General features: G+C 43.6%; 1 protein-coding gene across 1 annotated transcript; it reads right to left on the minus strand.

Annotated features, from left to right (window-relative positions):
* Positions 1-36,957: 36,957 nt before the first annotated feature.
* LOC126191449 (trypsin alpha-4-like) lies at positions 36,958-52,307 on the minus strand. Its single transcript, XM_049932329.1, has 2 exons — positions 51,933-52,307; positions 36,958-37,804 (listed from the first exon to the last, which is right to left on the minus strand). The coding sequence occupies exons 1-2, from the start codon at positions 52,305-52,307 to the stop codon at positions 37,406-37,408; spliced, it is 774 nt and encodes a 257-aa protein (XP_049788286.1). The 3' UTR covers positions 36,958-37,405.
* Positions 52,308-72,089: the final 19,782 nt, after the last annotated feature.

Below are 72,089 nucleotides of genomic sequence, written 5' to 3' on the forward strand. Positions count from 1 at the left end.
TCCCTTCTTTTTGTCAAGTTGTGCCAAAAACGCCTCTTCTCCCCAATTCTATTCAATACTTCATCATTAGTTATGTGATCTACCCATCTAATCTTCAGCATTCTTCTGTTGCACCACATTTCGAAAGCTTCTATTCTCTTCTTGTTCAAACTATTTATCGTGCATGTTTCACTTCCATACATGGCTAAACTCCATACAAATACTTTCAGAAACGACTTCCTGACTCTTAAATCTCTACTCGATGTTAACAGATTTCTCTTCTTCAGAAACGCTTTCCATGCCATTGCCAGTCTACATTTTATATCTTCTCTACTGCGACCATCATCAGTCATTTTGCTCCCCAAATAGCAAAACTCCTTTACTACTTTAAGTGTCTCATTTCCTAATCTAATTCCCTCAGCATCACCCGACTTAATTCGACTACATTCCATTATCCTCGTTTTGCTTTTGTTGATGTTCATCTTATATCCACCTTTAAAGACACTGTCCATTCCGTTCAACTGCTCTTCCAAGTCCTTTCCTGTCTCTTATAGAATTACAATGTCATCGGTGAACCTCAAAGTTTTTATTTCTTCTCCATGGGTTTTAATACCTACTCCGAATTTTTCTTTTGTTTCCTTCACTGCTTGCTCGATATACAGATTGAATAACATCGGGGAGAGGCTACAACCCTGTCTCACTCCCTTCCCAACCACTGCTTCCCTTTCATGCCCCTCAACTCTTATAACTGCCATTTGGTTTCTGTACAAATTGTAAATAGCCTTTCGTTCCCTGTATTTCACCCCTGCCACCTTCAGAATCTGAAAGAGAGTATTCCAGTCAACATTGTCAAAAGCTTTCTCTAAGTCTACAAATGCTAGAAACGTAGATTTGCCTTTCCTTAATCTAGCTTCCGAGATAAGTCGTAGGGTCAGTATTGCCTCACGTGTTCCAATATTTCCACGGAATCCATACTGATCTCCGCCGAGGTTGGCTTCTACTAGTTTTTCCATTCGTCTGTAAAGAATTCGCGTTAGTATTTTGCAGCCGTGACTTATTAAACTGATAGTTCGGTAATTTTCACATCTGTCAACACCTGCTTTCTTTGGAATTGGAATTATTATATTCTTCTTGAAGTCTGAGGGTATTTCGCCTGTCTCATACATCTTGCTCACCAGATGGTAGAGTTTTGTCAGGACTGGCTGTCCCAGGGTTGTCAGTAGTTCTAATGGAATGCTGTCTACTCCGGGGGCCTTGTTTCGACTCAGGTCCTTCAGTGCTCTGTCAAACTCTTCACGCAGTATCATATCTCCCATTTCATCTTCATCTACATCCTCTTCCATTTCCATAATATTGTCCTCAAGTACATCGCCCTTGTATAGACCCTCTATATACTCCTTCCACCTTTCTGCTTTCCCTTCTTTGCTTAGAACTGAGTTTCCCTCAAAGCTCTTGAAATTCATGCAAGTGGTTCTCCTTTCTCCAAAGGTCTCTTTAATTTTCCCGTAGGCAGTATCTATCTTACCCCTAGTGAGATACGACTCTATATCCTCATATTTGTCCTCTAGCCGTCCCTGCTTAGCCATTTTGCACTTCCTGTCGATCTCATTTTTGAGACGTTTGTATTCCTTTTTGCCTGCTTCATTTACTGCATTTTTTCATCAATTAAATTCAATATTTCTTCTGTTACCCAAGGATTTCTATTAGCCATCGTCTTTTTACCTACTTGATCCTCTGCTACTTTCACTACTTCATCCCTCAGAGCTACCCATTCTTCTTCTACTGTACTTCTTTCCCCCATTCCTGTCAATTGTTCACTTATGCTCTCCCTGAAACTCTGTACAACCTCTGGTTTAGTCAGTTTATCTCGGTCCCATCTCCTAAAATTCCCGCCTTTTTGCATTTTCTTCAGTTTTAATCTACAGTTCATAACCAATAGATTGTAGTCAGAGTCCACATCTTCCCCTGGAAATGTCTTACAATTTAAAACCTGGTTCCTGAATCTCTACCTACCATTATATAATCTATCTGATACCTTCTAGTATCTCTAGGATTCTTTCATGTATACAACATTCTTTCCTGATTCTTGAACCAAGTGGTAGCTGTGGTTAAGTTATGCTCTGTGCAAAACTCTACCAGGCGGCTTCCTCTTTCTTTTCTTAGCCCCAATCCATATTCACCTACTACGTTCCCTCTCTCCCTTTTTCTACTCTCGAATTCCAGTCACCTATGACTATTACATTTTCGTCTCCCTTCACTATCTGAAGAATTTCTTTTATCTCATCATACATTTCATTAATTTCTTCATCATCTGCGGAGTTAGGTGGCATATAAACTTGTACTACTGTAGCAGACGTGGGCTTCGTGTTTATCTTGGCCACATTAATGCGTTCACTATGCTGTTTGTAGTAGCTTACCCCCACTCCTATTTTTTGTTCATTATTAAACCTACTCCTTCATTACCCCTATTTGATTTTGTATTTATAACCCTATAGCCGGTCGGGGTGGGCAAGCGGTTAAAGGCGCTACAGTCTGGAACCGCGCGACCGCTACGGTCGCAGGTTCGAATCCTGCCTCGGGCATGGATGTGTGTGATGTCCTGAGGTTAGTTAGGTTTAAGTAGTTCTAAGTTCTAGGGGACTGATGACCTTAGAAGTTAAGTCCCATAGTGCTCAGAGCCATTTATAACCCTGTATTCGCCTTACCAAAAGTCTTGTTCCTCCTGCCACAGAACTTCATTAATTCCCACTATATCTAACTTTAACCTATCCATTTCCCTTTTTAAATTTTCTAACCTACCTGCCCGATTAAGGGATCTGACATTCCACCCTTCGATCCGTGGAACGCCAGTTTTCTTTTTCCTTATAATGACGTCCTCTTGAGTAGTCCCCGCCCGTAGATCCGAATGGGGGACTATTTTACCTCCGGAATATTTTACCCAAGAGGACGCCAACATCATTTAACCATACAGTAAAGCTGCATGCCCTTGGGAAAAATTAAGGCTGTAGTTTCCCTTTGCTTTCAGCCGTTCGCAGTATCAGCACAGCAAGGCCGTTTTGGTTAGTGTTACAGGGTCACATCAGTCAATCATCCAGACTGTAGCCCCTGCAACTACTGAAAAGGCTGCTGCCCCTCTTCAGGAACCATACGTTTGTCTTGCCTCTCAACAGATACCCCTCCTACGGTACGGCTATCTGTATCGCGGAGGCACGCAAGCCTCCCCACCAATGGCAAGGTCCATGGTTCATGCAACTGATATGTTGAGAAACAAATTTTTTAAACCATGAGCCTTTAAAACTAAGTAAATTATTATGTTTATCCAAAGTCAACATCGCAATACCACCGTCCCTTCTATTTGAATCTGATTCCGAACAATGTGATTGTATTCAGTCTGGAATCGCCCTACTGCTGTGGTCGCAGGTTCGAATCCTGCCTCTGGGATGGATGTGTGTGATGTCTCAGGTTAGTTAGGTTTAAGTATTTCTAAGTCTATTGGACTGATGACCTCAGATGTTAAGTAACTGCTTAGCGCAATTTTTGAATCTGATTGAAAAATTTATGATGATTGGTTCTAGGTTTATATCCATCATCACTCCCTGCAAAATTAATCTTTCTGAAGCTTTTCAGTAGAAGCTTTCAGCATGCCGCAAGTAATTGCTTAGAGCAATTTTTGAATCTGATTGCAAAATTTATCATGATTGGTTCTAGGTTTATATCCATCATCACTTCCCTGCCAAATTATTCTTTCTGAAGCTTTTCAGCATGCTTCACAGACTGAACCCACGCCACAGGTAAGACGTAGTCTTTTGCCTCATGCACGAGCGATTCAGTGAATGTTATACTGAATGTTTTTTTTTCCCTCCTACATAGCATCATCCTTTGCCCAAATTAATTCAATAGGGCTACAGTGATAGTGACACGTGGGTAAACGCAAAATTGTGTGACTCCGTTCATGTACAAGGAAGCCAAGTTTGTGCGTTCTGTCACGTGACTTGTAAAATTAACGAGCTGGTTTATACTGGTTTATACTGTGCTTAATATTTTTATTTTTAAGCCAGGAAAAAATACCCGCTTTTCTGGTGTTTGTACTTGGTGTTTTCTCCGTAATCGTTGAATCGTAACTGGCAACGCCGGCCGAAGTGGCCGTGCGGTTAAAGGCGCTGCAGTCTGGAACCGCAAGACCGCTACGGTCGCAGGTTCGAATCCTGCCTCGGGCATGGACGTTTGTGATGTCCTTAGGTTAGTTAGGTTTAACTAGTTCTAAGTTCTAGGGGACTAATGACCTCAGAAGTTGAGTCCCATAGCGCTCAGAGCCATTTGAACCAACCCGTAACTGGCAACGACTGACTTCGAAGCAATGTATTACAAGAATTGTGAATCACGTCACAAAAATTGCAGCGTTCATTTCCGAATAGTAGTCACTGCTGTTTTTCTTACACGTACGTACACGGTTACTCTCTGAAACAAAAGCTATAGAATAGTCAGCATGCAGAATAATTATCCGCGAACCTTTCCCTACGCAAACTTTAAAACAGCTAGTACCATCACTCATTTTCCAGCAGATCTTCCTAGAATGATTCTAATTGACCCGTGTTTCTTCAAGGTAATGCACTGTTGAGCTACCTCCTTCTCTAGTGTCGTGAATCTTTATATGAGATCTATATGAGAACTTTATATGAGATTTAATTTACTTTGGCAAGAGGTTACCACTGACGCTAATTTTCTCGTGCATAACTGTGATGCGTATTTTTGATGTCAGACAGTCATCATACACATGGAGCACATTAAAACATCGTTGTTAATACCATCCTTTTGTGTTACAGGTTCCTTGCCATTTCGATGCTTTCTGGTCGACACGAAAGCAACTTTTTCTACGGTTCCTACAGCTCTAACACTTCCGTTTAGAATTCGCCTTACAGCTCTCTTGCCGATACCACACGGTTCTAGAGTCCGTTCTTGTGTCTTCACATGTCAACAGTAGGAGACCTGCTTTCAAATTAACGTTTGAAAAAGCTATAAATGCGGTAAATAAACCGCCTCTCCTACTTATGAAACGCTTCACGTTAATTGCCGTCACCTGGCTTTTTTTTTAATCGTAATTAATCATTTACAGATCCACATTCACACCTACACTGCTACAAGAGAGAAAGGATACAAAATACTGACTGATGAATGAATAATTCGCTTGTCGCAAAGCACGGCAACAGTGCAGTATGTAGGAGCGAGATTCTCGCTGTCTAGCTGTAACTCGCTGCTAGCTGCTCGGAAAGAGAATAGATGTCATTGACTGCCAGTGTCTCGTGGTGAGGAGAGAGGGGGCGGGGGGGGGGGGGTTTACGCAGAAAGGCTAAAAATTTGGCTGCCTTCCAACATGACGTGGAATTTAGCGCTCTGTGACGCTCACTGAAAGGACTATAGTAGACTGGCTGGAAAGTCAGGAGATTGCACCCACTTCGCGGTTTCGCCTCAGCGGATCAGGTTCGAAACACGCAACCATCTGGGCTAACTGACGGCTTTTAGTTCAGTTTAGACGTTGATACTGCTCGATCAAGCAGGAACAGCTTACCCATAGATTCTACCAAAGACTGGCGCGGTGAGAGGTCAGCTTAATGCACCATGTTGATTTAATGACACTATTGTCCGAGCCTAAAGCTCTTGTATATACTGCTGCAACTATCGACAAACGATTTTAAATTCTTTCCGTATTTCTAGACTTCCAGAAGGCTTTTCACACCACACCTCACAAGCGCCTTGTAATCAGCTTGCGTGCTTATGGAATAGAGTCTCAGTTACGTAACTGTATTCGTGATTTCCTGTCAGAGAGGTCACAGTTTGTAGTAACTGACGGAGAGTCAGAAGTGATTTCTAGCGTTCACAAGTATAGTGTTACAGATCCTCTGAAGTTCCTTACCTATATAAATGATTTAGGAGATAATCTGAGAATCTGTCTTATACTGTTTGCAGATGATGTCGTCTTCTATCGTCTAATAAAGTCATCGGAAGATCAAAATCAATTGTAAAATGATTTAGTTAAGATATCTAAATGGTGTGAAAATTACAATTGACCATATACAAAGAAAAGTTTGAGGTCATTCATACGAATGTTAAAAGGATGCCATGAAACTTAGGATACACAACAAATCAACCAAATCAAAAGGCCTCATTTTCAATTAATATCTAGAAATTAAAATTACGAACAAGTTAAATTTTAAAGAACACACAGGAAATTTTGTGGGGAAGACGGACCAAAGACTGTGATTTGTTGGCAGGACACTTAGAAGATGCAACTGACCTACAAAAGAGACTGCCTCTACTGCGCTTTTCGGTCCTCATTTGGAGTACTGCTGCGTGGTTTGGGATCCTTACCTGTTAGAATTAAAAGAGTGTATCGAGAAAACTCAATGAATGGCTGCACTTTTTTATCGAGGAACAGGGCAGCGAGTATCACGGGCGTGATACCGGATTTAGGATGGACGTCATTAGAACAAAGGTGTTTTTCGTTGGGATGGGATTTTCTCGCGAAATTTCAGTCAACAACGTTCTCCTCCGAATGTGAAAATATTTTCTTGACTCAATCCATCATAACAAAATAACCGAAACCAGAGCTCGCATGGAAACATATATGAGCTCGGTTTTTCGTGCGCTGTTCGAGAGTGGAATAGTAGAGAATTAGTGTGAAGATGATTTAATGAACTCTCTACCAGGCACTTGTGTGTGCTTCGCGGAGTATCCATGTGGTTGTAAATGTAGCTGTATTATGATCGGTGGTCGTCCCCTCACGTACTCGGTTGCGAAAACGTCACTCCGTGCTACACCGAGTAGCAACAGAATCAAACACAGACGGAAGAACGTATTGCAAGGACATAACCTCAGGACTATTACAGCACCCAGATACAGAATTATGCCTGTGGCTGGCCCAAATATTCTTTGCCTTGTGGTGCAGTACTACATGAAGAAGCTCAGGCGGCAACACTTCTTACCCTTAAGCAGACAGTTCTGGACATGTGAAGCGAGAACCTGATGACTACTGAACAGGTCTGGCCTTGACGTATATAAAGCACTGTGCATCGTCAGGCAATAGTGCAGCTACAGACAGAGATCACTGTATTTGTCAAGGAAGAATTCGTACTACACTAAATCTATTACAATTCAGAAGGCTCCCTTCTCGTCAACACCTGTAAAGCCAATGCCTCGTTGCTAAAAAACATCTATGTTCAGAATAAGGTATGAAGTCGAAGATGTAGTGACTGAATATTGGTTACGGTCCAAGTCTGAAGATACAGCACCGACCGACAGACGTTCCGTGTCGACTTTCTCGGTTTCTGGATCTAACCTTGTGACGCTTTCTATGCTTGTGGACGATAAAATATTAAATTCTGAGCCCCGCAATTATTGATGCCACATACCCAGTGTGTAGTTCTTATCAATAACGTGTGATGAATTGAATGTGTGTAGTCCAGTCCACCGTTATAATGCGAGAGTCCATTTGCGCTGTTGTCATTACATGGTAATAGGTGAAAATATGTCTCAATTTCACAGTACATATTACGTAAAAACAAGTCAAAAATAATTTCACAGTAACATTAGAAGTCAGCCATGTTTTCGCCCTTTTACAAACCTACTTTTGGAATACGTTCTCAGAAATGAGAGTACTGCAGGACTACGTAACTTGGCACAATATTAACTCACTCCTAACTTCTTTTCTGACTTGTCTTTAAAATCCATTCACAAACGATCCCCTCCACACCTATTAAGGCGGTATGAGGTTATGAAAACCAATCTTACATTATTAATAAATAATACTATTTTAGAAATAGGCAAATGAGTAGATTCCTCTTGAAACTATTATAAAGTTATCATCTTCAGTTGTTTAAGATCCTCAGTTAACAGTGGTAAAATATGGAGTATAGAATTTAACTGGTAATACCTATCAAAATTTAGATTTCTTACTTGACTCTCAAAATGAAATTTCGGAAGGTTTATGTGGCCTCTATGGAATCAGCAAACAATTAGCAATACCACGATGGTCCCCTAGGGTTTGCTGCAGGATCATAAGATCAATATGCCTCATGTCATGTTGATTTTATAATCTGGTAGCAAACCCAGGGAAACTACCACGAATTATTACAGCGGGAAAGCCTACAAAGCCAAACCAGTCCTGTATTTTGCATAAAAAAATAGAATTTACGTGATATCAGTTTAGATGATGGTCAAATATCCTGTCGCTATGTGTCTCAGTGAACTTTGCTTCAATGATCGATAGTCGATACCGAATTTATATCTAAAGCTCCAGATGGCTCCTGGCAGCTAGCGCACTCCCTGAAAGATTGACAGGTGTCGTATGTGGCACACACTGAAACGTGGCTAAGACGAAACTAAAGATTAGCTTGGTGTCTAGCAGTGTAAATCTGCACTATTCACGTTACTACAGTACCAGAATTTTCGGTTACTATTAAACTTTTATTGACGTTGGTGTTTAGTATTCGCTTCTTTTTTAGTTTAATAAATTTGTTAAAAATTGTTTCCGTTGACAATCATCACCTCATTTCAGCTGTGTACGTTAGAGTAAAAAACAGGAGATAGAGGTCTGGCGGGTGTTGTTTTAAGGTGACCCTGGTTATCCAGGAGCTTAGGTTTCCCATGTTGGCGTATACGGCGCCAGCAGTGTCGCACAAGTCTGCTCCCCACCACACGACGCCCACCTGCAAGTTGCCGCTCACCAGGGGACCTCCAGAATCACCGTAGCACACGCTCTTGCCTGGCTCTCCGGCGCACAGCATTCGCGAGGTCACCTCGCGACCCGTTTCAGGGAAGTCACACGCGGAGCGATCCGTAACGTTGAAGTCCACTTTCCGTAGGGTGTTGGTAGTGTAGCCCGAGTCAGTTTGTCCCCAGCCAGTAATAGTGACCGCGAGGCCGGCTGGTGGGGCGTATCCATCCTCCGGAAGGTTCACGATTGCCACGTTGGTGCCTAGTGGGAACGCACCGGCAATCTATAAAATTAAACATCGGTTTCCATGGAGGAAGGCTGTCTAATTTTTACAGCATTTCTATACTGAGACAATGCTTTTGACACTGTCGACTGCAATGCACTCTTTGAAATTCTGAGACAAAATTCAGTCAGGAAATGGCTCTCTGCAACTCATACAGAATCCAGACTGCAATTATAACAGTAAAACGACATGAAAATGAAGAAGTTGTGAACCTATTGAGACAGTAACGTAGCCTAATCCCAATTCGATATTATACGCACATTGAGAAAGCAGTAAAGGAAGCCATGAGAGAAAACTGTAAATAGACTAACACGTCAAGGCAGAGAACTAAGAAAGTTAGATATCGCCAATGACAGTTGAATTCTGTTAGGAACATCAAATGACTTGGAACATCATTTTACTTGGTTGGAAAGTAGATTCTAAGGAAACATCAACAAAAGTAAATCAATAGTAATCGTGCATTGTATAGTGAAGTTAGGTGATGCTGATGAAAACAGAATGAGGAAAACAGGTGCCAAAAGTAGTACGGGAGTTTTTCTAACTGTTGATGTCCAACGTGGAGAGCTTATCAAAGGCTGAATGGTAATACCAACGAAAGATTTTCCTAAACAGACAATACTTTGACATGTATTGTAAATCTACGAGGATTGCCCAGAAAGTAATGCACCGCATTTCTTTTTTCTTTCTCAGCCGAAAACAATGTTGCAAACGTGAAACGTTATGTGTGTATTATGAAGTCCTCTGAGTCAGCGCGCCAAGTTCCCGCCACTTCCTACAGATAGCGTAGCTGCAGGAGAGTTTCAAAATGTCGTCTATAGGTACTATACATTACAAGCAACATGCCGTCAATGAATTTCTCACTGCAGATAAAGAAACTGTGGGGAATATTCAGAAACGCTTGTACAAAATCTCTGCAGCAACTCATGTCGACGGAAGTACAGTTAGTAGCTGGGCACGGACGGTGAGGTCATCAGAAGATCAGAAGGCTCCACAATTTGCAGTGGTCGGGGAGGCTACCCACCGCTGTCACACCTGACCTAGCCCCCTCGAACTTCCACCTGTTTGGGCCATTAAAGGATGCCGTTCGTGGAAGACGTTTTGAGGATGACGCGGAGGTGATTCAGTGATTTGCTGGCTCCGCCATCCGGAACAGGTTTGTACCGACAGGGCATACACGCCCTTGTTTCGTACTGGAGGAAGGCCATAAACGGAATGGATATGTAGATAATACACCATTCATTTGTGTGAGTAATTCTCATTATGTTCAGTAACGTATTGTTGAAGGAAAAATATGCGGAGAATTATTTTCTGTGCAACCCTTGTAAGGCGTAGGTAGTCTTCTCCGAAAGTATTAGGCTAAAGTTTAGTCTTATACAAAAGTGAAATGCTGACGTTCATCAATATAAAAACGAAATGAACTGAAGTTTTTGAAATATGATGTTGCTGAAGAATGTGGAAGGGTAGTTGCGTAGATTGAATAACAAATAAACAGATACTAAATCGAATTGGACAGAAAGAATAGTGTGGCTCATTGTGACTTTGACTCTAGTACAGTGCTGCATCAGAGCACTCTTCGGACCGAAGGTCGAAACATGTTTTCTCGTGCTCGTTGTGGTCTTTCGCAGCTGATATAAATTGCGCACTGTAGATTCCTCTTACAACCTCCACAAACACGAAAGGCAAATTTCGTTGCTCAGACAAGTACCCGTTACGAAAAATATTCGTAAACTGAAAATATGATCCCATGCCGCTATACGATTTACTAGTAACAAATGAAAATTTCTGCCATACCTGGACTCGGAGCCGGACTTCAGTGACAATTTGTGCCATACCTGGATTCGAACCTGCATTTCCCACTTTAAGCGGGCAGTCGCCTTAACCGCTTTGGCTATCCGTGCACGGTCCACAGCTAGACCCGAACTTCTATATGTACTTGTATCTATGTCCCATAATGCATATAAACAAATCGTATGATTCCCTTGCAGGGATAGATGTGTTTGCTCATTAGATTGCCTTACTTCGGCGTCAAACACAGTAGGGCAGTGTTTGTATTTCACAGCGTCTGTATTGTTCAACGCACTGTTCCTTGTGGCCGCGGTGTCCGAGTGGTTCTAGGCGCTTCAGTCCGGAACCACGCTGCTGCTACGGTCGCAGGTTCGAATCCTGCCTCGGGCACGGATGTGTGTGGGGTCCTTAGGTTAGTTAGGTTTAAGTAGTTCTAAGTCTAGGGGACTGATGACCTCAGATGTTAAGTCCCATAGTACTCAGAGCCATTTGAACCAATGTTCCTTCAGACATGCATGAATGCAAGGCATTTGTGTGGACTGCACCTGTCAGTACTGGATAACCATTTTGAGCCCCCGTGTGCACACTTCAATACCTGACCTGATGCATAGGGGAAATAAATCATTAATTGCATGCTCTCGTCACATACTCGTCTAGGTACTAACCAACCTAAACACATAGTACTTCAAATAGCTATGATAATTAGTCTGAAAATGCAGTAAATATTGATGCAATGTTATTCAGTACACTGTCCTCAGATACCAATAAAAATCTCTGCACTAACACCACGTGTACTATTACTCTGAGAAATAACACGAGAGCTATGCTGATAGACTGACGTTGTCATATTGTACTGCATAGCAATACACATTCTGACATTTTCTCTGCTTAGTGAGGTAGTGCAGTTGTTGGGTCACTTGACTCGCATTCGGGTGGACAATGATTCAGACGCGCGTTTTCCGTGATTCCGCTAAATCGCTTCAGGCATATTCTGGGATGGTTCCTTTGATAGGGAACGGCCGACTTCCTTCCCCATCCTTCCCTAACCCGATGGACAGATGACCTCGCTGTTCGATTCTCTCGCCAAATAAACCAATCAACTAACAGTTTCTCTCAAGTGAGTAGACCTGCTTAGTATAAAAGGATGACTTTTTCCGTCATAACGTGCAAGTAAAGTAGGAAATGGGATTTCACAAAAAGCAGTATTTTCGCTCTAGTGAATGAGTGGTAATTTCCATAACGGCACATCATCCAAGACTCTAAGAACACAGACTTGCTGTTCAGCGTACATGATGAGCCGTTCCATAATATTATACCTCTGGACGAAACTCAAACGTTTTGTTGCTGATGTTGTGAGGGTTTCTCTAAAATGATAACTTACCTCGTGGTAACGTGGCCTGCGGTTAAACGAGGAAATGTGAATTCTCCTAATGCTGTTGAACAGGAATTTTCATGGCTACGTGTATGATGATCAGCTACGTGAGGCACTATCCTTGTACATAACAACAACAATCAAAAGTTACTGCATTGTTAAGAAAACGCTTCCAGCAAACTACTTTTGGTCCATATATTTCAGCTCCTTGTAGTGCAGTAGTCTGCATACACCCTACGTTCATACATTATAGCTATGGCAACGTCTAATTGGGCCATGTCAAGTACCCATTTGTCACCCTGGAAAAGTTCTTGGTCTCTAATTTTTGTAAAGTTTTTTACATTGTGTAGAATATTATTGTCTACCAATAGTTGCGAAGCACTCAAAAAATGCCTTCGAATATCAGTTTCTACCCAGTTCATACCAAGACGTTGTGACGCACTAATCTTCCAGACGCATGCCCTGATAAGAGACCACATTAACCCGTCGGATGCAGTCTCTGCACTCCCGACTTCCGAGTGTTGAGATGGATGTATTTTTTTCCCGTTTTGTTCCTTCGCGGCGTTAGGAATTTGGTGAAAGTAGAATGGAACGTGTAGGCTCTGGGTTACTGTTATAGTGTTGTATAGGTTCTGAATATTCATCATCCTATTCGCCTTGTTCTGTTTCGTGGGGCTGTTTTGTGTCATCTTTATAATCTTTGTCATCTTTATAATCCAATTCAACACATTCAAAAATATCTTTCTTCAGAATCTTCTACTGGTAAACTGTTCATACACTCCTGGAAATTGAAATAAGAACACCGTGAATTCATTGTCCCAGGAAGGGGAAACTTTATTGACACATTCCTGGGGTCAGATACATCACATGATCACACTGACAGAACCACAGGCACATAGACACAGGCGACAGAGCATGCACAATGTCGGCACTAGTACAGTGTATATCCACCTTTCGCAGCAATGCAGGCTGCTATTCTCCCATGGAGACGATCGTAGAGATGCTGGATGTAGTCCTGTGGAACAGCTTGCCATGCCATTTCCACCTGGCGCCTCAGTTGGATCAGCGTTCGTGCTGGACGTGCAGACCGCGTGAGACGACGCTTCATCCAGTCCCAAACATGCTCAATGGGGGACAACGGGTTCAACTGGCTCTGAGCACTATGGGACTCAACTGCTGAGGTCATTAGTCCCCTAGAACTTAGAACTAGTTAAACCTAACTAACCTAAGGACATCACAAACATCCGTGCCCGAGGCAGGATTCGAACCTGCGACCATAGCGGGCTTGCGGTTCCAGACTGCAGCGCCTTTAACCGCACGGCCACTTCGGCCGGCAATGGGGGACAGATCCGGAGATCTTGCTGGCCAGGGTAGTTGACTTACACCGTCTAGAGCACGTTGGGTGGCACGGGATACATGCGGACGTGCATTGTCCTGTTGGAACAGCAAGTTCCCTTGCCGGTCTAGGAATGGTAGAACGATGGGTTCGATAACGGTTTGGATGTACCGTGCACTATTCAGTGTCCCCTCGACGATCACCAGTGGTGTACGGCCAGTGTAGGAGATCGCTCCCCACACCATGATGCCGGGTGTTGGCCCTGTGTGCCTCGGTCGTATGCAGTCCTGATTGTGGCGCTCACCTGCACGGCGCCAAACACGCATACGACCATCATTGGCACCAAGGCAGAAGCGACTCTCATCGCTGAAGACGACACGTCTCCATTCGACCCTCCATTCACGCCTGTCGCGACACCACTGGAGGCGGGCTGCACGATGTTGGGGCGTGAGCGGAAGACGGCCTAATGGTGTGCGAGACCGTAGCCCAGCTTCATGGAGACGGTTGCGAATGGTCCTCGCCGATACCCCAGGAGCAACAGTGTCCCTAATTTGCTGGGAAGTGGCGGTGCGGTCCCCTACGGCACTGCGTAGGATCCTACGGTCTTGGCGTGCATCCGTGCGTCGCTGCGGTCCGGTCCCAGGTCGACGGGCACGTGCACCTTCCGCCGACCACTGGCGACAACATCGATGTACTGTGGAGACCTCACGCCCCACGTGTTGAGCAATTCGGCGGTACGTCCACCCGGCCTGCCGCATGCCCACTATACGCCCTCGCTCAAAGTCCGTCAACTGCACATACGGTTCACGTCCACGCTGTCGCGGCATGCTACCAGTGTTAAAGACTGCGATGGAGCTCCGTATGCCACGGCAAACTGGCTGACACTGACGGCGGCGGTGCACAAATGCTGCGCAGCTAGCGCCATTCGACGGCCAACACCGCGGTTCCTGGTGTGTCCGCTGTGCCGTGCGTGTGATCATTGCTTGTACAGCCCTCTCGCAGTGTCCGGAGCAAGTATGGTAGGTCTGACACACCGGTGTCAATGTTTTCTTTTTTCCATTTCCAGGAGTGTATTTTATGAATGATTTTTGATTTTAATAAATCTCATTATTGATTACAATATTTGCTTGTAGCCTCGTAAAAATTAATAAACAAGAATGTATAATTCGGATTATTCTCTTCCTGTGTTTGGTTAAAATTACATCACCGTTGTCAAATTATTTTCCTACTCAAGTCTATCTACGGAAATCAGTATTTGAGAGATATTCGTAACTATTCTTCTAACTTTTTTCGTTTAAATTTTTCAATCACATTATTTTCTCGTCGCATATAATGAAAAACTGGGGAGATTAACTTAATGTGTACTTGACAACTGATCACACATAGTATGCAAAAACTTTCACCCATAAAACATTCCATGCTGTGAATACCTTGTTAGATAAATATTTCCAGTTCGGCAGGTACACTTAGATCGATTTGTTTACAGTTTCACCACACACCAAGCATAAAAAATAATACAATTCGATCTTCCTTATCACTGCACAATAATTATTATCGAGGCAGGCGAGTACAGTTTCATCTTCTCCTATCGTCTGGTCTACAGCTTGCAGATATTCCACGACCGGCTTTCTGAACTGTTACAAAGGAAATATAGAGTCGTTTTAATTAATTGTTCGCTACTTGAGACAGTGTAGAAGGAAAACTGTTAACACCTTGGTAACTAAGTTTCTAGGAATGATGTCTAGACTGTACGCTGTTTTACTTGCGTTGATATTAATGTTAGTGTCATGACTTGCTTTTAGGCGCTGGTACTGGTGCAGCGATGTAGGGTTGAAACACAAGCATCAATGTGCATTACAGCTGCAAACAGTCAAAACAGATCTGCACAAGGTGATCAGGGCTTTACTTGTAAAGTTGTTCTATCACCACAACAGGAGTACTAATTTGTGATAAGGTCTTATGGGACCAAACTGATGAGGTCATCGGTCCCTAAGCTTACGCACTACTTAATCTAACTTAAACTAACTTACGCTATGGACAACACACACACCCATGCCCGAGGAAGGACTCGAACCTCCGACGGGGGGAGCCACCCGGACCGCGACAAGATCCCCTAGACGGCGCGGCTACCCCGCGTAGCACAGCAGTAGTGGTGTTGCTCTTGGCGAGTATAGGCGCATTAAAAGAATACGGAGAGACAGACTTTCCGCACTGTCCGCCGCTCGTGGTCTCGCGGTAGCGTTCTCGCTTCCCGAGCACGGGGTCCCGGGTTCGATTCCCGGCGGGGTCAGGGATTTTCACCTGCCTCGAGATGACTGGGTGTTTGTGTTGTCCTCATCATTTCATCATCATCCAGGAAAGTGGCAAAATTGGACTGAGCAAAGATTGGATAATTGTACGGGCGCTGATAACCACGCAGTTGAGCGCCCCACAAACCAAACATCATCATCATCAGACTTTCCGCACTGGGGTTGAAGGTCGTGGTTCGGTAGTTCGAATTAACTACATCTTTGGGAATTCCTCATACGCCACGAACTGTTGACAGAATCGTTGATGCGTTTGCTGACAATGGCACACACAATGAGCAACCTCCAACTTGTGCACGAACTGTGCCACAGCATCTGAACAGTTCGTGATTCACCATTCGAAAAGCGCTGCGACCAACTGTGAAACTGCATCTCGACTGTGGTTATGGGGCTGTCATAACGTTAGTAGCATGGAACATAAACATCGTACACAGTTATCAAAAGTTAACCTTCTTCATGTGGAAGTTAAAATGTGTTTCATTCCATGATTTATCCGTTATTGCCCTTCCGCATTCCACGCAAATGATTCCACAAAATTTTATTATCCTGTGATCTCTCGTTTTTCAGGGGGGTCTTCTCAAGTAGCGAACCTTTAGTTATAGCCACCCTATATACGACGCTTGTTGCCTTTACTCTAGCGGGGGAATATGAAACAGACAAAATAAACACAGTTATATAGATTAATTTACTACGTCTACCCTCTTCCATTAAAGGCGTTACTTAAAAATAACACAAAGAAATACAGTGTCACTCAAATGTCCAAGAAGGTCATGCGTGAAGAATTTGGCAGACTACACCGTATAACTATGCCTCCCTAGGAGCTTATCTTCCTTCGATCTTGCTACTTGGCATCTTCGGCACAGTTCCTACTCAGTGTGTTTTCTTTAACCTACATGCTTTCGGAACGAGCCCTTACAGCCTTCTAAACCCTGGAAATGTCACACAATAGTTGGTTTTCAAAGTTAATAGTATACATAAGACGTACCCTGGTAAGAAGTTACATATGCTTGACAATGGTAAGATCTTGACATAAAACAAATTTTACATCTACAGCGTACTAAACGATTAAACAAGACGAAAATGTAACAGAGGCTACACAGAAGTAGTGTGCCATAAAATTACTACTGGTAACACAAAAACAAGTGATAAAAGGCCGTTGGTACACAGTTGGGATTTTCGAAATTCAATCCATGTTAACCATTATGTATAGAAATTAACAATAAATTATTCTTTTGCATGTCCTGTAAGATTTGTTTCAAAAGCTGCGGATAGAGAATTGAATACCTGTAACGGTCTAAGACAGCACATCAGAACGGTATACAAGAACAAGATTTTGGTATTACAGTTAATTGTGTATAGATACGTACACCATTATTTAGACACATACGTATAGGAGGTACATAGTGACATTTTATAGTCTGAGCGTGCCACGTCCTATTCAGTAGTAGGCTAGAGTATAATCAATTATGCTTTGGATTCACCTGGATTTCTAATTGCCAATAACATTAGAATCGCAGCACGGGGATATATATTGAGATGTTGGCATTGACAACGATTGTAAGTGATTTAGTAAAATGTTACCTGCACCGTCGATTAACATGTCTGTACGGAAAATCCAACCCGTTGCAATCACTGTCAGAGCAACGGGAACATGTTACCAAAATCACCACTCGAGTTAGATGTTAAGAGCAACAATCAGAAGTAGAACGTAAATAATTCAATGGTGAACTATTACAGTCAGCTTACATAAACTGGCACTCTGCAGCGGTGTACTTTGTATGACGAAGTACCATAACGCGCATTGAGAGTCAATTTCCTGCAATTAACCACAATTTAATAGAAAGTAGTGTCATGGGATGTAACATTTCCAATACTCTGGATTGGCGTCACAATCACGAAAACCTCGCAAAGCTATTTGGTCATAGCCATTATTTTCATTGTGATTCTGGGACATAATCAGTAAATATTGAGTAATGTGATATGAAGGTCCAATAATAAAAATAATGAACATTAAACGTTTCTTACTTAAATAATTATATTCAGAGAATGTTTTTCTGTGATATCAAAATTACATCAGTTGAACGCCACTGAGCGCGTATGTAGTTCTCAAAGTATTCATATATACTGCTGACAATGCGATCTATGTGGAATAGTTACAAGAGCAGTCGCACTCGTGTCCAAACTCTGCTGATCCTGCTAACCAACAGACAGAAAAAGTTGGATCCGATTGGTGTTCTCTTATCTCAAATAAATGAACGCCATTTTGCGTCTTCATCAGTCATTGTGGTGGCAGAAATTTATTACTCCCGTCGTACTTATAGTAGCAATAAAAAATAAGTTTCGAAAATCACACTGCCCGTGATGCAGAAATTCATGTATTGTAGTTTAACACATCGTACTGAAACGTCAGTAATGCTTTAAAACTTATTTTTCTGAGACTAGTCCATCAAGGAATGTTCATAAGATGTTCAAGAGTTTATAAGTCGTTCTGACAGGTGACAGTTCACAAAAAGATGTCGTAGTACTATTTCGACGTCATTCAATCTGAAAAATAACTGTAGTAAGTGTATGGCTTACAGTGTCTCTATATGGAACGGATAAACACATAGTCGAATTATTCACTACTATGTTTGTCCGCAACAGTATATCCTCAGATTTTACAGTCAATATACATCGGTGTCGCAGGTATGTAAGTTTAAAGTGTACGTAATTCGATTTTCACACACAAGAATAGCATAAATATCATCTAATGGGTGTGAATCAAACTTAAGTATAGTACATGAATTTACATATGGACTCCATGAGTATTGGTTAAGAAAAATCAAAAACTACCATCAACTCCGTAGTGCGAGTAAATTCGTATACTTTACTATTTATCTGGTTAGCTTTGAGATTACAGATATCCATTTCTCGGCTGCTTCTGATGCCTTGGTTATTGCCATGTTGGCCCCATTCCTGCGTTCTCCCTACTTCCACAGAAAACCAACAGCAACTATGGAAAGAATCAATCTTTACCTAGATAGAAACAAACTTTTCTGATTTTAACAACAAGCTGGTGTAGCATGTAACAAGCATGTGGTACACATAAGCCAGTTAGACAGTGGTGGGTGAGTATAGCCCCACTCAAGAACAGGGAAAAGGCATTGTGATCATGCGTTTTTTTGCGGTCGCCCCAAGAGGTATTAAGCAAATAGAGAATGATGTTTGTCCTGTAGAAAAATTCTTCATTAGCTTTGCGTATAGAATTAATTGAAAACACGTGCAAAATTTATCTTTGAAACATATTTGAGTTTACTCATATTGCTCATTTACTGGGCTGGATCTCTTTCTTTTCGAGTATGTACTTGTCGTAGTCTGTTGCTTAGGGCCAATTAATATACATTCTATTTGTATTATTTTTTTCGCTCAGGTAGCACGCAATCATTCCTGCCTTCACGGTAGAATGAGTGTTCGTGGATGAATTGTGAGTAATTGCATGCATTCATCAAGTCTTCATAAGAGCGATACTAGCGAGTTTGTTGTTTGTTCGCTTCAGGTGTGTGGCGCTGTTCTCTCGTCGATAACATCCTGGCGATAGCTGAAGAATGGGCTCGTAGTTCACTTATCGTCCTCTGTAAACATGGCACTGGCGTTGCTTTGGCGGTGGTATTTGAACAGTTGACAATGTACTTCCGTATACACTAGTTGCCTTAATGCGCTGACTGCTCATCGCAGATTATTCGTGCTCATCTGTGGGAATTGCGTGGCAACACAGTTTCCGGAAGAGTTCACTTTTTTACAATCCCATCGATCAAGACATCCCCGAATACAGTTTCATTAGTGGGGAAATTTGCAGTAAGTGAGTAAGTGCAAGTTTTTTTAATACTGTGTGGCGTAAAGTAGGACGACTTGGTTCTGATGATACTCAACATAGATAACGAGCCTTCAATGGGATGTACAATCGCATCAAAAAGTATCGGCACAGTTACATTTTAGTGGTTGTAGGTTAAACGAAACATATATTTCAGAACAGAACCCAGATACGTCCGACCTTGCATTACATAGGTTACAAATATGTCCAAATCACCTGTCCGTAAAGTAACATTCAGTGTTATGAAAATAAACATCACTCTTTTGCATCCAAAAAAGTATTGGCAAATGCGTATGAATCGGACAGTGTGTTCGTTTTCTTCATTGATGTTCACCTTCTGATAGCTAGTGTGCATCCGTTTAGAATCTATAACAGCACGTAAACGCCTAGAAATGCTTTGTATTGAATTATGGGTGCTATCAGGGGTAATTTTCGATCATTGCAACAGACCGGACAGACGCCTTTTTCGGACTTGTGTGTCAAAATGAGCCCAATGGGATTCAAATCAGGCCTCTGAAGTGGCGTTAGAACTCTTCTGGGGGCATTGTACAGTAACCACTCCCGGGTTTTCATGGCGGTATGTTTTGGGTCGTTGTCTTGCTGGAAATGAAACACCCCAGTAAGGCCAAATGTCTGTGCACTAGCGTGTAAATTAGCTTGCAACACGTCGATGTATCTCATATGATCCATAGTACAAGGGATTACAGCTAGATTTCCAACGCCGGACGCCGCCATATAGCCCCAGACCATTATACCACCTCCAGCGTGTTTGACTGTGGGCCAAACTTTCTTTCTTGAATAAAATCCGAACACAATGAACTTCGATTCGTCGCTAAATACCACAGTGTTCCAAACTCCATCGGATTGCTGATGTAGTTCTTGGCAAACTGTAGGCGTTTCTCCGGTTAATTTCCGATATTTATGGCGTTTTTCTGGGAGAAAGTCCATGCATGTCAGCCTCATTCAACACATTCCGTATAGTTTGAACACTAACCGTCTTGTCAGACGTTGTCTGACCAACCTCAGCAATAGTTTCTGCACTTGTAGCAGGTTCCTTCGCCCGCATCTCGTGGTCGTGCGGTAGCGTTCTCGCTTCCCACGCCCGGGTTCCCGGGTTCGATTCCCGGCGGGGTCAGGGATTTTCTCTGCCTCGTGATGGCTGGGTGTTGTGTGCTGTCCTTAGGTTAGTTAGGTTTAAGTAGTTCTAAGTTCTAGGGGACTTATGACCACAGCAGTTGAGTCCCATAGTGCTCAGAGCCATTTGAACCAGGTTCCTTCCGAGCAAGTGCGACGCTCTCGGGTTGTAAGCACTTTTGGACGTCCAGGACGACACTTATTCACTGTTCTTGCAATCTCTTTTTATTTATGAATGATGGCTTGTACCATGGTGTAGCCAACAGACAGCTCTGCTCCGATTTGTCGATAGCTTCTCCCTTGTGAATGGAGCAATACCAGTGTCTCACACAACGCCACTGAATGTTCCTTTTTCTTCGGCCCCATGCTGACCACTACCGTGCAATACAGCAACATACTAGCGACTAGGCTGTCAACAGCACGCAGTGTCTATTGCGTCAGCAAATGGCGTTCTGGTACCTGGAAACCCAGCAATATACCGAGAAGCCACGCTCTGTGCCAATACTTTTTGTGTGCAGAGGAAATACATGTTTGCCCTTAACACTGCATTTCTTTGTTAATGGTAGGCACTCTGGGCAGAATTGTAATGTCTGGTATGTGACGTAGCATGTACATGTACTGTGTACCGGAAGGTGCTGCGTTTGTACCGAACAACGATAAATACGCACATGTGTCAATACTTTTCGTGCGATTGTGTCTCGTACGTCTCAAGGGAAAGGAAAACAAGTTCCCTGTAACTGTACCTTATGTGTCTGAAAAGTAGGCCTCTCAATGGACAGCTCTGACGATAATCGACGGGAAAAAGAGTTTGATGATGCAGATGGCGTATTAAAAATGTTCACAATGACACTTCATATGTTATTATTCCATCATCAGTTGTCCCCATCTAGATGACTGCATTAAGATGCGCACAGCTCGCTCATAAGACGGCAAGTAAACAAAATGAAATTAATTTTTCATTACGCAGAACAGTGTACAGAGCTAAATAATTAACAAATCACTACCTCAATTATGAAAAGGTGGTCGAAATAGGGGAGCATGCAAATATACCATGTCATCGAATCAACTTCCCTGTTTAAATAGAATAACTAATAGATTTCAAGTAATATATATACGTAAGGAATCATTTCAACGATGTCAGCAATAAGGGAATCCCTTGTGTAGAAAATCCGGTTCCCGTGAGATCACCGAAGTTAGGGCTGTTGGGCGTGGCCGGCACTTGGATGCGTGATCATACAGCCGCCATGCGCTGTTGCCATTTTTCGGGGTGCACTCAGCCTCGTGATGCCAGTTGAGGAGCTACTCGACCGAATAGTAGCAGCTTCTGTCAAGAATATCATCATAACGACCGGGAGAGCGGTGTGCTGACCCCACCCCACTCCTATCCGCATCCTCCTCTGAGGAGGACACGGCGGTCGGATGGTCACGGTAGGCCACTCATGGCCTGAAGACGGAGTTCTTAAGTATAAAATGTTTAGTATCTTACGTTGACACTGTCACTGCATTATTCAGATATTGGATTGAATACCACATAGAGACAACTAAAAACACAATGAAGAATAAGCACATAGTGGCATAAATGTCGGTTCTAGGCGCTATAGACTGGAACCGCGCGACCGCTATGGTTGCAGGTTCGATTCCTGCCTCGGGCATGGATGTGTGTGATGTCCTTAGGTTAGTTAGGTTTAAGTAGTTCTAAGTTCTAGGGGACTGATGACCTCAGTCCCATAGTGCTCAGAGCCATTTGAACCATTTTTTTGCATAAATGTGCATACTAAGGATCAACCACAGATAATATTATACATTGCTGTACCTATAGGCAGCTGATGAATATCCTCACTTTATTGGTGGAACCTTTTAAGGTATTGTTGGTAGGGATGTAGCCCCTTCACAGTGTACATAGGCACATTTTTGGGGATGATATTAGGCAGATCGGTGCTTATATTTTTTTATACGGTGGTTCTACATTGCTCGTCACTCCTATGAAACATAAGTTCACCCTCTGGCAAAAACTTTCTTTCGCATATAACCATTGTATGTACACACAGCTCACTAATATTCACACTTAATTGGTAGAATCATTTCAACTATTGTTTAGTAGTGGTATGACTCCTTCACGCTACCAGATTCAGAATACATTAGCTTGTAACTGCCTATATAAGGTATTTTGTGTATCACATATGATTATATTGCTGTAGAAAAGACACATGTATACGCAGTAATAACGTTAGGCGCATTTCACACAGAAATGTCGTGGCCTTTATGTCTGGCGGCGATGTGGCGCACTTGCACGCCACCTGCATGTTAACAAGTGAAACAATTCACACTAAGGTGGCGCTACATCCGCTAGGCCCAGTTCCCACAGAATTGGCATGCTGCGGACGTCTGGTGTGGACTTGGCGCTGTTTCATGTGACCTCCATGTTAACAATGGAGCAATTCACCCAAAGATAGTGTGTTGGTAACGAATCCCTTCGTGATCAGCACCACGTCCTTTTGTCGCCACGACTAGTGGAGCGAGAGGTGCGGTGTGGAGACATCCAAGTGGCATACTGTTGTTTTCATTAATTTCAAGTCATGTGATGCACCACAAACAAACTGTTTTATGTGGATGAACCAAAGCTACATCTGTCCCTGTAGATAGTTTCTCAGTAAAACTGTCACGTTTCCCGTAAATAATTAAAAACCACAGTTTTGGGATTCAAGAATCCTTCTCTTGCGAATCTGAGGAAACAATTGGGGGGAATTTACAATTACAGTCATTGGAAAAGGAATGGACAAGGTACAGGGACACGGTACTAGAAGTAGCTAAAGAATGTCTTGGAACAGTAGTGTGTAAAAGTAGGATGAAGCAAACAGCTTGGTGGAATGATACAGTCAAGGCAGCCTGTAAAAGGAAAAAGAAGGCGTATCAAAAATGGCTACACACCAGAACCCAGGTAGACAGAGAAAGTTATGTTGAAGAAAGAAACAAAGCCAAACAGATAATTGCAGCATCCAAGAAGAAATCGTGGGAAGACTAAGGAAACAGGTTGGAGACTATGGGTCAAGCCGCTGGAAAATCATTCTGGAGTGTAATTAGCAGTCTTCGAAAGGGAGGTAAGAAGGAAATGACAAGTATTTTGGACAGGTCAGGAAAACTGCTGGTGAATCCTGTGGATGCCTTGGGCAGATGGAGGGAATGTTTTGAAGATTTGCTCAATGTAGGTGAAAATGCGATCAGTAATGTTTCAGATTTCGAGGTAGAATGGGATAGGAATGATGATGGAAATAGGATCACATTTGAGGAAGTGAAAAAATGGTCAATAGATTGCAGTGCAATAAAGCGGCTGGGGTGGATGAAATTAAGTCGGAACTCATCAAATACAGTGGAATGTCAGGTCTTAAATGGCTACACAGGATAATTGAAATGGCCTGGGAGTCGGGAGAGGTTCCATCAGACTGGACAAAAGCAGTAATCACACCAATCTTTAAACATGGAAACAGAAAAGATTGTAACAACTACAGAGGTATCTCTTTAATCAGCGTTGTGGGTAAAATCTTCTCAGGTTTGTTGAAAGGAAAGTGCGAGTATTAGTTGAGGACCAATTGGATGAAAATCAGTGTGGGTTTAGGCCTCTTAGAGGTTGTCAGGACCAGATCTTTAGCTTACGGCAAATAATGGAGAAGTGTTATGAGTGGAACAGGGAATTGTATCTATGCTTTATAGATCTAAAAAAGGCATATGACCGGGTTCCTAGGAGGAAGTTATTGTCTGTTCTACAAGATTATGGAATAGGAGGCAAACTTTTGCAAGCAATTAAAGGTCTTTACATGGATAATCAGGCTGCAGTTAGAGTTGACGGTAAATTGAGTTCATGGTTCAGAGTAGTTTCAGGGTAAGACAAGGCTGCAACCTGTCTCCACTGTTGTTCATATTATTTATGGATCATATGTTGAAAACAATAGACTGGCTGGGTGAGATTAAGATATGTGAACACAAAATAAGCAGTCTTGCATATGCGGATGACTTAGTTGTGATGGCAGATTCGATTGAAAGTTTGCAAAGTAATATTTGAAAGCTAGTTCAGAAATGTAAGGACTATGGTATGAAGATTAGCATCTCCAAAACGAAAGTAATGTCAGTGGGAAAGAAATATAAACGAATTGAGTGCCAAATAGGAGGAACAAAGTTAGAACAGGTGGACGGTTTCAAGTACTTAGGATGCATATTCTCACAGGATGGCAACATAGTGAAAGAACTGGAAGCGAGGTGTAGCAAAGCTAAAGCAGTGAGCGCTCAGCTACGATCTACTCTGTTCTGCAAGAAGGAAGTCAGTACCAAGACTAAGTTATCTGTGCACCGTTCAATCTTTCGACCAACTTTGTTGTATGGGAGCGAAAGCTGGGTGGATTCAGGTTACCTTATCAACAAGGTTGAGGTTACGGATATGAAAGTAGCTAGGATGATTGCAGGTACTAGTAGATGGGAACAATGGCAGGAGGGTGTCCACAATGAGGAAATCAAAGAAAAACTGGGAATGAACTCTATAGATGTAGCAGTCAGGGCGAACAGGCTTAGATGGTGGGGTCATGTTACACGCATGGGAGAAGCAAGGTTACCCAAGAGACTCATGGATTCAGCAGTAGAGGGTAGGAGGAGTCGGGGCAGACTGAGGAGAAGGTACCTGGATTCGGTTAAGAATGATTTTGAAGTAATAGGTTTAACATTAGAAGAGGCATCAATGTTAGCATTGAATAGGGGATCATGGAGGAACTGTATAAGGGGGGCTATGCTCCAGACTGAACGCTGAAAGGCATAATCAGTCTTAAATGATGATGATGATGATGATGAATTGGGGGGAAAATTTTATTTCTTCGACATTTTGTAGTCTGGAATCACAGCTTGATGATGAACTGGTTATATTTTCGTTGTTTCCCACAGTTATTGTGATAATTTCTGAATACGTAAACCAAGAGATATATATTGAAAAGTTTGCAGTGAAGAAAGCAGTTGTGGGCTTGTTTACATTTCTTACATTTGGATTTTTAGGACACAGGTCGCTACATAGGAAATACAGCCAACATGTCGAAACTGTTTTTAACAGTGGTAAGAGAGTGACACCTGCTTCCAACCCCGAGTAAGGAAGTGATGTATTTTGATGTTGGGCTGCAAAGAGCTGCGGTGCGCCACACTCGAGATTAAGGCAGCGCGCTAAGCGGATTTGTGGCTCTTATTTATATGGTTTATCAAGTAGTTACAGTCACATTTTAAGGTAATATTGCATTAAAAATTATTTTCATTTTAAAACTATAGGTACACAACCACAGATCCAGCAGCAGAGTTAGCTATATACCGGGTGCTCATGATTAATCTTCCGTTATTTAACACGGTATAACAAGGAAACCAACTACCGTACGAGTACCATCCTTGGTAGCATTAATGTCCAGAGTATAGGGTGCATGATTTCCGTGGATCACAGGGCCAACTATGGCCACGAGGTGCCAAGGTTAGTCATCGTGATTCGTTGTCTGTCACAGCTGAATAGCCGCAGTGCAGTTGTTGACGTGTCATCGTGAGCTTGGATCAAACGAGCAGGGTTTACTGATGAAGCTCTAGTATCAAATCAACAGTAATGCTGCAGCTGCACTTCAAGAATATCGCCGGCTGAAACGATTGCGGAAGGGTCCACTTTTTCCACCTGCTATGCGAAACATGATGAAAATGTCCGAATCAACTGCAGACCTGGGCGTCGCTCCGGGAAGAGGCCGACGACCGGTAGCACCACAGATGGTTGATGAAATCGCTGTTGCTATGGAGGACAACGCTGCATGCAATCCCCGATCGTCAGGCAGTGCGCGTGCTGTGACACGACAGGTGAACACCCCGTGGTCCACTGCACGGGAGGTGCCTGGAACCATTCTCGAATGGTATCCGTACAAGGTCCATATCATACAGCAGCTTGCCCCACAAGACGCACAATGACGTGTTGACTTCGCTCTCCACTTTCTGGCAAGGATTGCAGATGACGACGGCTGGCCCTGGACCATCCTACGGACAGAGAAAGCTCATTTTCCTCTAACGTTCGAGTTGAACATACAGAATTGTCGAGTGCGGGTATCTTCACCTCCATTCACTGTGCATGAAGTTGCTCTGTACGGTGCACATGTCATCGTTTGGTGTTGCTTCACGGCTACATTCATCATTGGCACATTCTTTTCTGAACAGCTAGCACTCAAGGACCAAAGATGTGCAGAGTGACTGGCCAGCGTTCCTGCGATATGCTTCGCCTGCAAGTCATGCTCACCCTACAAGAGAGAAACGCATTAAGGTCAACAGTTTTCATGCAAGATTTGGCCCCATCGCACATCTCTCGTGAAATTCGCCTGCTTCTCTGAAAGATGTGTGGAAACGATCGAACCATCAGTCGATCGTTTCCAAATGCTAGAAGGCACGATCATCTGATCCACTCCGTGTGATTTCTGATTGTGTGGCTACCTTAAGGACAGGGTTTACTAGGGGAACATTGACATGTTTGCTGACCTGAAGTGCAGCATATCAAGAGAGGTAGCCAGCATACCCACGGCCATGCTTTGTTCTGCTGTGCAGAATGCAATTTCTGCGCTTTCAGAGTCTTCTGGGAACTGAAGGGCACCGTATTGTGCGCCTTTTGTAGCGGTAATAGTACCAGTATGTAATGATATGATGTATCGTAGCAGCACATTAAAAAAGTTTCAGTTGAACTGATTCTGCATTATTTCGCTTCCACATGTCCTTGACATTAATGGCACCAAGTTTGGTCCTCGTACAGTAATTAGTACGGTGGTATAAGGTGTTAAATATGGAAAGTTTAATTATAACCACCCGGTACTGAATGTGTCACATTTTATTGTCCACATCAAGAGTTTCATTCACGAAACATTTAGTAACTACTCTCGTTCAGATATTGCCAAACAAATGGTGTTTACCAGTGAGCAATGAATGAGGAATGCTATTATGCAATTGATACATCTGAAGTATCCTATTTTATAGGTGTTTTATTCTTACGTATTTGCTTACCTGCATTAATATTACATATGTGAGCAGTCTTTATTCAAGCAGTGATTAGCAGCTGAAACACCATTTTGCGTATTTCTGTAATAGCAATTTGTAGATTTGTAAATTTGTGTTAAGATCTTATGGGACCAAACTGCCTAGGTCATCGGTCCCTAAGCCTACACACTGCTTAATCTAACTTAAACTAACTTACGCTCTGGACAACACACACATCCATGCCCGAGGGAGGACTCGAACCTCCGACGGGGAGAGCCACGCGGTTAAAAGTAATTACACAATTCGTTAAGATATCATTGAAACAAATAGTACTATTTAATTTATTTTCCTTGACGAACGACGTTGAATCTGTGCAGTTGCAACGTTATGGTAATCAAACACTCTGCTTTTTCTGTGTTAGTTATTGCAGAATAAGAAATCTTATTTCAAGAGGACACAACAGCAGAAGTAAAAACACAATGTGTACTGCAACACAAGTCTGCACAAACAGCAGCACAAGACACAGAAAGATTTAACACTACTGTTGTTGCAATTGCGCTAAACACATACCGCCAACATTATATTTTATGTCCTCAGTCAACGTGGTTTACCAGACCGACATGAAAATCCACTATTCACTTTGTACTTTCCCATCGAAAATCCATTTTTCAGATGGAATATAATGTCACATACCAAGTAAGTCTTTCTTCTAGCCGCGTATCACTAGCAGAATTTTATCTGACGAGATGGGGAAACTGAAATGTATTCTTTTCCCAGTAGCTCTCACCTTCTTTACAGTGCTTTGAAAAATCCACAGTTGCTCATTGTCAAGACTTTTCGTTTCCCTTAGTATAGTAGGTTATTCAGATGGGATGTGTAGCCAGACATTCTCTCTTATTTTGAAAGAGCCTCTGTGCTACCTTATATTTAGTGCCATAAATCTAAGAAATCCTCTGCTTCAATCTTGCGCGGAAAGATCTGTTATTTTTGGCGTTGGTAATGACTGGAATCCAGTTCTCGAGGTGAAAGGATATATTGTTCCCCCCTGTAAGGGAAAAATCTTTATCACGTGGTAGGAAACTGTGTCATATAACGAGGATCACATTTTGTAAATGTATCGTAATATTGTGAAAATCTATTACAAAATCATCAATATTTAGGCTTACTATCAAAGAAAAATCATATGAAAAATACGGTCTTCGGCTCGGAAAGCCCATATCGATTATGTTTAGTTGAATGGTTTGCTCGCTGAACGCTTGTTGATGGCCCAGCATTGAAATCTGCTGAAATTTGCATAAGTGTTGCACTTCTGTCGCGTTGAACGATTCTCTTCATTCGTCGTTGGTCCCGTTATTGCAGGATCTTTTCCGGCCGCAGCTATGTCGGAGATTTTATGATTTACCGGATTCCTGATATTCACGGTACACTCGTGCAGTGGTCGTTCGGGAAAATGCTCAATTTATCGCTAAAACTGAGATGCTGTGTCCCATCGCTCGTGCGTCGACGATAATACCAAGTTCAAACTCACTTAAATCTTGATAACCTGGCATTGTAGGAGCAATAACTGATCTAACAACTGCACCAGACACTTGTTTTATGTAGATGTTGCTGACCTCAGCGCCGTATTCTGAATGTTTACATATCTCTGTATATGAATACGCATGTCTATACCAGTTTCTTTGGCGCTTCAGTATATAATATCTCCGACTGATGATGATTACAAATTCAAATCCATTAGTAGTTCGCCTGTCCCACGTCACTTTGACAGTGCCACTTCAGTGTGAACTGCTCACGTCCCGTCCATGCCACGTCCAGTCTGCGCCACGTCGTAGCCTTGCCGCCACTTGGAGCTCGCGCCACGCCATTTGCGTGTATACTCGTATTTGGCATCAGCAGCTGTGAGTAGCGCACGGAAACGACGTCTGGCAGTGAGGTTAAAGTGGCGCCCTACTACTTTCAATAATCTGAAGTCGTACAATGTGCAAAAAATTGGTTTATGTAAATGAAACAAAGCTGTGCCCATCTCTGTAGACAGCGCCTCAGTAGAACTTTTACTTTTCGCGCAAAAGTCAAAAACCAGTCTTTATGGATTCACACATGTTCCTCGCTATGCACTATATGTCACTCGATTTAGAGGAAACTCTCCGGTTTAAAGATTTTTCCACGTATTATAGTCTGATATTTTATATTGATGGTGAAACGGTTTTATTTCTTTTATTGTCCATAGTTACTGTGATACTTGCCAAATAAGTAAGCCGCCAGACATACACTCCTGGAAATGGAAAAAAGAACACATTGACACCGGTGTGTCAGACCCACCATACTTGCTCCGGACACTGCGAGAGGGCTGTACAAGCAATGATCACACGCACGGCACAGCGGACACACCAGGAACCGCGGTGTTGGCCGTCGAATGGCGCTAGCTGCGCAGCATTTGTGCACCGCCGCCATCAGTGTCAGCCAGTTTGCCGTGGCATACGGAGCTCCATCGCAGTCTTTAACACTGGTAGCATGCCGCGACAGCGTGGACGTGAACCGTATGTGCAGTTGACGGGCTTTGAGCGAGGGCGTATAGTGGGCATGCGGGAGGCCGGGTGGACGTACCGCCGAATTGCTCAACACGTGGGGCGTGAGGTCTCCACAGTACATCGATGTTGTCGCTAGTGGTCGGCAGAAAGTGCACGTGCCCGTCGACCTGGGACCGGACCGCAGCGACGCACGGATGCACGCCAAGACCGTAGGACTGTTGCTTCTGGGGTATCGGCGAGGACCATTCGCAACCGTCTCCATGAAGCTGCGCTACGGTCCCGCACACCGTTAGGCCGTCTTCCGCTCACGCCCCAACATCGTGCAGCACGCCTCCAGTGGTGTCGCGACAGGCGTGAATGGAGGGACGAATGGAGACGTGTCGTCTTCAGCGATGAGAGTCGCTTCTGCCTTGGTGCCAATGATGGTCGTATGCGTGTTTGGCGCCGTGCAGGTGAGCGCCACAATCAGGACTGCATACGACCGAGGCACACAGGGCCAACACCCGGCATCATGGTGTGGGGAGCGATCTCCTACACTGGCCGTACACCACTGGTGATCGTCGAGGGGACACTGAATAGTGCACGGTACATCCAAACCGTCATCGAACCCATCGTTCTACCATTCCTAGACCGGCAAGGGAACTTGCTGTTCCAACAGGACAATGCACGTCCGCATGTATCCCGTGCCACCCAACGTGCTCTAGAAGGTGTAAGTCAACTACCCTGGCCAGCAAGATCTCCGGATCTGTCCCCCATTGAGCATGTTTGGGACTGGATGAAGCGTCGTCTCACGCGGTCTGCACGTCCAGCACGAACGCTGGTCCAACTGAGGCGCCAGGTGGAAATGGCATGGCAAGCCGTTCCACAGGACTACATCCAGCATCTCTACGATCGTCTCCATGGGAGAATAGCAGCCTGCATTGCTGCGAGGGCGGATATACACTGTACTAGTGCCGACATTGTGCATGCTCTGTTGCCTGTGTCTATGTGCCTGTGGTTCTGTCAGTGTGATCATGTGATGTATCTGACCCCAGGAATGTGTCAATAAAGTTTCCCCTTCCTGGGACAATGAATTCACGGTGTTCTTATTTCAATTTCCAGGAGTGTATTTTGAAAATTTTGCAATGAAGAATGTAGTCGCTGGTGAGGTTGCATTCGGCTTCTAGGATATAGGTCGCTGCATACGGAATAAAGGTAACATATCGAGACTGTTGTTAACGGTGGAGCGAGAGCGATCCATCTTTCCAGTCATGGGTAAACACGTGATTTATTCTGACGTATGGGAGCGATGAGTAACAACATGCTACACTCGACATTATAGCTGAGCGCTGTGCGGTTCTGTGGCCTATGGTTCCCTTTCGTTCGTATTTTATAAAATCCGTTACAATCACATTTTAAGATAAACTGCATTAAGAAGTATTTTTAATTAATTTAGAGATAGAAAATTGCAGATCCTTTGGTCGAGCTAGTTATACAGTGTAGGCTATATATAATTTTTTTTGTGTACAGTAACAGTTTTATTCACGAAATATTCAATAATTGTTTTCCGTCAAATATTGTCGAAAAAGTGTGTGTGTCCCGATGAGCAATGAATGTGAAATGGGATTTTGCTATTGATATAAGTAAAGTATTCTGTTTTCTGGAAGTTTTGTACTTACCTATTTGCTTACCTATTTTTATCTTACATATTTGACCTTTCCTGATGTAGGCAATGATACCGAAACACTCTGGTTTCTCAGCTTTACTTATTGGAGAAATGGGAAACTTATTGTATGAAAGAACAACAACACATGTCAAGATACGTATCGTTTACTGCGCTTCAAATTTGCACAAGCAGTACGCACGGAAATATTTGACACTATTCCTGGATCATTTGCATTAAATGTGTACAGTCAGTGTAGAAGAGTAAAAGTAATTTAAACTACTTAATAAAATACGTAGCTGAATGGCCTACAGATGTACCAAACGCGAAAGAAGGATATCTGAGTTCCCACAAGGAACACAGATATACCTGTATATGTGTATATGTTTTCCACCGTGTACAAACTCTAGGGATTCATTAATAAGAAGATATGGGACAAAAAAGGTTTAATTAACTCACGTCCTGAAATGCATGGTTTACATGCTACATACCATTTATTCAAACATACTTCGTTACAGCGAGTGCGGTCTAATACGCGTAGTACCATAAAGCCACAGTTACAGTATCCACGGTTTCCTCCCAGAGGGTGGTACTGTTCCTCATACGTTATGCTCTGGCACACTCTCCTCCCACAGTAACTGGTAATTTTGTGCCCGATCCACTTCTCTTGGTGACTTACCTTGTAGTGGACGTGATAGAGCGTTGTACACAATGGATCCGTATTCAGATCGAGAGCTGGCCGACATGCTGTTCACTTACGGAAAGGCAAAGGGCAACTGGTGGCAGGCAACAAGGTTTTATCAGGAGACCTATCCCCGCCGACCACAACCAAATCATTGAAGGTCTGCAACAACATTTCGCCGTTTGTCTGAGACAGGGTCGCTTCAGGAAGCAGGATATCATGAAGGTCACATCTGAAATGTCCGGATATCAGATTTGGAGCAAAAGGCGGTTAACATTGGGGAACGCAACCGCCGTGTCAGTACCAAACAGTTGGACTGCCAGTACAGGGTAAGCCAGACGACCGTGTGGAACATTCTCCATGACACTTGTTACTACCCATATCACTTACAGCATGTGCAGCGCTTAGGCGTGTGCAGGCTTACTAGCGACAGACATTCCACATCGGGAGCAATTTTTTCCACTGGTTTCTTCATCAGCCAATAACCATTCTGGGATTTGTGTTATTCATTCTATTCACAGATGAGGCCACCTCTACGTATATGTCTATAATATAAAGATTTTATTTCTGAACGATATAACGTAAGTTTTACATTATTATTACGACGCGACTGTAAACTTTCCATGTTTCTCTATTTGTTGAGCTGCGTGGCGTCTCCTTGGGATACAACCGATCTATTCATACAGCTGTAACCATCTGCAGAACCATTGTCCTGCTCATCCCGGCCCCATCCTGTCCACGGATTGTCCTGTCATCAAATAGCAACAACGTTTTCCTGACGGATTCCAGCTCCAGCTTACGTCATCAAGGCAGAAAAATCACGCTGGAAGCTATCAGTGACACATATTAACAAAAAATTTAACATAAATTGAGATCTAATAGAATTTTCATTCCATTCAGGTGTTACTAATTACCATAACGGATGTAAGAGACTAAATTTTCAGTCCTAACATGTAAAGAAGGTAATTTCATCAAAGCAAACTGAAACTACAACATTTTATGTTTTCCGTTTATAGTGACAATTATTGTTATACCAGTTGAAATCCAGCTAAATATATAACCATAAGTAATGTTCAAGGAACAGTCATAACGTAATGCAACTGCACGTATTTACGACCAAGTAGATTCTACATTTGTACAATTCTATGACCTTTGATGAACGATTATAAGTTATGAACTGTATGTAAAAGGAAAAGACTGGACCCAGAAAATACCTTTGGAATCGCCTGAATAATAAATATATGAGTAATTAATCCATAAATCTCACGTGACATACAATTACTGTTCGTATGACATTTAAAGTTACACAGAGTAATAAATGTTAAAGTCTGAAGGCTCCGTCAAGATTTTAGACCAGGCTTTCGTCGGATTTCGACTAAGTAGAGGAGTAATATGTCAGATCTAGTGCTCAACACTGAGATATCATCCACTATTTAACGATACTGTGTAATCACTCTTTATCTGATGTCAAAATGATCATGTTTGTCATAAACTTTTAAACGACAAAATAAATATACAGCCAAGAATACCTGACGACAGTGGAACTTAACAAAACTTTGATTCAGTAGAATTTGATGTATACTAAAATCCTTAAGAATATGTTAGAACAAACAGCAATAACGTAACTGTTAATATGTAGTGAGCGTCCACAAATGAACCTACAGGTAATTAAGAGTAACTGAGTGCTAGAACTGACATAACTTGATGGACACTGCTTCCAACATTCAAGGAGGCAATATAGCGTTTGTTCGTCGTCGTTCCTCTCATTTCGAATGTTAATCGATAGAGAGTATGTGCAGTGTAATGTCATCTTACTAAAGTAAATTAAATATAATAACTGATGTTATATTAATTGCCCTTCCAAGTGAAAGTTATTTGTGTGACAGGGAATCGTTCTCGGGTTGTTGTTGAATTATCTTTCTTCCCTTTATGGACGTCGACTGACATCGATATAAGTTCATTGCCTGCATCACTGTTGTGAATAATAATGAACTAAAATCATTTTTATTCCAGTAACTAAGCAACCCATTATCCCTCACATACTAATTATATTGTGGCAGTGCTTTTTGGCTGTGTTAACTGACATCATTTTCTCCATTTTGGAGTGTTTTAACTGATATGGAGGCGGTTCGTTTCGTGATGCCACGATCGGGTGCCGTTAGTGTTATGTCGTTAGCTGTTCATTTTCTTAAGGGTGAACCTGCCTTTACGAAGTTCCACAATCTGTTACAAAATATTTTATGGATGTGAGAATATTAACTTACCTATTCGGTCAAGCGTCACCAAGCGCACTGTCGACCAATATCAGACTTAGGTATATATTTTTTTTTCTATCTAAAAATACTCAGAAATAATTTAACAGAAAACATGAGAAACAAAATTCATTTAAATGCCCCAATGTATGTAAAAGGTAAAGAAATTTCGTTCCAACGATGATGGAGTGGATCCTAATACGTTAAACTTCATCAGTCGATAAAGAACAAACTGGTAGCACAGAAGGAAACCATTCACCATGTCCTCACTCTGTATCGCCGTGCTGCACTGGATCGTCAGAACTGAACAAAAGTATAACCCATTCAGGAGAAGGAAAGAGACTTAGTGTGAACACGGGAAAGGTTATCTAACTATAAGCAATCAGATGTGATGTGTTAATTTAAATAAATCGATATCCTTCTGTACAAATCACAGGCTGAAAAATTTATTTGTGAGTAGAGGATTCTATTTTACATAAATCTCAACCTCTACACCTGGTTGTACATGTGAAGTTATCCTCGCTTAAAAATCAAGTATTTTAGAAATTATGAAGCAATTTAAAATACCCTGAGGTCTTCGGAAAATAAAATAAAGATAATTTTTATGAATTTTCAAATGACTGTAGAAATATGTGTACATGTCTCGTCTTAAAGGAATTTCTGCGTTGACTCCGAAATTGGTCTTAGATTTTTTGCAACATTTCCGTAGTTAAGGAGACAGACAAGACGGAACAATAAGAGTGGACGACCAACAAACAAGTGCTCGTATTAAAAAGAGTGTAAGACAATGGTGTAGCCTTTCGCACCTACTGTTCAATCAGTACATTGAGGAAGCAATGATAGAAATAAAAGAACGGTTCAGGAGTTGAATTAAAATTCAAGGTGAAAGGATATCAATGTTACGATTCGCTGATGACGTTGTTATCTTTAGTGAAAGTGAAAAGAATTACAGTCTAAAGAGTACACAGTATGGATTGAGAATAAATCAAAATAAGACGAAGATAATGAGCAGTAGTAGAAATGAGAACAGCGAGAAATTTAACATCTGGATTGACTGTCACGTAGTAGATGAAGTTAAGGAATGCTGCTACCTAGGGAGTAAAATAACCAATGTCGGACCGAGCACGGAGGACATCAAAAGCAGTCTAGCAATGGCAAAAAGGGCATTCCGACCAAGAGAAGTCTACTAATATCAAATATCGACCTTAGTTAGAGGAAGAAATTTCTGAGAATGTACGTCTGTAGTACAGCATTGTAAGGAATATGAAACATGGAATGTGGGAAAACTGGGACACAAGAGAATCGAAGCATTTGAATGTGGTGCTACAGACGAATGTTCAATATTAGGTGGACTGATAAAGTAAGGTATGAGGAGATTCTGCGCAGAATCGGAGAGGAAAGGAACATGTGGAAAACACTGATAAAGAGGACAGGATGATAGGACATCTGTTAAGACGTGAGGGTATGATGACTTTCATGGTACTAGAGGGAGCTATAAAGGGCAAAAACTGTAGAGGAAGACAGAAATTGGAATACTTACAGCATGTAATTGAGGACCCAGGTTGCAAGTGGTACTCTGAGATGAAGAGGTTTGCACAGGAGAGAAATTCGTGGCGGGCCGCATCAAAACAGTCAGAAGACTGATAACCAAAATGAAAAAAAGGAGATTTTAATACTGTATCATGATTAATATATTAGTTATATTAATGCAGCTGAAGCGCTTGTTTCGAAGATACAGTGCAAAACATTATCTAGTGTCTTCCATCAGCTGATTGATTATTACTCTTGAAAACAGTCGTTTAACTGAATTTTAATACTGCGCCCTAGCTTACTTTCATATTAGGCGATACAATTTTAGAATTGGCCAAATGTTTGTGGTCTTTATTTGCTATAGATGGTTCAGTAACAAAATTCGGGTTGATGAATTTAATTGGTATCACCAATCGTAATACACATTTACTACAGCAATTGTAAAATATAATTTCAGAAGGGTTCTGTGGTATCTATGAACTCAGCAGGCAGTGAGCAATGTCTTACCTACAAAGAAATAGAATTTACGTGGTATCATTTAAGGTTTTGCTGGGTGTCGCCATCTACTTTGCTTCAGTAATCGATAATCGATACTGATATATCTCAAGCTGCAGATGGCTCGTGGCACCAAGGACACTTCCTGTAACGGTATCGGGCGTCCTATCTCGCTCATATTCTAGGGTGACTAGGACGAAACTAGAAATTATTGTGGAAGTCAAGAACTGGGATTCTGTTGATGGACATCCGAACATTTCAATACAGTACAGTAGCACAGACTTCGGGTACAATTTTAGTTACGAAAACTCCACAAGAGAATGTAGTTTATTAACATGATTAGGTAACAAAACAGCTTAGTGTTTGTTCAATTGTTAGAGTAAGAAATCTGACAAAGGAATTGTTTCCTTTGGATCACTGTCTCGTTTCAGTTATGTTTCAGAAGGTGAGAGCAAAACTCAGAAGCTACTGCTCTGACTGGGTAGGTTTCCAAGTGTTCTGTTCAGGCTGTCACACGCCCGAGATACTGGTAATCCAGGAGCTCAAGTTGCCCACGTTGACGTAGACGGCGCCTGCAGCCTCGCAGTCGCTACTCCCCCACGACGCGATGCCCACCTGTGTGCCGCCGCTTACGAGTGGACTCCCGGAGTCCCCGTAGCACACGCTCTTGCCTGCCTCGCCGGCGCACAGCATGCGCGGGGTCACCTCGCGACCGGTGGGCGAAATACCGTCGCAGGCGGAGCGGTCCATGACGCTGATGTCCACTTTCCGCAGTGTGTCCGGTGTGTCGCCCGTCTCCGTGTCCCCCCAACCGGTCACTGTGACCGCGAGGCCAGCTGGCGGGTCGTACCCGTCCTCTGGAAGGTTCGCGACAGCCACGTTGGTGCCCAGCGGGAACGGATCGGCAGTCTGCAGAATTAAACGTTAGCTGGACTGAAGGAAGACGATGCTGCGTTTATTGCATTTCTAGATGTAGTCAATGTCGACAGGAATACATTCTTTGAGATACTGAATGTAGCAGCGATAAAACACGGAGACGGAAAGGTAGTCTCTAACCTGTACACAATCCAGATCGCAGTTATGAGTCGGAGGACATGGAAGACGAAGCTCTAGTTGTAGTATCGAGACAGGAATTGTAGCTTCATCCAAATTTCATTCAATCTGTACATTAAGCTAGCAGCAAAGAACGCCCAGTCTGGTAATGAATGAAACTTCAGGGAACAGAAATGAAAGTTTCCACGCGAGCCGATGACACTTTAATGTTTCCAGAGACGCTAAACAACTTGGAAGATCATTTCAGAGTGGTGGATACAGTCATGAATATACACTCATGCTCATAAATTAAGGGTAATGCTGATATATGGTGAAACACCGCTCTGGTGGGCGGTTTCCAGCTTTAAATCACCTCGGGGTATGACAGGGAGGTGCGTTTGACCTGCGGTCGTCACACTGTGGCCCTGGCAGCAGTCCACATAAGCAGAGGTGTGTTGGTGCACGTCAAGAGTACGGTACAGCCAGTAAGTGTGCAGACGTTTTCAAACCTGCTAATGGTGACTGTGTGTTGAAAATGGCTCAAAGAACACATATTGATGATGTTAAGAGGGGTAGAATACTAGGGCGACTGGAGGGTGGTAAAACACAGCCGGTCGTAAACGGGCCCTCCATGTGCCACAAAGTGTGATCTCAAGATTATGGCAATGACCACAGCAGGCAGGAAACGTGTCTAGGCGCCACAGTACGGGACGTCCAATTGTACAACACCACAAGAAGACCGATATCTCACCATCAGTGCCCGCAGACTGCCATGGAGTACTGCAGGTAGCCTTGCTTGGGACCTTAGCGCAGCCACAGGAATAGTTGTCTCCAGACACACAGTCTACATACGACTGAACAGATATTGTTTACTCGCCCGGAGACGTGCAAGGTACATTCCACTGACCTCTGGTCACAGGAGAGCCCGTAAAGCCTGGTGTCAAGAACACAGTACATGGTCATTGGAACAGTGGTCCCTGGTTATGGTCACGGTCGAGTCCAGTTATAGTCTGAACAGTGATTCTCGCCGGATTTTCATCTTATGTGAACCAGGAATCAGATAAGAACCCCTCAATTTCCTTGAAAAGGACCTGTATGGTGGTCGTGGTTTGATGGTGTGAGGTGGGATTATGACTGGTGCACGTACACCCCTGCATGTCTTTGATAGAGGAACAGGTCTGGTATATCGGGAGGTAATTTTGCACCAGTACGTCCTTCTTTTCAGGGGTGCAGTGGGTCCCACCTTCCTCCTGATGGATGATAAGGCATGGCCCTATGGAGCTGCCATCGTGGAGGAGTACCTTGAAATAGTAGATATCAGGCGAAAGGAGTGGCCTGCCTGTTCTTCAGACCTAAACCCCATCGAGAACGTCTGGGATGCTTCTCGGTCGATGTATCGCTTCACGTCTTCAAACCCCTACGACACTTCAGGATTTCCGACAGGCGCTGGTGCAAGAATGGGAGGCTATACCACAGCAGATGCTCGACCAACTTATCCAGAGTATGCCAACCCGTTCTGTGGCCTGTGTACGTGTGCATGGTGATCATATCCCATATTGATGTCAGGGTACATGCGCAGAAAACAGTGGCGTTTTGTAGCACATGTGTTTCGGTACGGTTTTCTCAACTTATCACGAATGCTGTGGACTTACAGATTTGTGTCGTGTGTGTTCCCTATGTGCCTATGCTATTAGCGCCAGTTTTGTGCAGTGCAACGTTGTGTGGCACAACATTCTGCTGTTGTCCTTAATTTATGACCATGAGTGTAGATTGAAACTTCCTGGCAGATTAAAACTGTGTGCCGGACCGAGACTCGAACTCGGGACCTTTGCCTTTCGCGGGCAAGTGCTCTACCAACTGAGCTACCCAAGCACGACTCACGCCCCGTCGTCACAGCTTTACTCCTGCCAGTACCTCGTCTCCTACCTTCCAAACTTTACAGAAGCCCTCCTGCGAGAGCACTTGCCCGCGAAAGGCAAAAGTCACGAGTTCGAGTCTCGGTCCGGCACACAGTTTTAATCTGCCAGGAAGTTTCATATTAGCGCACACTCCGCTGGAGAGTGAAAATCTCATTCATGAGTGTAGACTGCAAGTGCAACATGAACAGAGCTAAGTCATTAGTAATTGTGTAACATTAAGTCAGGTGAATCTGAGAAAATTAGATGTAGGAAAACAGACACTGACAGTAGTATAGGAGTTTTTCTGACTGACAATGTCCGACGAAGAAACATTACAAAATGCTGACTGGTAACGGCAACAAAATACGTTCTGAAAAAGACAATTACATGGACACCTAATATAAACTTAAATATTCGGAATATTTGTCAGAAAGTATTTTCCTTTTCCAGGAAAGTGATATGCTGACGCTAAACAGTACAAGCAAGAAGAAAACTGAATCTTTTGAAATGTGATGTTACTGAAGGGTTCGGAGGAGTAAATGGGTAGAGAGAAAAAAATCGTAGAGAGCGTAGCTGGAGAGAAAACTGTTATTCCTCATCGTGATCGATTGGTAGGGACGCGTCACGAAAAATTGAGGAACAGTCAACTTGGTTATGGAGGGAAGCATATGGTGGTAACTAGTATGATAGCGTGAGTCCTAGACCTGACTAGTAACCATCTTTAAGTCGATGCAAGTAGCAGCTGTCAGGCAGAGAAGAAGAGGGTTTCCCTGGATAGATTAGCATAGCTGCATCGAACCAGTCTCCGGACTGAAGACTAAAACAATCCGTACCCAAGGTCATTGTGGGCATTGGAAAGGTCACAAGTTAAACCACGCTTGCAATCTGTACAAACACTCAGAGCAACTTCCTTTCCTCAAATAGGTATCTGTTATTCAACACACACATATTCAGTACCAGCCGTAATGAGAGTTATCTATAAGTTATGCACATTACAAGTTAAATGTAAAATCCAGCCTGATATTTCACAACAGCTTGTTACATTCATCAATGAAAGTTCCAAAGTACAGCTTTATATCTAGAGCTTATCTGTGTCTCGAAGGTTTTCTACCATGACAAAGTGCTGGAAACAACTGATTCGAGAGGGAAGAGACCATTATACTGCAAATCTCTCAACTACACCTATTTATTAAAATGGTAAATCTTTGTTTCATCTATGTTGTTTTATGAAAACACCTATTTAAATAGATGTGTTGATTTAATATAAGCTTCGAAGATGTCGGTAGAGATAGGTATACCGATAAACAGTTCCAATTTTAAAAATAACCGTGTACCTAAATTTGGTACCACGGGGCAATTTTAAAAATTACTGTGTCACTCCATTTAGTTTCACAGGGCATAAGGGCAACAATTTAAACAAAATGACGCAAGCAAACTGTTTCACACCCCACCTCTCTATTTAATTAAATGCCATTTCCAATATGTACTTGACATGTACTCGTAAATGGCGAATATGATTATTCGTCAGCTGTACCATTTACTAGAAACACATGAAAGTTTTAACCAGGCCGGGACTCGAACCCGGATTTGCTACTTACTGTGAGCGGCCACCTCAACAACTTCGGCTCTCCGAGCACGCTTGCAGGATCGATCCAAACATCTGTATGTCCTACTGTCTCGTACCATACTGCTCGCACGTTATATGATTCACTCACATTGTATGTGTGTGCGTGTGTGTGTGTGTGTGTGTGTGTGTGTGTGTGTGTGTGTGTGTGTGTGTGAGCGCGCACGCGCGCATGTGTTACTTCCTGTAGCTGTTTCCACCTGACAATATAATGTGACGTGATAACTACTTGCACATTCACTATGACGTTGTGACACCGAAAACAGTGTGATTCCTAGCCTCTTTCTGTCAGCAACCTCACCTCACACCCATTCGTCTCTACACGCCTTTCGTTCTGGCAAAGTCTCTAAATCATCTAAAACTTAAAAAAAAACTGATTGAGTTAATAGTTCTGATTCCAAAAGCCGAAATCCACATACAAGGTGGGATATCAGCGGGCATTGATCAAACACCCATTCTCTCCTACTTTTATGTAATTTTATGGATAAAAGTTGAACAAAACAACTGTAAGCTGCTACCAGTCAAAGTTGTTCAAATGTTCAAATGTGTGTGAAATCTTATGGGACTTAACCGCTAAGGTCATCAGTCCCTAAGCTTACACACTACTTAACGTAAATTATCGTAAGGACAGACACACACAGCCATGCCCAAGGGAGGACTCGAACCTCCGCCGGCACCAGCCGCACAGTCCATGACTGCTGTGCCTGAGACCGATCGGCTAATCCCGCACGGCTCAAAGTTGTTACTGGAAACTAAAAAATTACTAACAACACCAAACTACACCTCCACATAAAATTGTTCATATTGTACAATGCAATCGCAAGTGTTGCATATCTCGTCTTCGTGATATAGAACGTGGAGGGAAGGCTGGGGAGAAAATCCCAAGGAGAACCAGTAACACAGTATTGATGGTGTAACAATATATAAGGATTGGCTGAAGCTAAGGAAGGCTTCGACAGGTTGACGTAATGACATCATCATTTAGAAATGTGTTAATGTTGTTACTGGAAGAAAAGTAGTGGCAATGAGGTGCACAGAAATTAATTACCAAAATGTTGATAGGTACAAAAAAGGAATTTTTGGAAGAATGCTAAGTAAAAAAATACATCCCTAAATTACAGCACAATAATTTTTTTTTTCTGGACGCTAGGCATGATTAACATTAATCAGACCAAAAGGCTTCCCTTCGGTGGATGAGTGCAAAACATCGGAATGTTGAGAGGGGAACCCAGAACACAATTTATTTAAAAAAAACACCAGAAACATAAATGAGTGCAGGGTCTTATAGGGCTTGGAATCAGCAGACAGAGCACAGACTGGTCATCTCAAGAGTTTGCTTGTCACTTGTATCTTATCAAAATCTCTAATCAGCTATCAGCAGTGAACACCTGGTTGTCGGTGGGCACGTGTCTTTTGCAGTTCAGCTAGGTGATGAAGACTAGAAGGTGAAAGCGAAGGCTACATGGCAGGCTGTTCGCCGTTCAGGTAGCTGCGTTTCAAGAGGTCGGTTCTCCGATGTTTTGCATGTGGCCAGACCACACAGGTGGAACCCAAGGAATCGGACTGTGACGAGATTCTGGAAGTAATGAGAACGACTCTTTGGCAGCAGACTGCAAAATCAGCATCAAATGAGAGACGAAAGGCTGGTTTTAGAAATGGAAGTCCCGTTAAATAACGCAGTATCGTATATATCAGCCGACACTGAGTATGCTACTTTCAATTAAAACGTCTCCCCTGTGCGGAAATATACATAATGGATGTACGAGTGCTGGCCGTAGACACATGGCTCACGACATATGGAGTGTTAGGGTCAGGCCGCCTGTTCGGATAGCCTAATAGTAAAGCGTGGGAAATCCGTACTCGATTCCCGGTCCGGTACAAACTTTTATCAGCATCATTCTATTGTAGAGTTGATGTCCATACTCGCAATTGCGACAAAACTCCATATATTTCACAACGACTGCAGACTGCATGTCCGATGGAATATTGCATCTTTATACTGAACTACACAGTAACTGCAATACCGTACCGAAATGTAACAATGTTACTGCACGCGTTATGTATGATTTTGCCTGTAAAATAACACGAGATCTTACGAAATCAGTGTAATAAGGAAAAATGTGAGACAAATACATTTAATCTTATAAGCGACATAGTTTGTCATTGGAGACGCATGGTTTCTTTGTTAGTAAATGTCCTAAATGACACCAAAATTTTGTTGTATTACTTGCAGCTTTGATGTTTGTTTGTAAAATGACATCTCCCGTAATAATGTTAGTTACGTATCTGAGTCGCTGTTACTAAGGATTCTATACGATCAGTCTCAAGGTACATACGTCAAACGAGGTATTACTACTCGTATGAAATTACTGTTTTGTAAGCACTCTTATCATAGTTCTCTCTGACAAGGAGACCACATGGTAACCCAAATTTTCCATTTTTTTATGCTGACGGTACTTAAAGTTCAGAACAAAAATATGTTCGCAAAACTGTTCGATGCGACTCTCAAAATTCTGGAGAAAATCAACTTTGAGGATTTTCGAGCGTCTTTAATGCAATAAAGTAAGACAGATGTTTTGACGGGCAGTGTGACACAGAGCAGGATGCTCACCTTCCATATGGGGGCGCCTAGGTTCGATAACATGCCCTTCTCAGCTTTTAAACAAAGGTGCACGGTCAAAGAGAAATTCCGTGAAGAGTAAAGTACATGATGATCGAAAAAAGTCGTTAGCTGGTCAAGACTGATAACTGCTGTTTAACGTCTTGTTTCGGTCATTTCAGTTTCCCCATTCAGTTCGAATACCTACATCACATAAATATAAAATTCCCCTGATTGTAATTATCATGGAAAATGCACGGATTCTTGTTTCCAATTACATACGACAGTAAAAAATCAAGTTTTCTTTGGAAATATACTGACCAAACTAATAGACGGTACGTCTACCTTTGGCGCGAATAACAGCGACTTCGCGTCTTGGTATGGATGAAATGAGGCTCTGGTAGGTCACTGAAGTTTTTTGGCACCACATCTGCACACACGTCACATAATTCTCGAAAATTCCGGGCAGGGGATCAATGACGTCTGACGCCACGTTTACTCACATCCAACATGTGTTCGATCAGGATCAGATATGGTGACTTTGTGGGCCATAACATCAACTGGAACTCGTCACCGTGTTCCTCGAACCACTCCATCATATTCCTGGTCTTGTGACACAGCGCACAATATTGCTAAAATATGTCATTGCCCTCGGGAAACATGATTGCCATGAAGGGGCTTACGTGGTCTGCAACCAGTGTATGATACTCCGTGCGCACCATGGATCTTGCACCAGCTCCAGTGGACCCACGTGTATGTTCCTCAGAGCATAATCGAGCCGCCGCCAGTTTGTCTCCATCCCGCAGGTGTTAAGGAGCTGTTTCCATGGACGACGACGGTTTCGCGCCCTCTCATCGACATGAAAAAGGAGGTATTGGGGATTCATCAGACAATGCAACAGTCTGCCACTGCTCCAACGTCCAGGGCCGATGGTCACTTGCCAATTTCAGTAGTAGTTACCGACGTCCTGGTGTTTAAACTGGCAAATGCGTGGATCGTGGGCTGCGGAGGCCCATCGTTAGGAACTGGTCAGTATTCACACGCTGATCAGCAAGAGCATTATGACCACCGACCTGTTATCGATATAAACTTTATTGACACATTCCTGGGGTCAGATACATCACATGATCACACTGACAGAACCACAGGCACATAGACACAGGCAACAGAGCATGCACAATGTCGGCACTAGTACAGTGTATATCCACCTTTCGCAGCAATGCAGGCTGCTATTCTCCCATGGAGACGATCGTAGAGATGCTGGATGTAGTCCTGTGGAACGGCTTGCCATGCCATTTCCCCCTGGCGCCTCAGTTGGACCAGCGTTCGTGCTGGACGTGCAGACCGCGTGAGACGACGCTTCATCCAGTCCCAAACATGCTCAATGGGGGACAGATCCGGAGATCTTGCTGGCCAGGGTAGTTGACTTACACCTTCTAGAGCACGTTGGGTGGCACGGGATACATGCGGACGTGCATTGTCCTGTTGGAACAGCAAGTTCCCTTGCCGGTCTAGGAATGGTAGAACGATGGGTTCGATGACGGTTTGGATGTACCGTGCACTATTCAGTGTCCCCTCGACGATCACCAGTGGTGTACGGCCAGTGTAGGAGATCGCTCCCCACACCATGATGCCGGGTGTTGGCCCTGTGTGCCTCGGTCGTATGCAGTCGTGATTGTGGCGCTCACCTGCACGGCGCCAAACACGCATACGACCATCATTGGCACCAAGGCAGAAGCGACTCTCATCGCTGAAGACGACACGTGTGCATTCGCCCCTCCATTCACGCCTGTCGCGACACCACTGGAGGCGGGCTGCACCATGTTGGGGCGTGAGCGGAAGACGGCCTAACGGTGTGCGGGACCGTAGCCCAGCTTCATGGAGACGGTTGCGAATGGTCCTCGCCGATACCCCAGGAGCAACAGTGTCCCTAATTTGCTGGGAAGTGGCGGTGCGGTCCCCTACGGCACTGCGTAGGATCCTACGGTCTTGGCGTGCATCCGTGCGTCGCTGCGGTCCGGTCCCAGGTCGACGGGCACGTGCACCTTCCGCCGACCACTGGCGACAACATCGATGTACTGTGGAGACCTCACGCCCCACGTGTTGAGGAATTCGGCGGTACGTCCACCTGGCCTCCCGCATGCCCACTATACGCCCTCGCTCAAAGTCCGTCAACTGCACATACGGTTCACGTCCACGCTGTCGCGGCATGCTACCAGTGTTAAAGACTGCGATGGAGCTCCGTATGCCACGGCAAACTGGCTGACACTGACGGCGGCGGTGCACAAATGCTGCGCAGCTAGCGCCATTCGACGGCCAACACCGCGGTTCCTGGTGTGTCCGCTGTGCCGTGCGTGTGATCATTGCTTGTACAGCCCTCTCGCAGAGTCCGGAGCAAGTATGGTGGGTCTGACACACCGGTGTCAATGTGTTCTTTTTTCCATTTCCAGGAGTGTACCTCAGTATGACAGAGTGCAGACTATGATGGCCGAAAGATTCAGCACGAGCATTTCGGCATCTGCACAATTTGTCGGGTGCTTGAGGAGTGCCGTGGTGAGTTCTTCAACACTTGGCGAAACCAAGGCGAAGGCACGTCCGGTGGCCACCGCTCACTATAGATGTCGCTCTGAACTGTGGCAACATCAGACCTTAGCGTTTCACAGAATACAAGTGTTTTGGAACATACAGTGCACCGAACACTCCTAGCGATGGGCTTCGGCAGCTCACGACCCTTGCATGTGCCAGTTTTAACACCGTGACATCGGCACATACGACCGAAACGGGAACGTGAGCACCGGCAGGGACAACGGCGAAGTGGCAGAGCCTTGCATGGTCTGACGAATACAGATACCTCTTTCGTCATGCCGACGGGAGGGCCAGAATCCGTCATCGTCCAGGGTGTTCACTTCCTAGACAACAGTACTTCGGGACCGAGACAAGCTGGCGGCGGCTCCATTATGCCCTAGCGAACATTCACGTGGGCAGCAGTGGAGATAGCAGCGCCCGTACGAGGCACCATGATGCCCAAGGAGTATCGTACACTGGCTGCATACCGCTTCATGACGATCATGTTTGCGGACGGCAGTGACATTTTTCACGAGGACAGGAGTGTGACGGAGTGGTTAGAGGAACACAACGGCGTTTTCCAAATAGTGTGCTGGTGTGCTAACTCGCCAGATCTGAACGAGATCGAACTCATATGGGATGTGTCCGCAGCTCGTGGTCTAGTGGCTAGCATTGCTGCTTCCGGATCGTGAGGTCCTGCATTCTATTCAAGACCAGGTTGTGAATTTTCTCTGCAGAGGAACTCGGTGCTTGGGTTGGCCTCGTCATTTCATCATCATTCGTGAAAGTGACTAGACTAGATTGTGTGAATCAGGCTGTTCCATCTGGTCGCGGAGCGCTCCCTGCTCCAGGGAGCCGTGTCACTCGCTGTGGCCATTCAAGTGGGCCGCCACGCCGGCACGTGGCACGGCTGGCTGAGGCAGGCGGCAAGGCAAGCGTTTTGATGTGCCGGCTGCGTCTGACAAGATCGACAACCTCATACGCTCAGCTGCTAAGACATGGTGACATGCTACACCAGGAAATACGAACTTCAGGAAGTAAGTAAGAGCGCCGGCCGGGGTGGCCGAGCGGTTCTAGGCTCTACAGTCAGGAACCGTGCGACCGCTACGGTCGCACGTTCGAATCCTGCCTCGGGCATGGATGTGTGTGGTGTCCTTAGGTTAGTTAGGTTTAAGTAGTTCTAAGTTCTAGGGGACTGATGACCTTAGAAGATAAGTCCCATAGTGCTCAGAGCCATTTGAACCATTTGAAGTAAATAAGAAACAACTGTTTTACAAGAAATCGCATACTAAATTAATTGGGCCTCTGTAGCTTGACATTCTCTTTTCATTACAAGATCGGAAATATCAGGCGTCAAAGTGTTCGCAGCGTTAATGCGGAGGATGGCCTTCATTGTTGCATCCTGAAGAAACGATCGTTCCTTACTTTTTACTCTTTTCATTGCTGAGAACAGCTGCTCACAACAATACGTAGATCCAAACGTGCACATGATCTGAACGGTATTGTTGTGAAGCTTGGCAAATGTTTTTGGCTGTAATGAACGATACCATCGTGACAAGTCCAACTTGTTGTAGTACCTCTCATTCAACAAAGTTGAATTTTGCAAATCAATAATCTCCAATTAAAGTGACGATGCCAAGTCATCGGGGGAAACTGAAAACGGAGTGCTGAACACCTTAAGTTCCATTTCCAAACTAGTGAGGCTCGGAATCGTGTTCCAAACGACGTGATGAGCTGCTTTAACTTTGCTTGGTAATCGCCGAAAGTAGTACCTTGAGGTAGTTTTAAACAAGCAAGACGATTGAAGAACGTTAAATGTCCATTACTCATCTGCCTCTCAAATAAACGTAACTTTTCCATGAACGCTTTGATCTGGTCACGCATGTCAGTGCCCTGCAATGACAGATTTAAATGAATCAGATGCATAGCTGTGTCAGCTAGGAATGCCAGGTCTGATATCCATTTCATATCTTTCAGACAACACATTTCTATCCCTTTAATTTCGAGATATAGGGTTATTTCCTCACGAATAGCAAAGAAAACATCAAGAGATTTTCCACGACTGAGCCAACGAACTGTACTGTAGTAAGGTATATCCCCATACTCCGCCTCCATATCTTTCAGGAATCCTTTGAATTGGCGATGATTCATACCGTGACGGCGCTAAAATTCAACACTTCACCACATCTTTCATTACGCCACCTAGCTCTACTGTTTCAGCACACAGTGCCTCTTGGTGAATAAAACAACGAAGAGTCAAAATGTCTTTCCCGAATTCGTCCCTGAGTTTATTTTTCAAACGAGAAGCAGAAACTTGGTAACGGCCGATCATTTGTGGTGCACCGTCTGTCGCTACAGAATGGAGCTTATCCCACGGCAAATTCATGTTGTCCACTGATTCACAAACAGCTTCAAAAATGTCACGTCCTGTTGCGGTGTAATCGAGTGGTATCACATCCAAGAGTTCTTCAGTTACTTGCAGCTCCATGTCGACACCACGCAAAAAGACTGTAAGCTGAGCTCAGTCCAATGTGTCGTTGCTTTCGTCAAGCGCTATCGAAAATGCAACACAGCTCTCCGCCTTTTTCGTGAGCTTTGTTTCTAAATCCGCTGCCATGTCCAGGATTCGACGAGACATTGTTTGCTTCGACAGGCAAACCCCTTCAATTGCCTGGACCTCCCTTGGAAACAAACATCCTGCAACTGCTACCATGCACGATTTTACGAGTGGTCCCACCGAAAACGGCTTGCCACTCGTCGCAATTATGTGAGCGACCCTGTAGCTTGCTCGAATTGCAGATTCAGTAGTGTTTTCTCCGCTCTTATTCACCTGAAAATTATAAACGAACTACAGAACACGACCTATGTTGCATGTTTTGATACCGTCCGTATTACGAAACTGTTTTTATTCTTACGTCTCCTGATATGTCGTTCATAAGCCTGGCTAGCAGTTCTCTGCGTGCAACGCCTTCTACCTGATCGTAGTGCGCTGCTTGAAGACATGTATAATTTCGTTGTATATTGTACCTCTTCGCAGAATTAAAAACTTTATGACACACAAGACACTGAGGACGACCATCCCTCTCAATGAATAGAAACGTATCCTCCAATAACGGTACAGGGCTCCCGCGGTTAGTCATAGCTGTCATAGAACACGGGTTATTGCGTCAGTTGCGGCTGCAGGCGGCCAGGGGCAATGAGTTCGCTTTCGCCCTCCATGCGGGCTCCGAGCTGTCGCATTGAGCGCTCCGGAGAGCTCCGGCTCCCTCGAGCCAGGTTGGAACAGCCTGGTGTAAATATTAGGACTTTGTACCAGTGCTGATAACGGCGCAGTTCAGCGCCCCACAAACCAAACAACACATAGGGAATGTGATTGAAAGGAGCGCCAGAACTCATCGCCTCCCGGAATTAAGTGACTTAGGTATGTACAGGGTGTTTCAAAAATGACTGGTATATTTGAAACGGCAATAAAAACTAAACGAGCAGCGATAGAAATACACCGTTTGTTGCAATATGCTTGGGACAACAGTACATTTTCAGGCGGACAAACTTTCGAAATTACAGTAGTTACAATTTTCAACAACAGATGGCGCTGCAAGTGATGTGAACGATATAGAAGACAACGCAGTCTGTGGGTGCGCTATTCTGTACGTCGTCTTTCTGCTGTAAGCGTGTGCTGTTCACAACGTGCAAGTGTGCTGTAGACAACATGGTTTATTCCTTAGAACAGAGGATTTTTCTGGTGTTGGAATTCCACCGCCTAGAACACAGTGTTGTTGCAACATGACGAAGTTTTCAACGGAGGTTTAATGTAACCAAAGGACCGAAAAGCGATACAATAAAGGATCTGTTTGAAAAATTTCAACGGACTGGGAACGTGACGGATGAACGTGCTGGAAAGGTAGGGCGACCGCGTACGGCAACCACAGAGGGCAACGCGCACCTAGTGCAGCAGGTGATCCAACAGCGAACTCGGGTTTCCGTTCGCCGTGTTGCAGCTGCGGTCCAAATGACGCCAATGTCCACGTATCGTCTCATGCGCCAGAGTTTACACCTCTGTCCATACAAAATTCAAACGCGGCAACCCCTCAGCGCCGCTACCATTGCTGCACGAGAGACATTCGCTAACGATATAGTGCACAGGATTGATGACGGCGATATGCATGTGGGCAGCATTTGGTTTACTGACGAAGCTTATTTTTACCTGGACGGCTTCGTCAATAAGCAGAACTGGCGCACATGGGGAACCGAAAAGCCCCATGTTGCAGTCCCATCGTCCCTGCATCCTCAAAAAGTACTGGCCTGGGCCGCCATTTCTTCCAAAGGAATCATTGGCCCATTTTTCAGATCCGAAACGATTACTGCATCACGCTATCTGGACATTCTTCGTGAATTTGTGGCGGTACAAACTGCCTTAGACGACACTGCGAACACCTCGTGGTTTATGCAAGATGGTGCCCGGCCACATCGCACGGCCGACGTCTTTAATTTCCTGAATGAATATTTCGATGATCGTGTGATTGCTTTGGGCTATCCGAAACATACAGGAGGCGGCGTGGATTGGCCTCCCTATTCGCCAGACATGAACCCCTGTGACTTCTTTCTGTGGGGACACTTGAAAGACCAGGTGTACCGCCAGAATCCAGAAACAATTGAACAGCTGAAGCAGTACATCTCATCTGCATGTGAAGCCATTCCGCCAGACACGTTGTCAAAGGTTTCGGGTAATTTCATTCAGAGACTACGCCATATTATTGCTACGCATGGTGGATATGTGGAAAATATCGTACTATAGAGTTTCCCAGACCGCAGCGCCATCTGTTGTTGACAACTGTAACTACTGTAATTTCGAAAGTTTGTCTGCCTGAAAATGTACTGTTGTCCCAAGCATATTGCAACAAACGGTGTATTTCTATAGCTGCTCGTTTAGTTTTTATTACCGTTTCAAATATACCGGTCATTTTTGAAACACCCTGTAGATGTGCTGGCAGCTCCCTCGGGCGACATCCCAAGGCCTCATAGCGTCCCTGTCATGAGGCGCCGCCGCTGTTATTCGTGCCAAAGGTGGACATACCGGCTGTTACGTGGATCTTAATGTTTTGGTTGATCAGTGCGTTTTATAATGCTTTATGTAACGTTCAACTTACATGTAGAATTGTGGAAGTACGTTGTCATTTTAACTATGCAACATAAAATGTTTTGTAGGCCATGGTTTCCAAATGGACGCAGTGGTCCGAAACTAGGCGCTTTCAGGAAAGAAATAAGTAAAAAGTATCTATACGGATCTATCTTACGTCTCTTTAGCGTTGCGTTACTCACCCGTATTACTGTGATGTCGTAGTCACCAGAAGTGTCGTCGTGTAGTTCATGTTCGTATAGCTCGGCCAGGTACAGGACGGTGCCGCCGCTGCCGCGGCTGGAGGAGCCGGCGCGCACGTCGTAGACCTCGACCTGTGGGAACACGAAGCAGTGGGCTGCAGTCAGCGCCCACTGGGAGCCGATTATGGAGGCCCCGCACGACTGCACGCCGGCGTAGAGCAGGGCCAGCGTCCACGGGAAGTCCTCGATGCTGGCTTCGGAGCCGCCGACGATGCGGCCGCGGTCCCGCATTTGCAGCCGCAGCGCCCGTGGCACCACCAGCTGCAGCTGCGCAGCCAGCAGCAGGCACAGCACGGCCACCTGGATGCCTGCCATTGCGGGTCTCACGTCTCGGTGAGCGAGCAAGTCGTATATGTCTGCTCTCTTCGTACTGTTATCTCCGTCCTCCAAACAGCTCGGCTGAGATCTGCTATCATGACGCCCAAGAAGTGGCTACTTGCTGCGTTTTATCTCTCGGTGAGTGACCCACAATTTTGAAAAACAGGTAGTATGACCTTATCCTAGATGACGAGCAGTTTGCGTTTAGAAAGCAAAATGGTTCAAGTGGCTCTAAGCACTATTGGATGTAATATCTGAGGTCGTCAGTCTGTAGAAATCATTCGAAACATAACTTCACTGTTCTCATGTAGCTGTAGTTGATATCCTTTTCTTTTCAAACGAATCTGTGTGTCCAGTAAGAGCGAATTATGGGTGCGAAGTGACTGCGAGTGTAGCACTTCGCCATCCGTGGCTGAGTTAGCGTAACTTGTACCGCGTCTGTGCTGACTAGTTTAAAGGAGTGGATACGGTTATCAAACGTCAGCTTGCTGGAATGCGTACGCTATCTCTCGGCGAACCAGTGCAGTTCGTAATCTCTCCTGCTACCACCAGATGGCACTACTGGCCAAACTTCTCAATCCATCGCTTTCCCTAACAAGGGAACGTCCCCATCGCACCCCCCTCAGATTTAGTTATAAGTTAGCACAGTGGATAGGCCTTGAAAAACTGAACACAGATCAATCAAGAAAACAGGAAGAAGTTGTGTGGAACTATGAAAAAAATAAGCAAATTATACAAACTGAGTACTCAGTGCGGAAGATAAGCAACATCAAGGATAGTGCAGGCTCAAGCGCACCGTGGTCCAGTAGTTAGCGTGAGTAACTGCGGAATGAGAGGTCCTCGGTTCAAGTCTTCCCTCGGGTGAAAACTTTACTTTCTTTATTTTCGCAAAGTTATGATCTGTCCATTCGTTCATTGACATCTCTGTTCACTGTAATCAGTTTAGTATCTATGTTTTGCTACCGCACCGCAAAACCATGCCATTAGTAGACGAAAGGACGTGCCTCTCCAATGGGAACCGAAAACATTTGATTGCAAGGTCATAGGTCCACCGATTCCTCCACAGAAAAACACGTATGATATATTCTATACGATACTGGTGACGGCATGTGCGTCACATGACAGGAATATGTTGTCGACGCACCTAACTTGTACACTTAGCGAATGGGTAAAAAGATTTTTCTACCTTGCCCGATTTAGGTTTTCTTGTGGATGTGATAATTACTGCCAAAAAACTGATGACGGACAGATAATAATGGTCAGAAAATAAAAAAATTAAACTTTTCACTCGACGGAAGACTTGAACCAAGGATCTCTCGTTCCGCAGCTGCTCACGCTAACCACGGGGCCACGGCGACCTTGTGCCTATACTATCCTTGATGTTGCATATTTTACACGTGGACTACTCAGTTTGTATATTTTGCTTATTTTTTTCATAGTTCCACACAACTTCTTCCTGATTTCTTGATTGATCTGTGTTCAGTTTTTCAAGGCCTATCCACTGTGCCAACTTCTAACTAAGTCTGAGAGGGGTGTGATGGGGAGGTTCCCTTGTAAGATTGAGTCAGTTACGTTAATGTGCGTAAACTTTATTTATGCTCTTTTGTAAAGTCTGTAATCTGAACACATTGTATATATTTTAATCTTTGTAAGAAAACTGCGCTTAATTACTCGTAATACAAGAGATATAACTTTCAGAAAGTTTTAGTTCGCATAAGATGTTTGGAAGAACATTCTCTATAAGAACTTTCTTTGCATGTAATACCTCATATCCCTCCTTTATATTAACATATATATACACACCATGATTTCCCCTTAATGTTATTTTTAAATGTCTTCTGTTGTATGTTTTATGTCTTTCGGCTGAAGAGCAGCGCATATGCTGCTGCCAGCCCGCCCCAATGGGGAACTGAAATACAATAAAGAAAAAAAAAGTAATACCACATCTTCAAACGCCATGCTTTCCACCCCGTTTCCCTCACCCACTTACCTTTCTACCCTCGAGGATCCATTAATAACTCGTCAACATCTCACATTTTCTCACTCCCATTGAGTACCTCCTAATACCATACACCATCCGCAGACTCGACAACAGTCCTCTTGTGTTCCTTCTGCTCTCGAACCATAGTGTGCTGTCGCACCTCAGCCTACACATTCCACCAACCCTACACCCACGACCCTTTCCACGTCCTCTCCCAACGGGATTTCAACTGCCTCCCTCTTCCAGGTCACGAACTCCGTAACTATATATAAACATCGCATCAGCTCTAGTTCCACCTTACACTAACCACTGCCCCTCCTCCCCAAGCGCTACTTCTGCGTTCCCATACCACAACTCTTCCTCTTCCCCTTCACTGTCGCTCCCCACCCCATTTAGCTTTCAAATCTATAGATCCCAAAACCTGCTACCGCTCTCTCCTTGTCCCCCATTGCCACCCCTATCTCAACACCACCCCCAATCAGTTCTCAAAACCACCACTCTCTTCTCCCCCTCGATACTTCATTTCTTTTCTACCACGTCAGGGCATATGTTTTTCCAGTTTTACAGGAAGTGTACGGTGCCACGTTTTCAACTGTTAGTGTTTGTCACGTTCAGTGTTTTTCATGTGGTTTTAACTATGCTCTACATCCACATATTAATCACTGTTTTTAAACTATTCACGAAGAAAGCATTATTCCTTACATTCTCCCATTAACATCGCGTTTAAAACATTAGATTCATGGTAAATATGTCTCCTTGTTTTGCGCTTAGTATCTTATTTAGTGAATAATGTCTACCGGCTGACAGACTCTGCCCCCACCTCCAACCTGCCTAACGCCACCGTTTGGGGCGAGAAGCGATGAAATAACAATAAAGGAAAAAAATAACATTCAGTAACTTTGAGGTTTCCGTATCTGTTTATCATCTCACATGGCCATCTCACCAGATTCTGCTTGTCACTCACGCTGAACACCTCTGTACAACCTACAACATCGACAACATCCGCTCCTCCTCCATAGACAGTAGCCATCAGAGCTCCGTATTTACACCCACTCTGTCTTACCCTCCTCAATGCCCAACTCTTTTTCCATTCAACAACAGAGTTTCTCACGACAGGTCAGACAACCTTGAGTGTTTTACTTTGTTTCTTAAACATATTCCTGCTGTTTTCGTTTTACTTTTCTATTATTACTTAAATTTATTTTAAATTTAAAACGAAGAAAACCCATTAAATTTATGTTAAAAATTTATAAAGTTATAGGAAATATCTCAGCATTTAATTTAGTGCTGTATTTATCTTAGTTCATGTTACTTGTCCTTCGCTGAAGAGCGTTTTGAACTTACCCTGACAGCCTGGCCTGCTCTCCACATATTTGGAGGGGAGTATCAAATAACAATAAAGAAAGTGAAGCAGTATTCAGTGCACAGTAATTAGCAGGAAGTCTCAACGATAACGAACAGAAACAATTTTTGAGATTGGTTTGGCGCGAATATACACTCCTGGAAATGGAAAAAAGAACACATTGACACCGGTGTGTCAGACCCACCATACTTGCTCCGGACACTGCGAGAGGGCTGTACAAGCAATGATCACACGCACGGCACAGCGGACACACCAGGAACCGCGGTGTTGGCCGTCGAATGGCGCTAGCTGCGCAGCATTTGTGCACCGCCGCCGTCAGTGTCAGCCAGTTTGCCGTGGCATACGGAGCTCCATCGCAGTCTTTAACACTGGTAGCATGCCGCGACAGCGTGGACGTGAACCGTATGTGCAGTTGACGGACTTTGAGCGAGGGCGAATAGTGGGCATGCGGGAGGCCGGGTGGACGTACCGCCGAATTGCTCAACACGTGGGGCGTGAGGTCTCCACAGTACATCGATGTTGTCGCCAGTGGTCGGCGGAAGGTGCACGTGCCCGTCGACCTGGGACCGGACCGCAGCGACGCACGGATGCACGCCAAGACCGTAGGATCCTACGCAGTGCCTTAGGGGACCGCACCGCCACTTCCCAGCAAATTAGGGACACTGTTGCTCCTGGGGTATCGGCGAGGACCATTCGCAACCGTCTCCATGAAGCTGGGCTACTGTCCCGCACACCGTTAGGCCGTCTTCCGCTCACGCCCCAACATCGTGCAGCCCGCCTCCAGTGGTGTCGCGACAGGCGTGAATGGAGGGACGAATGGAGACGTGTCGTCTTCAGCGATGAGAGTCGCTTCTGCCTTGGTGCCAATGATGGTCGTATGCGTGTTTGGCGCCGTGCAGGTGAGCGCCACAATCAGGACTGCATACGACCGAGGCACACAGGGCCAACACCCGGCATCATGGTGTGGGGAGTGATCTCCTACACTGGCCGTACACCACTGGTGATCGTTGAGGGGACACTGAATAGTGCACGGTACATCCAAACCGTCATCGAACCCATCGTTCTACCATTCCTAGACCGGCAAGGGAACTTGCTGTTCCAACAGGACAATGCACGTCAGCATGTATCCCGTGCCACCCAACGTGCTCTAGAAGGTGTAAGGCGACTACCCTGGCCAGCAAGATCTCCGGATCTGTTCCCCATTGAGCATGTTTTGGACTGGATGAAGCGTCGTCTCACGCGGTCTGCACGTCCAGCACGAACGCTGGTCCAACTGAGGCGCCAGGTGGAAATGGCATGGCAAGCCGTTCCACAGGACTACATCCAGCATCTCTGCGATCGTCTCCATGGGAGAATAGCAGCCTGCATTGCTGCGAAATGTGGATATACACTGTACTAGTGCCGACATTGTGCATGCTCTGTTGCCTGTGTCTATGTGCCTGTGGTTCTGTCAGTGTGATCATGTGATGTATCTGACCCCAGGAATGTGTCAATAAAGTTTCCCCTTCCTGGGACAATGAATTCACGGTGTTCTTATTTCAATTTCCAGGAGTGTAGCTTGATTAGGTACGAAGAAGTAGCTAGATGTGCTGTGATGGTTATACTATAAGCAACAAAATGTGAACTCGGAGTGACGTAAATGGTAATCTTTGATAGAAGAAGAAGCTGAGCGGAGTAGAAAGAGGACTGAGTACCGTCGTTAAAAGTGACCATCGAACGTACAGGGTAGATGGCAGGTGTGCTGCCTTCTTCGCTACGACTGACCTGCCTGTTGGAAATTAACTCACAATATTTGATCAGGTATTTAACACTACTGTGTAATAAGTGTTAGTATTAACTGAAAAAGACTTCATACCTTTATTTTCAGTAATCTAATGAACGCATTCTTCCAAAGAACCTAACACAATGCAACGTATCAGTGTCAATGTATAGATACAGAGAACATGACTTTTGTGAGACAGACATTTCACCAAGAGAGAAATGTACTGGTTGTGTAGTTAATTTCTACAAATTTTGAACTAACTGAAACAGTGCCTGTTTGTTGAACTAGTCGAGATAATTCTTGAGAGTGCCAGCTGATGATCACTTTAACTATTTCAATTGATTAACGATATGTTAGCCGGCCGGGGTGGCCGAGCGATTTTAGGCGCTACAGTCTGGAACCGCGCGACCGCTTCGGTCGCAGGTTCGAATCCTGCCTCAGGCATGGATGTGTGTGATGTCTTTAGGTTAGTTAGGTTTAAGTAGTTCTAATTTCTAGGGGACTGATGCCCTCAGAAGTTAAGTCCCATAGTGCTCAGAGCCATTTGAACCATTTGAATGATATCTTAAAATGCAGTGATTTATGTAATAATAGCTTCAGTAACTTCAAAGTGTTCTCAAATGCAGTGTTGTGCCTCTGAGGACATGGCACTACCAATGTCAACTTTACGGAATTTACAACAGCTGCTTATTATTGATTACTGTAAACTGTACGTTTCTCTGGTTTAAGGCCGACATTCATTTGTAAATAAACTGAGCATCTCAAATGTCTACACTGATTGCGCAGAACATTATCACCTCTTACGTAATAGAAGGTATGTCCACTTTTGGCAAGGATGACAACGACAGCGCATCGTGGCATTGAGTTCCTCATACCACTCCATCACACATGGGGCATTATCTTGTTGAAAATGTCACTGCCGTCGGAAAACTTGATCGTCGTGAAGGGATTACGTGGTGTGCAACCGATGTACGATATGGCAACGGCCTTGCCGCAGTGGATACACCGGTTCCCGTGAGATCACCGAAGTGAAGCGTGGTCGGGCGTGATCGGCACTTGGATGGGTGACAATCTAGGCCGCCATGCGCTGTTGCCATTTTTCTGGGTGCACTCAGCCTCGTGATGCCAATTGATGAGCTACTCGACCGAATAGTAGCGGCTTCGGTCAAGAATACCATCTTACGACCGGGAGAGCGGTGTGCTGACCCCAGGCCCCTCCTATTCGCATCCTCCATCGAGGATGACACGGCGGTCGGATGGTCCCGGTAGGCCACTCGTGGCCTGAAGACGGAGTGCAACCGATGTACGATACTCCTTGGCCTTCACGGTGTCTTTCATAAGCTCCACTGGACGCACGGATGTCCAAGTTAGCCCCGCCACAGTTCGCCGTCTGCCCTATATTACCAGTCTTCCCAGTCTATGACGTCAGACATCTGTAATCAGAGGTGGCCATCCAACCGCACGACGTCTGGATTGGTTTCATCTTCTCACCACAGCTCTCTCGTACACCCGACAAGCTTTGCAGTTTCAGAAATGCTCTTTCCCATCCTTCAGGTCATCACCATCTGTCCTCGGTCGGACCCCTTCACCATTCTACACTTGGAAAACACGCTCGCTGATATACACGCGCCGTGCGTATCTGACTACCAGTCATTCCTCGCCAGGTGTCGCTGCTGTCGCCTCAACTGGTTTATATTAGTGGTGATAATGTTCTGGTTGATCAGTGTATGAACAAATGTGGTGAACATGGGCTCACGCTTCATATTTCACACAGTGAAATTTTGGGTTCGTTTTCAGTTGTTTACTACGCTCTAAAATATTCAGATGTTATTGTCTGCACACTATTCATAATTACTGTTACTGATACCAGTTACTAAATTAGCTTCAGTTCATTTTGGATGAGTTTGAGGCTCAGTGCGTCGCGGAGTGGCAGCGCGGTCTAGGGCGCCATGTCACGGAGTGCGTGGCCCCTCCCGTCCGAGGTTCGAGTCCTCCCTCGGGCATGGATGTGTGTTGTTCTTAGCATGAGTTAGTTTAAGTAGTGTGTAAGTAAGGGATCGATGACCTTTAGGAATTCACACTTTTTTTTCTTTTTTTGTGGCTCAGTCCTGTTTATATTCTAATGCATCAAGCTCTACACGTTACAGTGTCATTAATCTGATTTTTCCAAAACTGGCAAGTTTATCTCTATGGTACCAAATTATTCTTTCCTTTTTACATGTAATTTTACTAGCCTCACTCTGCTTAGGTGTGCAGTCGCTGCGAACGTCTTAATCGTTATCTTTTATTTCGAAGTATACACTTCATTCCAATGCTTAGCGATTAGTTAATCTTGGTTCTTAGGGTGTTAAAAGCACAATAAAAGTTGTTATGATTACAGCATGCTATGCTCCTTAGGTGGGGCTGCATCAGAATTAAGAGTCCCACGCCGGCCGATGTGGCCGAGCGGTTCTAGGCGCTACAGTGTGGAACCGTGCGACCGCTACGGTCGCATGTTCGAATTCTGCCCCGGGCATGGATGTGTGTGATGTCCTTAGGTTGGTTAGGTTTAAGTAGCTCTAAGTTCTAGGGGACTGGTGACCTAAGAAGTTAAGTCCCATAGTGCCCAGAGCCATTTTTTTTTTAAGAGTCCCACACAAACATAGTTGAATGGCCACAACTGTCCTTAATGAGCAGACCATATTCAGAATGGAAAGTTTGCAACCTTTATGCAGATTTTGTTCTGTGCTAGAGCGCATAGCGCATTAAAACACTTTAGCGAAACTACTAATATAAAAATGACGTGATTATTCCATTAAATTGAAGTAGAATGCATGCCAACGAATTTGGCAACACAACTGTAACTTGATGAACCCAAGAGGACGAAATTAGCTTTCTTACAAATAACGCATAACGCATTAAAACACGTTAGCGAAACTACTAATATAAAAATGACGCGATTATTACATTAAAATGAAGTAGGATGCATGCCAACGAATTTGGCAACACAACTGTAGCTTGATGAGCCCAAGAGGACGAAATTAGCTACCTTATAAATAACGAAATATATTGTTTGTTTCATAATTAAGGAACAGCCTACGCCGAAAATGACTTCCTGTAAGACAATTAATTGAGATATCTGAAAAATTAAATGTATGTTAAATCAAACGGTGACTGTTAAGAATATCGAGTGGATACTAACAAAAACCGTTTTCAGAAAATCTTCAAATGTGTGTGAATTCCTAAGGGACCAAAGTGCTTAGGTCATCGGTCCCTAGACTTACACACTACTTAAATTAACTTAAACCAACCTATTCTAAGAACAACACACACACCCATGCCCGAGGGAGAAATCGAACCTAGAGCGGGAGGGGCCGCGCAGTCCGTGTCATGACGCAAACAGTTTTCCAATTTATAGAATGTATATACAGGGTGTTGCGAAATTCCAGGAACAAGCTTCTAGGATTGGTAGAGAGGAGTGAGTACATAGTATTTTGAACAAGCACCCATGCCCTAAGACGTACTGTTTCCCCTCTACGACGGTTGTAATTCAGATGAGTAACGCGTCCACGTCAGCCGATATGCAGTAGGGTATGCAACAGGGTAGGCAGGATGACGTGTACTGTCTCAGAAGTCACCTGATGTGGGGTCGTATGCAGAGTTTAAGCTATGAGACACGAAGATCTGTCAGCACGAGTTCTGGCCGTAGTATAAGAAACTAAAACCACACGAGCTGGGATGAAGAGTATGAACGTGTATGTGTTTCGTAGGTACAACGTCTTTAACAACATTGGTGGTCGCCACATCGAGCCGCTGTTGTAATGAGTCAGTACTATTCTGCACATACAATATTCTGTTTTTTTTCAACAATGTAAGCACATAATGGTTAAGTGTTAACACAAACAAATGTGCTTAAATGATAAATAGATGTCATGTTATGTTTCCTTTCGAATTATTAGCTAATAATTGTACTGTGTCGCACTTAATTCAGTTCCTCAAGCAGAAGTGGACGAGTTAAACATATCCAAAATGTTACGTGTACCTAGAAGTTTGTAACTCGAGTTTCCGAACACCTTGCATAATGTAAACATGGCTCTGAAAGACCACAGAACGACAGCAAAAGGACGTACATAAAAGTAATCTATATTTTAAAATTTTTCGGAGACTAAAATTGTGTGCCGGACAGTGATTTGAATCTTACGTCAATAAAATTCTTCTGATCTGTTGACCGCATTGCCCATATACAAAACTGACCGACATTTTGGTCATTCTTGCAAATGGTCCTCCTCCGGATTTCTGTGCTGAGCTGACAGCCAGTTGAGCACAAAAAGCCGTGAGGAAGGCCAGCTGAAAATGTGGCGGAAACGTCGGACACTGTTAAATACTGACAACGCGGTCAACAGTCCAGAAGAATTTTATTGGCAGTGACAACGGGGCCGGAAGCCTACTCTTACACCCAATCTTATATTTCGCGGAGAATGCTGTTACAGATCGTAGTACCGAATAGCGACTTACGATCCGTCCTCACAACTTTATTTCCACCAGTACCTCTACCCTACAGTCAGGAAGTTTCAAACAGCACAAAAGATTGAAAATACATTCTTGAATCTGTTTCTAGTGATTAAAATAAATAACCCTAATGATGGAGGAATTATCCTACGAAACAATTGACGGAAAGATGAACAATAGTAGTCCTCTGTTGTATATTGTATTGACGCCACCAACAGCAACGCCTCATCCTGCACGATCGGTCTGGTTTGGAAACGGCGCGGAATCGCGTAGGTACGAGGGCTATTCGGAAAGTAAGGTCCGATCGGTCGCAAAATGGAAACATCAGTAAAAATCAAAAATTTGTTATTCGCAACTGTTAGCCACACCTTCCATATACCTCTCTAAATAGTCGCCGCTACGACTTAGACAAATAGGTCGTGGCGTTGTACCAACTTTCCAGTAACCTTCCTCAAAGAAAGCATCCGCCAGCGCTTTCTGCCAATTCTCTGCGGCCGGCCGCGGTGACAGAGCGGTTCTAGATGCTTCAGTCCGGAACCGCGAGACTGCTACGGGCGCAGGTTCGAATCCTGCTTCGGACACAGATGCGTGTGATGTCCTTATGTTAGTTACGTTGTTGTAAATCTAAGTTGTGGGCTGCATAGCTTCAGGCGAAATGTCTCACGAGATCCACATACCTGGTGGGAGACACTGTTGTTTTAAGCATTTCTTCGTCCTCACTTTGCGCTCTGGACAGAAAAGAGCGACGTCAAGCGATCGAACGCTACAAAAAAGACACTGTAGAAAATATCTGTGCAAAGTTCCATCGGATTTTCACAGTGGTTGCCATTTCGCGTCCAATTGGATCTCACTTTAAGAATACGCCTCGTAGTACCTCGTCCTACGTGAGTGCGGTGCGGCGCAGGACCACGTGAATACGTCATTAGTCCACTGCGAAGTACTGCTATGCCGCTGCTCTGTCGCACGTGAGCAGCCTAACAGCGTACTGGCTGTTATCACCACATGAGACAAATTTGTTTCCTGACTTTCTTGCCATAAAAACGCTCTACGTTAACGAACCAAACTACATCAACTACGAACAGAGATTCTCCTTTTCTATTAAAAGACTAAAAACTACGTCTTTCGAATTTTTGCGTGTCTTTGCTAGAAGATACTTCCAATTCGACTCCGAGAAATCTAACTGGTACCAAAAAAAAATTGGCTATTGCGTACCCCGTAGTTTAACATCACACCCTGATGACGACATGTCGATTTTTCGATATTGGGCGCACTTTTTCTGACGCTTATTTTCTAAGTAATCAGTCCCACAAAATTTGAAGGGTGTGCAGTGGAAAGTGTGGTCACTGGCTTCATTTTAGTTGCTACGTTACTGCGTATTAAATGTAGATAACATACTGAAATTATTTATCAAGTTGAAACAAAAGCTATGTCTAGCCATAGGATGGAGAAATAGAAGCTAATAATATTTAATTTGAGCACACTGGCCCTTGCGTGCGGTTTGAGCGCACCACGTCCAAGCTCCCTACAGCTTACAATCAGTCGTGAACAGTCCATGGAAACAGACACGTTATTTCGCCGTCAGCAGGCCAGCCCAGTCAGCACTGTACGTTCATTATGGACAGACGAAAAGCCTTTTTAACGGAAAACAAGAGTCTTAATTATGAAATTCTACAGAGGCATTACCTACGACAAAGGACAGAAATTAGTAATATGCATTTGGAAAGCCCTTTATATGGAGAATTTCATGTCTGTAGGAAGAATTTGAAATGTGAACCTCCGCCATTCAACGAGTATGCTAGAATGTCGCCTGCAACATTTCTATATATCTTGGGCGCTATTAAACATGTTCTGCAATTGAATTCAGCTAGTAGAAGTTCGGGAACGCATTCTTTCTTTCAGAATTTCAGAAACAGTTATATTTACGATCGTTGAAATTTGTTAAGCTAGATGGACATCACTGTTATCAAATCATATGCTCTAAGCAACAGAACATGACATTAAAGCCGGCCGGGGTGGCCGAGCGGTTCTAGGCACTACAGTCTGAAACCGCGCGACCGCTCCGGTCGCAGGTTTGAATCCTGCCTCGGGCATGAATGTGTGTGATGTCCTTAGGTTAGTTAGGTTTAAGTAGTTCTAAGTTCTAGGCGACTGATGACCTCAGAAGTTAGGTCCCATAGTGCTCAGAGCCATAACTTTAAAGGGAAAGTACAATGTTTTTGCGACTGATGAGAATTCCGTAACTGTCTTGGAAGTACTGACGGCAAATACATTCACATTAAAAATTTGAAAAAAAAACAGCAAATCTAGTCCTATGTGTTATTGCTGCACATCTTTTCAGTTGGATTATTAGCTGCCACTGATGCAACTATTTGGTTTGTTACGGTGAAGGTAGACTTTTGCAGCGAAGATAACCATTCAGGCGATTTTGATTACTGCATTTTCAGACATGGAACAGAAATGGAAAGAATAAAAATACCTAAAGAAGAACTTCTGCCAGTATCCGCCATATGTCCATACGTTTTCCTAAGAGATGCAGCATCTACTCTAAAGTAGTACTTAATGCGGCCTCTTCCAGAAAGAACGACTGTAGGCGACATTAAATACGTCTACAATAAACTGCTGTTTATTCTGGAAAAGAATAGTGACAGAATGTTCTACTGGTTCTATAAAATGTAAATTTTGGAATTTTTACATAAATCTGTCGAAACCGGTGTAGGAAATGCAGCGTATGTTGTGAAAACTGTAACTTTATTACACACTATCATAAGTGATCTCGATTTAGTACCGAGAGAGGTGGTGCAGTGGTTAGCACACTGGACTCGCATTTGGGAGGACGACGGTTCAATCCCGCGTCTGGCCACCCTGATTTAGGTTTACCGTGATTTCCCTACATCGCTCCTTCCCCGTCCTTACCCAATCCGATGAGACCGATGACCTCGCTGTTTGGTCTCTTCCCCCAAACAATCCAAATCGAATTAGTAAATGAGGCTGAGGTAACATTGTTCCGGCCTTTGTAACGTAATATACCAAAAGAAGTAAAAGACAATTTACAAACGAGATACAATACTTCATTACGAGCAGCAGTGCTAATGACGGAAAATTTTTAATTGTATTTTGAACTAAATTCTGTCCAGAGAATCTGAAATATGCTGCTTAATAACTTTGTAGTAAGTATTTATGTGTAGTATCAATTATCTTCGCAACTTCGTCACATTTACGGTTCGATATTAATCTGTTGTTCTAAAGTTTATTATTTCTCTTTTTTCACAGTACACAACATTCTTGGACAGAGCTGGTCAAAATTTCAGACACTGTAAGCGGAATCACAAACAGCAGACGGCTTCCATTTCATGCGAAAATATCAAACCAACTGATCGTTTCTGCTTTGCGGCATCACATGTTGCTTGATGCCCGTTGGTTCAGCTCTCACGTAATGACGACTCGACGCTGGCTACTGTTTGATACTTTCGCGCTGTCACTGCGTCGCGTTCCCAACAGTATGCTAATGTAGGACACCTCTCTGACGAGCTACTCAACACGAAACAACAAAATTTATTTTCTCGTATCTTATGGTTTCACAACACAGCTTGATGATGAAGTATCTAGTTTTTCGATGCTGGTCACAGGTTTTGTGATACTTACTTCCTAAGTAGGCTATCGCGTAAAATTTCAAGGCTATAGTCTGAAAAATATTATCACTGCCTACTTTGCGTTTCATTCAGTTTAGGCGATGTACTGATATGCATTAAATTCATCTAACATATCGAAATTGTTTTTAAGGCTGCAACGAAAGTCATATCTCACTACGCTATGGAGAAACTGGAAGTATTTTATTTTATCGTGCTGCCGCCGGGCGCACTGCGTGAGCCCTTCAGTCGTGAACAGTTCGTGCAAGCACACTTGTTATTCCACCGTCAGCACGCCCGTCCAGCATCATGGAGAGGCAACAGACATTTTAATGACAAACTCGTATCTTAAACATGGAGTACTAAGACGACATTGTCTACGACAGATGACTGAAAATAACATCGTGTGTTCTGAGAAGGACATTCATGTAGAATTTTTATCATTTGTATAAAAAACGGAATATCAACCTTTGCTGTTCGAGAAGCATGCTTTATTGCATGTTACCTACAACGTTAGATTATATCGTGGACACTATAAAGTGTATTTCGCAACTGAATTCAACGAAGACAGTTTCACCAACGTGCTATTTCTCTCGGAATTTCGACAATGAATATTTCCAGAATCAGTTTGACGTAAACAAAGCTGTATTGAGAAAATAAAGCACATACCCACGTCAACGGAAGATGACTAGAACAAAAAGAAGACGAAGAAGAAGAAGAAGGTAACCAGCACAACGCTTTTAGGACGGATGACAATTCCGTAACTGTATTATTGTGACAAACGCCCCATTAGAAAACCCACTAAATATAGGTCCAAGTACTACAACCATTCTTTTAGACAAGATTATTAACTGTCAATGGTAAAATTTATATATTTGTTATGCTTAATAGAAGATAATACTGGGTGGTCTTATCGTGGCGTGTTTATCTTCTGCCGTTAGGTCAGACGATAGAAATTCCACTTGCACGCTTAGAGCAGCAGATTGACGGTGACCAACTTTAAACAGAACTTGATTAATTTTCACACACATTTATTAAAATAATAAAGAGCATAAACCTTACATAACTTGATTCTGGATGCTATTTACAATTGACAATCTGAAGTTCCTTTGGTCTTGGTACGTTAATCTTATTCTCACATATCTCTGATACTTGAGAAAGTGTCTATACATTTATCTTCATGGCTGTGTACAGGAATATGATAATCTTCTTAAGTGCAGACTGAAACTTGACTATAGACTGGTAAAGACTAATGCAGACTGGTACAGACTGGTGCAGACTAATGCAGCCAAATGCAGACTCGTACAGACTGACTATGTGGTGTCACCGCCAGACACCACACTTGCTAGGTGGTAGCTTAAATCGGCCGCGGTCCATTAGTACATGTCGGACCCGCGTGTCGCCGCCATCAGTACTTGCAGACCTAGCGCCACCACATGGCAGGTCTAGAAAGACGGACTAGCACTCGCCCCAGTTGTACGGACGACATTGCTAGCGACTAGACGTACGAGGCCTTCCTCTCATTTGCCGAGAGACAGTTAGAATAGCCTTCAGCTAAGCACATGACTACGACCTAGCAAGGCGCCATTAGCCTTACCTACTTTGAGAGTTATAGTATAAATGTCTCAAGAAGAACGCTGTATTCATCAGAGAATAAAAGTTAAGTATAAAGCAACTACGTACTTTTCTTGCTACCATTCAATAGTTATCCTGTTTCAGACTTCACGCCCGTCTGCATTAGTTAGCGTGCCTTTCGGCTACCTCCGAGTGGTGTGGCTGTCTTGCTACGCCACAACAGACTAATCGGAGGTCTGTACACTCGTTATAATACCTCATGCGTTCAGGTATCACTGCTCGAGCGTGATCCATGAGGAAAAAAGGTTCTACGTTAGCAGAAATCTCACTGGATGAGTTACATATTAATACACGGATCGGCGGAAGCAGAATTTGGTCCATCTCTAAGGCAGCGCCATCTCGTAGTGCGGAGACAGACGAGCGCTGTGTCTGCGCTGTTGTGCTTAGCGGGGCGCACTCTAGTGGGAAAGTTGTGTACGCGCTGATTACGCGGAACTATGTGCACAACACATATACATGAAAAGACATCAAACATGTATGAAATATAAGACCTTGTCAGAAAAGCATATGTGATCGTACGGGACTTAAGTGGGAACAACTCTAAAACGCCGAAATATGTTGCAGACATTCATTTCTGAGTCCTATAGCACGGATATTATATGAAACTGTTAACTAATAAACAGGTATGCGCCATGCTACTGTGTCTGAACAATGGCTGACTTGGACATAGATGAATAGATCTTGCAAAGATCACCTGAGAGATATCACAGTCTGCAGGATGCAATCCGTTGTGTTTTAGGGAGTGACGTAGCTGAACTGTTTATTTTCCGTGATAAATACATTATCTTTGCACACATCGGTACACAAAAATTTTTGCAGTGTATGGCGTGGAGGCCCACTATTAAAACCTGAAGTGTCTTATCGTAACATACTTGTAAAAGAAATGGAGTTTCTACCTAGTGATACAGTTAATTATGTAAAACATGGTTCATTATATATACGAGTAGTAATATGTATCGTTACAAATTGCAACAGCAGTTAGCAAATGTTCCCAAAAGTCCCTCGCACCAGCACAATCAATCACGAAAGCCACAAAGCAGTGGCAACGAAATGGCGGTGAGAGGGAAGGAATATGGATGCTGCTATTAAGCCAACAGAACATAAGGCACTGATAAAACTGGATAGGGGTGGAAGTGGTGTGGGTGACACGGAAGGGGGCAATTGAGGGGAAGGAGGCACTCTGAAGACGTAGGTACCTACGGAGGGATGAAGGAAACGAAATTTCATAAGGTTAAGGGTTTCATATCCATGCTGTCAGACAAACACAAATAAAACTTCTTTAGAGTCCATATTATAAAACTTATTGAACTACTAAAATAATATGTTTACCTCTATCTATGACATGCATTGTAAAACTGCATGAGCATGTACTTAATTAACATGCACACCACAATATGCATGAGGGTCAAGAAAGTAGTAAAATTTCACAGAAAAATAAAAGGACAATATAAAGTATTTTTTCAAGTGTAAAACAATGGTTTTTCAGTTATTGACAATATCAAAAATTTCTGTGGTTAAATCGGTGGGTTATTCTTTAAATTACTAACATATGAGATACGCTGTATGATGGAGTAATATTAAATTCTTTCTACCGATTTTGTATTGTATCTGTAAAATCAGAGGCTATATATGTATAATAACTTAATGGTGGGGGGGGGGAGGGGGGGAGTAGTATTGGAATGATGGAGGGGTTAGACGGAAAAACGGTATGTAGTTTGAGAATGCAGATAATCATGGGGAGGGGTGGAGGAACAATCGAACTTTTATAAAGTATTTGAAACTCATTTACGTATTCTAAACACCTATTTACATATTTTATACACTTATTCATATATTCTAAACACTTTTAATTAGTATTATAAATATGTGGTATAAACAATGTTTACAGACATACTGAATAACAATGCCACATTTTAAATACATGTTTAAATAGCCATGAGAAGTATATGCATCTTCATCTACATTATAGTATATTATAGTATATTAGTATGTAATAAATCAAATATAAAATATAAAACATTTTAGGTGATGAGCCACTTAATTAGAACACAACAAGCGTTGTGACGGCGGAGAGTGGGGTGGGCAGAGGGAGTCGACATCTGGTCTGTGGTAACGTGTGGCTGCTATTCTGTCATTCTGCGCAACGGATTAATCTGAGATGTACCCTTTACCCTGTGGCTCCTGCAAGATGCATTTTCCACACTCACACTACTACAGAAGTCAGACAGACGATCCTAACGTTCTAAAGAAAAATGCCTGAAAAACTTTCAGTAATAAATATCTTCTGGAGTCATCCGCTGTGAGGAAATGACACAAAAATTCACAAAATTTCTTACAGAACTAGTGTGATACTTGGGTACTGGAGTAGTGCTAATTAGTGTAAGAAAAACATGAAACTGACGATAATGATTATTTATTTTGCAAAAATTCTGAGAAATCACAATGGCACTTTTAATTATGAACTGAACAAGTTATTTAGGGGTTTCTTTTAGGAATGAAGTTACCTCTTAAGGATAGGATTCACTAATGAAATTTCTATACAAAGTTTAAGATTGTTATTGACATGGCCGCATGGCTGAGAGCCGCGCCTACTCAACTTGAATAATTGTCCATTAGAACATTGCTAGGTACAGACAAGGCTATCATGTGTGAAATGCAGTGAAGTGTACCATTGTGAAGGAAATATGGGGCTCACAAGAACTGTAGCACACAATACCGTAAGCTGCGATGACTGCTGTCTGCGCCGCTCGCCGCTGATAAATAAGATAACTCTCGTTTTATCTGGATTGACCTTCGCCAATCAAACTCTCCCTACGCCTTGATGAAGTCAAGGACTTCTATTCGCCCCTAGTTTAACTATTGGTGTGGTACACTGGTCAGGTAACCAGTCCTCCGTGATGCCAGTCAGGCATTTAACTATAACTCTGTCCATTCACACCGTATAATAAGTGTGGTGGCCAACACAGTGAACAATGCTTAATCACAAGGACTCAATATACAGTCGCACTCCGATTCACTCTTGACAGAGGTGCTCTCCCAGTAAAGTACTGAGGAGAGACTTTTCCTCGCTCTTTGAGTACTCGTACGAGCGCACACGCTTTCATTGCGTGTTCTCCCTCCAAGAGCGACAACGGAACAGCCCCTCTCCACGCCAGACGTGAAGGGGTATATCTTTCGGTCTCTTCCATTACTCCTTCAGCTCAAGGCGTGAGGAATATCGCCTGCCAATCAGCATTGCTCTTCTAAAACGGGAGAATGACGTTTCGTTTAAGGCGACCAATCTGGAAATCTGTAGCATCGGCGTTTGGCGTTTGCTGTCTCCCTGTGAAAACCTCTAAAACTGCGTGCTATGTTTGTAAAGAATGCGTAGGCTGGGCGCTCTCACACAATGTAGCGGAATTTGCTTTTGAGCCGAACACGGGGTTCTTCTCCCTTTCACTCGGGCAAACGCTGTCTACTCTATGGGCGGTCGCCGGCTGATGTAGATAGGTTTACTCGTCGTCTGAAGGAACCGGCCTCTCCTGAACTAAAAGCTTTTGTGACCGTTGTGTCTTGAATGTGTGTGTGTACGCCAGCCTCAAGTATTTCAACCTCGGTGCGCATTTGCGATTTATTTGTTACTTGCATATCGTTTACATTAATTCATACAACATTGACTTTATCTTACAGAGTTTGGGTTCGAATGAAGGGTCTTGATGTGCGGAATATGATTGTGAGGGCGGAATATGTAAGCAATGAAGGTCAGGAGACCACGACGTCTTAGACTGTGCCTATAAAAATAAAATAAAGATTATCACAGTATCATTCAAAAAATTTAATTTAGATTCATGTGATTGAGGCACTGTGATAACTTCTTTGGCATTGACCTCTGCATACGAACTTTCAGTGTGCAATGTTGAGCTTTGTTCTTGTTTTCACTTGGTGACTGATTTTCATCTCTGAGTTAACAGTCAGAAAACTCAGGTGACTTGCAAATATATTCTTTGTCTACCAAGCACACGTCTAAACCGTATGTAAAGTTAGTTTTTTGTATTATGACCTTAGAAAAGTATGTTAACTGTTCTGACTAGATATTTGTTCATAGCCACAATGGCTCATCGATAAAGCATATCTGTGAATGGGTTACACAAGATTTTTCACAGAGTTGTGCCTCACGTTTTTGTTATCTCACACTTACCTTATAATAACAAGTCTTAACTGCTGTATGTTGCACAGCTGTTTGAGTATTTGATTTTATTTTCATACCTTGCTATAGTCACTTAAATTGCATGTTCACCAGAGGCAACATCGCACATGCATGCCATGCTAGCATTTGTTTTCTGTAGTAAATTTCAGCAATCCAGGTAAGCTGATGCTGATGTACTTCTTTGAGGTATTAAGGAACGGTACTGGCGCAAATGCAAGCCATCGCTTTCGCAAACTCTTGACTTTTAGGTTATTGTGTAGCAAAGGCTCAGACGAATCCGGGCCTAAAATGCGCTATCTATTGTGCTTTGAGGCTAATATGAACTTCACGTTCAAGTTCAGTATTCAACTGGGTTAATTCCGAGTAACTTTCCCCTTCTTATTGAGTTTTGCGTAAGCTTTTGCGTCTCGTATTACAATTATGACGTGAGATCGCTAAATTAATTTGTCATATTCAATGTGTGTAGGTATATTTAATTACTTTGTGTGAACATTCAGGTATGCTTTTGTAAGGAGAGATTTTGTACAAAGTGAACCCCTATTAATGCTTTGCTAATAAATATTATTGATTACATAAAGTTCTATATGAAATCCCCATGTGATTAAATAAAGTATCTACGCTGGATAGCACAGAGCGACAGTCATATCTGAATACTTAACTGCTATACAGAAAGCTTTCATTTGTTCACAATTGAACGCGTTTTAATTGCACTGAAATTGGCGGTATGTTATAACATCT

Source organism: Schistocerca cancellata, chromosome 6 (assembly GCF_023864275.1).
Source record: "Schistocerca cancellata isolate TAMUIC-IGC-003103 chromosome 6, iqSchCanc2.1, whole genome shotgun sequence".
Classification (NCBI taxonomy): Eukaryota; Metazoa; Arthropoda; class Insecta; order Orthoptera; family Acrididae; genus Schistocerca; species Schistocerca cancellata.

Coding starts and splice junctions, on each gene's coding strand:
- LOC126191449 (XM_049932329.1), bottom strand. CDS start 52,307: ATGGCAGGCATCCAGGTGGCCGTGCTGTGCCTGCTGCTGGCTGCGCAG. Junction 37,805..51,932: donor ACGACATCACAGTAATACGG/GTGAGTAACGCA, acceptor TTAATTCTGCAG/ACTGCCGATCCGTTCCCGCT.